At 49.4% G+C, this 70617-nt stretch overlaps 2 protein-coding genes, 1 long non-coding RNA gene and 1 other non-coding gene across 12 annotated transcripts in view; 2 read left to right on the forward strand and 2 right to left on the reverse strand.

Moving 5' to 3' along the window:
- The window catches only part of SFT2D1 (SFT2 domain containing 1), a 14869-nt gene extending 9063 nt beyond the window's left edge, over positions 1–5806 (reverse strand). For both annotated transcript variants that reach the window (XM_081524489.1, XM_081524491.1), the window contains exon 1: positions 5658–5806. In XM_081524489.1, coding sequence (XP_081380615.1) covers positions 5658–5720 — 63 coding nt within the window. In that variant the 5' untranslated portion in view covers positions 5721–5806. The remainder of the gene's footprint in view (positions 1–5657) is intronic.
- On the forward strand, positions 937–5764 carry LOC145519781 (uncharacterized). The gene is made up of 2 exons (XR_014063913.1): positions 937–3329; positions 3881–5764. It is a non-coding gene; the product is annotated as an uncharacterized LOC145519781 (long non-coding RNA).
- Positions 5807–37974: 32168 nt separating the features above from the next.
- MPC1 (mitochondrial pyruvate carrier 1) lies at positions 37975–49878 on the reverse strand. 8 transcript variants are annotated; one of them, XM_081530714.1, is made up of 6 exons: positions 49674–49878; positions 46237–46415; positions 41604–41881; positions 39570–39666; positions 38846–38978; positions 37975–38493 (listed from the first exon to the last, which is right to left on the reverse strand). In XM_081530714.1, exons 3-6 carry the CDS (start codon positions 41613–41615, stop codon positions 38469–38471), a joined length of 267 nt encoding a protein of 88 aa, XP_081386840.1. In that variant the 5' UTR covers positions 41616–41881; positions 46237–46415; positions 49674–49878; the 3' UTR covers positions 37975–38468. The 8 variants fall into 8 exon arrangements, with proteins under 8 accessions (XP_081386840.1, XP_081386839.1, XP_081386844.1 ...); XM_081530713.1 differs by lacking the exon at positions 46237–46415; XM_081530718.1 differs by lacking the exon at positions 41604–41881.
- On the forward strand, positions 44045–44118 carry TRNAG-CCC (transfer RNA glycine (anticodon CCC)). The gene has a single exon. It is a non-coding gene; the product is annotated as a tRNA-Gly (tRNA).
- Positions 49879–70617: the final 20739 nt, after the last annotated feature.

The following is a 70617-nucleotide window of genomic DNA, read 5'->3' on the forward strand; positions in this document are numbered from 1 at the left end:
TCCAGGATGTCATGTGTATTTTAACCAAATCATATGGGAAAAGAAAGCATACTCCACATATTTCATACAATAGTCTGCATACAGTAATGATTAAAGTACACATTTGCTTTACAAGAAATAGTCGGTTTGTAACATTTTATTAGTTTCAGGTGTACAGCACAGTGACTCAATATTTTTATAAATTATATTCCCTTTAAAGTTATTGGAAAACAATGCCCATATTTTCCTGTGCTGTACAATATATCTCAGCTGCTCATCTGTTTTACACACAGCAGCTGTACCCCTTACCCTCTACCCCCTATCTTGCCCTCACTTCCCCTCCCCAGTCGTAACCACTAGCTTGTTTTCTGTACCTGTGAGTCTGTATGTACATGTGCCATATTTTTTAAGCTTCCATGTGTAAGTGACAACATATAGTATTTGTCTTTCTCTTCATTAAGTTTAACACTCTCTAGGTTCATCTACATTGTTGCAAATGGTAAATACATATTTACATTACTAAACACACTATTAAAATTTATTTCCCAGTAAGGCTGAAAAAGTATCAACACTGGCTGTTTCAAGAAAACTAGAAATATACAATAAGGATTTATATTTCAAAATTTAAATTTCTAACATGTATTACCATATATTTAAAAGACCACATGCTTATAATGCATTTTCAAGAATAAGGAAGCAAAAATAGAAGTTTTATATGCAAAAGCTGAAAATACTTTTGTCTACATTCCTTACCTCAATGGATTAGTCTGTGAATCCTTATGTAGCATGAAAAGTAAATAAAAATTAAATCAAGATTCTGCCAACATAACATCCATCACTTTTTAAACACATTTTAAATGTTTTTTAAATTTGCTTTACAAGCAGTCTTGTTTCCAGCAATGTCATCTGTTTATACTAAAACTGATAAAGAATGAACTCACCTATAGCAACATCTAATATTTCTTTTTTTTCTGATCAGGAAGAATACACATCAAGTACATTTTAACCACATGGGAGAGAATGAACCCCGAAGACAGCACACTGCACAGGAAACGATCTGCTGGGCTGTGAAAGGTCAGAAACGGTGTCCGGGGGCGGGGTGCTAAGTGGTCAGCGCGGACACATGGTGCGGGGGGGGGGGGGGCTCAGCAGGGAGCGAGCGGACAAGGCGTCCGTCTTCACTTTCTTTTTCAAGTTTCAACCACCCTGCTCTCTTTGTTCAACTTGGTTTTCGGCGCAGTCCTTTGTATAACAGCAGATATTTTTCCTCTTACTGTCATCTGCCAGACAAATTCTTTCCATTTGCAAATTTGGAATATTCGATCCACAAGCAAATGACTTGTCGCAAGCCCTGCAGATTGTCCAGGACACAGAAACATGTCACGGATTGCTTAACTCCCATTGTAACGTTGGGAAAACCTTCCAATGTCCGTGCACAGCGCCAACAAACCAGGCCCTGCCCTGTCCACGCCAGAGACAAAGGGGGCCCTGACCCCACAGACAGTGTGAGCATGAGCTGGGAGGTCCGATGTGTGGCCCAACCTGGCTCAAGAAGGGGCCCAGAAAAGCAGCAAGTGCTTCGATCTCACATTTAGTCTTAGAAGAGAAATACACACTGAAACTGCCACCGGTCATTTCATTTGTCATCAAAGGGAGAGGACAGAAAGCAAATCTCACGAGAGCAGGAGCGACCCCCCGTTCTCTGGTGTCCTTTTCATGCCGCAATAAATCAACCTCACCTGCAACTAGAACATAACTAAAAAGAGAAAAATGAGTCGGCAACAATGGAGGAAAACATCGTCCCGGCAGCGGTGGTATCACGGGTGAAGGAGTGAACCACGCGGACGGAGGAGTCGGGAGGAGGGCAGCAGCACCAGGCGGCAGTGGAGGCCGGAGCCCACATCCCGGGCCGCCACCCCGTGAGTCAAGGGCACCGGCGAGCTCTGCGCTCCCAGAGCTGTGCCTGCAGAGACGGCGAGGACACGGAGCCGCCCTGGTGACGGCAGAGGAAGCAGGCGTGCACACCCTCCCCACGGGGCCGCGTCCCGAGCCCTCCGGGGCCCCTCTCCCCTGGTCAGTCCTCTCCTGCTCTCCCGGTCACCCTCTCTCACCAGGACCCCCACCGCAGGTCCTGCCCCCTCCCAGCAGAGCCTGGGCCCATGACAGCCCAGCCTTTCTGCTCCTCGCCCCTCAGGGGCCCAGGGTCTCTCACTCCCTGAAATGACCACTTATCCAAGCCCAGGCCACTGCTCTCCAGCCGCGACGTCCCCCTGGGCTCCCGCCTCACCGCTCCACTAGCCCCCTCTTTCCAGCGCAAATGGCAGGGTGCCTCGCTTCGATAAGACAGCAAAGGTTCCCCTTCTCTCCCTCCACCTGGCAACACCCCCCCATGACTCAAGCCTTCCTTCCTCATCCTCGGGGCAGAGTCACGCACGACAGGGCATCAAACCAGGGCGTCTCCACTTCAAGGGCCCCGGCCCCGGCCTGCTGGGCCTCCCCCGCGCATGGCTGTCCACGGCACCCTGCCTTCCCCGCCTCCACCACTGCTGACCACTCCGCCCCACTGCCACTTGAACCCTCCAGTTCCGCCAGCGCCTCTCCTGGCGCCAGGGTTTCCTCCGTGGGCTTCCTCCATCTCCCACAGAGAACAGACGCCCGCCCACTGCCAGGCTCGCCTGGGACCCTCCCTCTTCCTGTCCCCACCACCACAGAAGGCAAAGGTCAACCTAGCCGCCAGGGCTTCAGATGCCACGCCCTCTGACCTCCCAGGGACCTGACCCAGTTGGCTTTCTCCCCAAGGCCAAGAGAACCATGTGGTCTCGGAGACACTGCCCCCCCACCCCCCACACCACCGACCATCAGTGACTGAACATGCTTAAGCCTCTCCCATCTTAAACACACAGAAAGCATGACTTCACCCTCCAGCCTCTGCTCCTTCATTCACTGATTCACCCAACAAACACCTCCGGGGGCTCCTGGAGGCCTGTGTTAAGTGCCAGGCGAGGGGTCTGGCTCTCGGTTAAAAGGAGCTGGGAGAAGGTGCACGCCTGGTGCACAGCCCCTGCCCGCGGTCAGGGATGGGCGGCCGGCCTGTCCTCCCACCCTCCTGCACTCCCAGCCCCGAGGCCCTCTGGAGAGCTGGGCGGCAGGGGAGGGGCCCTGCGGACTCAGTCCCTGCCCTTCTCCCCTGACCTCGGAGGCCATAAAACTGCCTGACCCCTGGCCTTCGCTGCCCCACCAGACCCCTAGTCAATACCCACTGCTGGGGGAAGACGGAGCCCAAGGCAGCTGGCGTGTCCTCCGGCTTTAGCCAGAGGCCAAAGTGACTGACGGCTGAGTGAGCCCCTTCAGTTTCGGCTTTCACGTGAGCTGATCAGCTGGTCTCTGCCCGGCCCTTGCCCTCTCCAGGTTCCCTCCTTCCTCCCTGGCTGCCCCCTCTCTCCTGAGCTCCTCACACTGGAAAGGCCCAGAGGTCAAACCCAAGCCTTATCTCTTGTCTGCTTACCCACAATCCCTTGGTTATCACGAGTACTTCCTCCAGCATCTCACACCCAGCAGCCTTCCTGCCTCTCCACTCAGCAGCTGGCATCTCAGACTCAAAACCCAGACTCTCCCGACCCCCCACCCCACCACCCGCGCCTTCCATGGCCCAGCTAAGGGAGACTTCCTCTCTCCAGCTGCTCAGGTCAAAACCAGAGGCATCCTTGGCTCCTTGAGCACTCACACATCCAACCCAGCAACCACTAATCCCACCAGCTCTACACCCAAGCCATTTACAGAGCCTGGCCACTCTCACTTTACACCACCGTCACCCCATCTCCCTGATTCGACCAGTGGTCTCTCCCCAGGACCACTTCCCGAGTCCTCTGACCAGCCTCCAGTCCCATTCTTGCCCCTCCAGTCTGTTCTCCATGGGCCTGCCAGCATGATCCTTTAAAGTACAAGTCAGTCACACCCCTGCTCTGCCCACGGCTCCTCAGCGCACTCAGAGTAAAAGCTGAAACCCTCCCTGGGTCCTGCAAGACCCCACGTAATCCCCACTGCGCTCGCCCTGCGTTCCAGACACTCCAGCCTCTTTACTGGCCTTCAACAAGCTGAGCGCTGTTCTCAGGATCTACATTTGCATGAGTTGCCCAAGTACCCCGGGGACTCTTCAGACGGACGCTGTAATATCACCCTGACAGACACGCCCTCGATGACCGTCCAACACAATCAGGCAATCCCAACCTCAACCGGCTTTACTGTTTTCCATGGCGCTTACCACTGGCTGACACATTTTTATATTTACTTGTTTATTAACTGCTTTCCCCAATTAAAATATAAATTCCATGTGGGGGAAGCCGAACCAAACACATGTAGGTACCAAAATATTTGCTGAATAAATGACCACCTCCTCTGAACTCACAGCTCATGTCCCTTCCAGTCACTCCCAGCTTCCATCAATGACTTCTCTGTGTAATTTTTCTCCCCTCTAGAGAGTGGGCTTAAGAGAAGAGGCACCCTCACCCTCCTGTCCCCAAGGTTATGGGCAGCTCAACAGGACTTTTTCTGAGTGGCATGTCCCAAGCCTGCAAATGTCCTATGCAACAGCCACTAACTTCCATGCTTAGCCAGCACCTGAAGCGTGGCTGGTGTGGCTGCAAGTAATTTTATTTAATTCTAATTAATTTAAATTGAAAGAGTCACATGTCGCTAGGGCTGCTGCTTGTATAGCACAGATCTAGAGCAAAAAGAGAAGCAGAAAATAATGGTTCAATAAGTGAGCTGGGTGAGCCACTGCTGCCTGATGGACGTTTCTCACATTACTATTTACTGGTTCTTACGTTAAGGTTATGATTCGCCAAACTGGTTAGAGAATTCACTTAGAGCAGATGCTTTACTTTTAGTCTCTGAGCCCTCACAGAATAGTCCAGAATCCTGTTCACTAGAGGTGTGCAACAATTATGACCACAAGGAAGGAAGTTAGGACAGGAGAGGGGACAAATAAAAGGTCCTTCTGTAATACCGCATCCTTTCAAATGATCCACTTCGGTGACAGGCAAGCACGAATTTGTCTGCAGGCAAATAACACAGATACTTACAGAGCAGTTTCTGCTGCACTATTTTTAACCCTCTATCTAGAGGAAGTAATATGATCAAGTCTCGTGGGTAAACCACAGAGACAAGGGTTTTTTTGTTTTTTGTTAAATCTCTTAATAGAGCTCAACAGACAGCTTTTGATTCTGTATTATTTCACTTCTCAATGATCTGGGTTTTTTTTTCCTTTTTCTCCCTCCAGGCTCCCTCGTTCCACAAGACTAGATACACGCAACACCTCCCTTAACTCCAGGGGCTAACAGAGGCGGCGGAGCTCCGCAGCTCCCGCTTCTGCAGCACGGGCACCCGCACGCCTACCGCGCCGCCAGCCGGGGTTCAGAGTCCACGGCGGGCGCGGAGCACCGGGCGAGGGTGGGGGACGGCGGCGCGGGGCCGGGCGGGCTCTCTGGGGGAGGGAGACGGGCAGCGAAGCGGCTTCCTGAGGGTCTCAAGGCCACATTGCGGGGGAGAGGCGCCTCAACGCGAGCACCCGCAGACGCCACAGACGCCACGCACACCTGGAAGGCTCCCCAGACCCTGCCCGCGGCCCAGCTCCGCGCGTCCGCCCCGGCACGGGCGCGCCCCCGGCGCCGGCTCGCTACCTGCGCGGTCAGGCCCTGCTCCTCGTCGTCCTGGCCGCTCAGGACCCGCCGCAGCTTCTCCATGGCCGCGGCCGCGGCGCCCGGCCTGCCCCTCTCTCGCCCCGCGAGAAAACCCGGAAGTCGAGGCTCTTCCAGCCGACCGGAAATCCCGGTCTCCACTTCCGGCGCGCAGGCTCCGCCCCCCCGGCGGCCGGCCGAGCGGCGTGCGCATGCGCGCAGGGCTCGGCCGCCCGCCAGTCTGGGCCGCTGCCGCTGCGGGGGGCGGGGCGTCCCTGCCTCGCTCGCAGCCCGCCCCCAGCGCCCCCTTCCTCCGGGGGCCGAGGCGGTTACTCTGCAACGCGCAAAGGAGTCAGCTGCGCTCGGCTTCAGTCGTCGCTACCTACCCCCCGCCTCCCAGAGTCGGCACCCAGCGGGCGCACGGCCATTGCTGGTTGGATGAATAGGCCCACAAACGTGGATCCTCACGGGTGTCCTGGACGCCGGGTGCCTCGGACCCAGGTCCAGGCCTGCAGACCCGGGGGTCCAGTGCTCGGACTAGAAGTCTAGCTCTGCAGACCGGACATGCATTACTGCAGGCGCCCGTCCAGTACTACAGGCCAGAGGTCCAGCGCCCAGACGCACGTCCGGTGTCTGCACCAGAGTCTGATTCTGCAGACTCCTGTCCAGCGCTGCAGACCCGAGGCCCCGTGCCGTAGACCCTAGTCCAGGCCTAACGGAAGAATGCTGGGGACTAGTATCAGAACAGGCTTCCCAAGTGGCGCTAGTGGTAAAAAACAGCCTGCCAATGCAGGAGATGTAAGAGACGCGGGTTCAATCCCTGGATTGGGAAGATCCCCTGGAGGAGGACATCGTAACCCACTCCAGTATTCTTGCCTGGAGAATCCCACGGATAGACGAGCCTGGTGGGCTCCTGTCCATAGGCTCGCAAAGGGTCGCCACTGAGCAACTTAGTACAACGTGAAAACAGGGTAAGGGTTCAGGCTTAGAGAGTAGCCTCGTTGTGCCTTGAACAATGTGGGGTTAGGTGCTCCAGCCCAAACTGTAGTCTAAAATTGCTGTATAGCTTACAGCTGGGCTGCCATGTGTGACTCATCTCTATCTTTGGTTCCTTTGTGTCCATGGTTCTGCATGGTGGGCTCAACCAGCCGAGGACCGAGTAATGCTGTAGTGTTTACTTTGAAAAAAGTCCATGTTTAAGTGGACCTGTGTATTTCTAACCTGTTTTGTTTAAGGGTCAACTGTACTTCAAACTGTCTCAAGAAAAAGCAAGAGGCTGCTGCCTTCTTCCTTGTTCCTTGTGAGAGGTGTTTAAGTTTGTAAGAGCGAAACCCTACCTGTAAAAGGAATAGCTAATCCAACTCACCTTTCCAATTGTGCATAAACACTGCAAACCTCTGAACGGTGTAACCACAGTTCTCCACATGCTCTGGGTGGGTGGACACTAGCAATGAGACGGTGACTTTTCTCTCTCGTTCTCTGCCATGCTGAGGAGGCAGGAGAGACTAGGGCTTCCTGGACAGTGTGAATTCCACAGAATGTTGGGTATGTGTTCAATCGTGCCCAATTCTGTGTTGTGACCCCATGGACTGCCGCCAACCAGACTCCTCTCTCCATGGGATTTTCCAGGCAAGAATATTGGAGTGAGTTGCCATTTCCTTCTCCAGGTGATCTTCCTAATGCAGGGATCAAACCCAAGTCTCCTGCATCTCCTGCATTGGCAGGCAGGTTCCTTACTGCTGAGCCACCAGGAAAGCCCTTGGAGCTCCTTCCAAGGTCATTTAGTGATGCGTTTTGCCTTACAGTTTGGTGTGATCATGATGGAAATGCCTGCCTACTGTTGTGCTTATTAAATCACCTACTTTATTCCTTCCCTAAAAGCTCACATTTAAAAGGTAAAGTCCCCAAAACTTTTATTGTCCATCCTTACTGTCTTCAGTAGAATTTTATCTAATCTCAGTAAGATAGAAAACATAAGACCCCTAGAAAAACACTGTACACTTGCTCTGATTAAGCAGTCCAATGCTCTGCATCTTATACTGAAGTGTGAGATCTTCCCCTTTTTTCCTTAACTTAAAAAGATCAGAAAATAGATGAACACATCTACTGTAAAATGGTAAACCTCTATGCTTCTATTTAACAAAAAGAGTACATCTATCCCATTTTTAAAATTTTTCCTTTTGAAGTATAGTAACTTGAGTTTTATGTATGCAAAACGATGAAATAAACTTCCTCTACTAATGGGGAGAAAGCTTTCCAAGGATATATGAGGCTGAACCATATGAAATTGCCAATGTCTGACTCTGTTCAATCTGAAAAGGGCAATTTTACCTCTTTCAACCTGTACCTGGGTTTAAGAAATTTTACTTAGAATATAATACTGGAGATTTAATAATGTGATCTGGACTTTCTCATTTCTCATGCCCTATGATTCAAACTTAGTTTCCTAAAAAAATACTGCATAAAAGGCACTGAAGGCATAACCCACTGGAAATGATGATTGAGTCTAGGCTCCGGAGTCAGACAGCCTGGGCTGGAATCCTGGTGCCCCTATTCTGTAGCTGTGGTGTTAGGGGCAAATCAACCACAGCTCTCGTTTCACTGTGTCATGTGAAAATCAAGGTGATCGTGGTTCCTATCTTGCAGAGGTGTTATGAGGATGAAATAAAAATAATACAGCACCTGACCCTCTTTATTCAGAGGTTCTACATTGCAAATTCACCCACTGGCCAAAGTTTATTTGTAACCCAAAGTTAATACTTGCACGCCCGTTCTCGGTCACTGGGGGCACGTGCAGAGCCGTGAAAAGCTGGTCATCCAACATTCGTGGTCAGGCTGGGGCGGAGCAGGGCTGTGCTGCGCCTTCCTGTTTCTGCTCATACTGCAAACAAGCGTCACTTTCATGGTCTGCTTGCTGCCACATTTTTCACGCGTTTGTGCCTTATGTTGGTGATCTCACTGTTTAAAATGATCCCCAAGCCTAGTGCTGAAGTGCTGTCTATGTCCTAAGCACGAGAAAGCTTATGAAGGAAAAATGTGTGTTAGAGAAGCTTCATTCAGGCTGAGTTATATGCTGATGGCTGTGAGTTCCACGTGAATGAATCAATGATGCGTGCTGACTAAGATTTTTTTTTTTTTTTTAAGATGTTTTTAAACAGAAGTACATCAGGCAGGGTTGTCGGTTGATCATTTGAGGAAAGTGCCCTCAGAAGCTCGCAGGAACCTGACCTATGTCTCTCCTAGGAGCAGTGCCTCAGTCTTAGTAAACCAGTATTTGCAGCAACTTTGTCAAGCATAACCTGCAGATAACAAGAACTGACTGCAGGTGTAGACACCAAGTGCTGAATCAATGTTGGGTTTCGTGATTAGAATCATCCCTGTTGTTTCATCGTGTAATTTCGGCTCTGGTTCCCCGTCTCCCTTCCCATCTGTGGAAGGAAAATCTAAACGGAGTCGGTATTGCTCAGCGAGCTCTGTGACCCGGAGCCGGGAGCCCACAGAGGAAAGTGACATGCTCGTCTCCGCCTGGAGGAGGTCTGACCTCTTGACCTGATGAAGTCGTCAGAACACCTGCTGGAAACTCAAGCTGTCAGACATGTGTGCAGGCAGCTGGGCTCAGTCGTGTCCGACTCTTTGCCCCGGCCCCTCTGTCCACGGAACTCTCCAGGCAGGAATACTGGAGTGTGTCACCATTTCCTCCTCCAGGGGATCGTCCCAGCTCAGGGATCAAACGCGCATCTCCTGTGGCTACTGCATTGGCAGACACCTTCTTTACCACTGTGCCCCCTGGGAAGCCCCAAGATACCAGGACATTTACCCTAAAATAACTTGGGGCCGTCTATCTGCTTATTAGACCCCCAGCCCTAAAACATGATTTTAGGATAAATGAGTCCTTAAGGACAGATCTTTTCTGACTTGGCCTCCGTCAGTCACAGTTCTCTCCGGGCAACTTTTCATATCTTCCTGCCTCATTTTCTTCTTTCTTTTCCTTTTTTCCCTGTCTTTGTGTCTTTAGAAGCCCTGATCCTTTCTCCTTTGGGGTTACCCTGAATCTCTGTCTCCAAATTGTCCTTCTCAAGGCTATGGTTTTTCCGGTAGTCATGTATGGATGTGAGAGTTGGACTATAAAGAAAGCTGAGCACAGAAGAATTGATGCTTTTGAACTGTGGTGTTGGAGAAGACACTTGAGATTCCCTTGCACTGCAAGGAGATCCAACCAGTCCATCCTAAAGGAGATCAGTCCTGGGTGTTCATTGGAGGGTCTGATGCTGAAGCTGAAACTTCAATACTTTGGCCACCTGATGTGAAGAACTGACTCATTTGAAAAGACCCTGATGCTGGGAAAGATTGAAGGCAGGAGGAGAAGGGGACGACAGAGGATGAGATGGTTGGATGGCATCACCGACTCAATGGACATGAGTTTGAGTAAACTCCAGGAGTTGGCGATGGACAGGGAGGCCTGGTGTGCTGCAGTCCATGGGGTCGACAAGAGTCAGGCACGACTGAGCAACTGAAATGAACTGAACTGAAGGCCCCAACTAAACTCTCCCTGTTTGCAGATTCCTGTGTGACATGCTTTGGCAGACACATCCTGGTGAACAGTCTGTAAGGAAACCAACCTCTTGCCCATAATCCTAGAACAAAAGCCAAGAGCTGCCTACTTCCTTTCTCGTCCTGCCTCTCAGACACAGAGCTTCCCAGAGCCAATGGCCTTTTCACACACAAGGCAGTGGGACAAGAAGGTTCCAAGAGGGGAGATGTGAGGCTTGAGAACGTCTTTTCTGGGCCCTGAGATAAGAGTCCCTGCTTTCCTCTAGTCCTTCCGGGGGCCTGGGTGGAGGGTTCTCCACGCCTGCCGTCCATCCCTCCTCTGTCTGCTGCCCTCCCTCCATCCGTTCAGCTGACCACAGGGGAGCCAGGGTGTCAAAGGCAAACACAGGTCCCAGGGGCAGAGCCCCCAGTCAGGGAGGAGGAGGTCCCCCCTGGGGGACACGTGGTCCCTTCTGCAGACAAGCCCAGGCCTAGAGCTCCCCTCAGAGGCCTCTCCACCCCACCTCAGGACCCCTGCCCCCAAGAAGCCCATGCAGAAACCACCACCCCCCACCAGCTGAGGGTAGTGACAGGGTCTGGCTTCCCAGAGGGGCCTGGGGAGAGGCAATGCCTGATACCATCCGCATGGCAGCATTTTAAGCATTTTGAAACAAAGATAATACAAAGCATCTCAAATTTCCTATTCTCATTTCTTAGGTTTCATACTGTACTTGGTAGAAAGTTGTATCAGACACTCTCCAGTGACAATTCGGCTAGGAAATTACACTCAACTCTGAGTCCCTGTGCAGCTAGAAGTAGCTTAGAAAGAGTGCAGAACTTGGTAACAGTTCATCACTGGCCATTTACTCTGTCTCGTCAGCTCGTCTTAATTGCTTCTCGGGACATGACAGAAAAGCTTGGTACAAAATGTAATACCTAGCTTTTCCTCCATGAGGACTGATGAATTAATAAAGCCGGTTTCCCATCAAGGCTGTGAGGCTGCTCCCAGGCAGAGGGTCAGGACCGGCTGTCAAGGTGTGGGTGGAAGAGAAGGAACTGGGAACGCTTGCCAAGAAAGATGGGCTTCCTAGGTGGTGCTAGTGGTAAAAAACCTGCCTGCCAGTGCAGGAGACTCTCTTAGATGAGAGTTCGATCCCTGGGTTGGGAAGATCCCCTGGAGGAGAGCATGGCAACCCACTCCAGTATTCTGGCCTGGAGAATCCCGTGAACAGAGGAGCCTGGCAGGGTACGGTCCATAGGGTCGTGAAGAATTGGACACGACTGAGCGACTAACACTTCCACAGTGTGTACTGAACCGACTTGGCACGCACGCACGCCTGGAAGGATGTGGGTGAAATGAGAAGAGAAGAGGTAAACCTTTAGGGAAACAACTTTAGTTCTAATGCTGCTCCCTGTGGCCCCAGAGAGACCCTAATTCCTTTGTGCCATCCCCAACGACATCCCTGCAAACAGATGCTCCAAGGCTCCCACTGCAACAGGAGCCTGGCTCCATCGCCATGCTGCCTCCTGGGTCAGCGGGGACCCTGAGATGATCACCAGACTGCCCACCCCCCAGGGGCAGGCAGATGTGGGGGCCAGTAAACAACATGTGGCACCACCACCATCCCGGGAGACACACGGCACCGAAGTGGCCACAGTCCCGCCAACAGGCCTTTCTACCCTCTTCTCATTGCTTGAAATCTTGCTCCCATGTGCCCCACCCGCCCCGAGCTCCTCCAAACTTCCTTTCTTGGCCAGCTCCCTCCATCTCCTCGGTCTCCTCCTCTGGGCAGCCCTCCTGGACTTCCTACAGCGTGACCGGGGTCCCCTGCCTGGAGCTCTCCGTGCTGCTGTGTCCATCCCTAAGCAGGGTCACCAGTCTCTCCCTGGCTTTGCCTGGCCGAGGGCAGCCTTGTATCCAGACCCCACCCTGTGACAGATGCCCAGAGGATATTTTCAGAATGAATGAATGAGCAACAATTATTCAGTCGCTAAACTGTGTCTGACTCTTTGCGACCCCAGTGGACTGCAGGACACCAGGCTTCCCTTTCCATCACCATCTCCCAGTTTGCTCAAGCTCATGTCCATTGAGTCGGTGATGCCATCCAACCACCTCATCCTCTGTTGTCGCCTTCACCTCCCGCCTTCAATCTTTCCCAGCATCATGGTCTTTTCCAATGAGTCAGCTCTTCACATCAAGTGGCCAAAGTGCTGGAGCTTCAGCTTCAGCATCAGTCCTTCCGATGACTCTTCAGGGTTGATTTCCTTTAGGATTAACTGGTTGCATCTCCTTGCTGTCCCAGGGACTCTCATGAGTAACAATAACTAGAGCATATTTAAAGAATCTGAGGCATAAGTTGCCTCCATCTGCCATCTGAAGTTAGTTGTGGGGAGGAAGCTAGTCTAGTTGTCAGTATATGAACAGTGCAGAGCCCGTCCTGTGTGTAGCTCCCCCCTCGGAGGGCTGGTGAAGTCTAGAAAGATAAGCTGGGTGTTCAAACGGCTGACATGAGCCAGGCATTTCTTCCACCCGGGTGTGCACCGGCCCTCCCTCCATGACTCAGGAGAAGAGCTGGAAGCTGTATGCCAGCTAAGCAGTGTTCAGCGGTGCCCAGCGTCCCCGACCCCGGGTCCCTGCCCCGGTGCTGAGCCGCTTGAGCCCCCGAGTGAGAAGTGGAGGGGTGTGTTCCCCAGGGGTCTGCTCTGTTGGAAAATGTCCCCCTTCTCTGTTTTACTCACATGTGGTTTTCCAAAGAAGGACCCAAAGGTGATTCTTTTTCTGATTATCTGTTGGGTGTTATGCCTTCCAGGAGAGAAGGTTTTACACCTCGAACCGCTTGACGAGCGAAATGCCATCCCTGGATCCTGTCTCCCAAGAGCAGAGAGGGCCTGGCCAGTAAGGACAGGACTCTGCTCTTTCTCCATCTTTCTGACAGGTGGTGTTGTCAGCATCAAACTGCTGCTGCTGCAGTCTCAAATCTGCTGTGAATGGGGCTTCTGGTCACCCTATTCATGTCCGTCTGAGACCTGAAAGAAACTCCTTTGCTGCCCTCTGAAAACAAGTGGACCTTTCACAGCTTCAAATTAATGAACCAGCTATAAACGAGTTTTGGATGTTACTAGCTTAAAAGCAAAAGTAGGTAGAAATCAAAACAACCGTGTAAAGCAATTATCTTCCCATCAAAATTTTTTTAAAAGTAGAAGGAAATTCAGCATTTTGATAATCTATTTCTCCTGCTCCATTTGCTATATTCCTATTAATTGATGGAAACACGACTGCAGTATGACACAAATGGTCAAAATATGTTCCCATGGCAACCAGGATGCAACCCACAGAAAACGAATGTGTATTAGTGCAATTAACTTATGGTCCAATTAAAAATAACATAATCCCCCCTTTAAGGGATTAGTGGATAAAAGTACATTTATTTTCTACTTGGTACTTTGTTCAGAAAAGAAAAAGATACTATCTCACCCGTGAAGAATTTTTGAAATGATATTTAATCAGAAATGAACAAAAACAAAACAGTGCATGGTGAATTTTAACTTTGGACGTTAGAGGTCCCTGAAGGCAGCACCTGGGAGCTTGTTGGGAACGCAGAGTCTCGGGTCCTGGAGTGAAAGCTTCTGGGTACCGGGCCCCTGGGAGGACAGATATACACGGTGAGTCTGCAGGTACTGGCCCCACTGGGCAGACAGGGCGAGCCCGGGGCGGCTTTATTCAGGGGACTGGTTTGGCGGGGTATTTGCACAAAAACAAGGATTTGCTGCCAAACTCCAGAGACTTCAGTTCCCAGGTCTATATCGATTCCATTCTTTGTTCTCCATCTCGACTCTCTCTTGCAGAGCCCAAGCCTCGTGCTCTAGTGGTGGGCATTCCTGCCTCTCCTCTCCTGCTCTGACTCGGCTCTCAACCCGCTGACCGGAGAGACACAGACGCGCAGACGCAGGAGACGGCCCCTTGGCTTCCACACCTGCGTGGGGCTCCCTGACACACACGTCAGGTCCTTACCACCGGCCCCGACTGGGTCCCCATGGAGACGGAGCAGCAGGTGTCTGCACAGGACGCAGGACCAGCCCGGGTGGGTGGTGATAGAGGCAGACATGCACTCAGACCATGGAACAGAGTCCCGGCAGCGGCTTCAGGCCCATCCTGGGGGGCAACGTGTGGAGGGGAAAGGTCCAGGCCTCCTCTTCTACATCCACCTGTCATTAGATGGGGGCTGGCCCTGGGCACAGGTGTGACCCGGTGTGAGGTGGCCATTCCTGCAGAGGGACCCAGTTGACACCAGAGTGGCTTAACCGAGGTTATGCAGAAAGGGGCAGTCAGCCTGGGGACCGTGGAAATGTGGGCACCACTGTGGAGCCATGGCCAGCCGTAGGCAGGGTGTGCAGTGCAGCTGCTGAGTCCAGAAGGGCTTCTTGACCACAGTGGGCTCAAAGAGTGCTAAGTGAGACCCTCACTCCCGGGTCCTTGAAGCTGGTTTGGCTGAAGCGGAGGAAGTCAGCTTGCAGATAGGTCAGGGCACCACTTATACCGATGTTGGGTCTGTGTTTGAACCCTGTCGTTTCCAATGACCCGTTCACTTCGTGTTTGTCTCTGCCTCCTTCATCTTTGCTGAAAACTGGGACTCATAATAGTGCCGACACGATAGGGACGTTGGCAGGATTAAATGAGATTATGCAAGTAGAGACCTAGGACTGTGCCTACTGCCTGTTGAGTGCCTGCTCAATGACTGGTGGGTATCAGCATCATTTACTTAGATAAACCAATAGTTGTTTTTCAGCCTGGTCCCTTAGTTGCTGTGAACTTGTTCAGATTTTCTGCTGTTTATTTTAAATTCTTTATGTTTCTGCATAGAAATAATATTATTTCATGCACTTCTGGTTGTTGCAGCTTTTGGAAGTTCTATTCCCTGGATAAGAAAATTAATTTCAAATTTGTGGTCAGATGGGGCTTCTCAGATGGCGCTAATGGTAAAGGACTCCGCCCCCAAGCCCCCGACCAATGCAGGAGATGCAAGAGATGCGGGTTTGATCCCCTGGGTCAGGAAGATCCCCTGGAGGAGGGCATGGCAACCCATTGCACTCTTCTTGCCTGGCAAATTCCATGGGCAGAGGAGCCTGGCAGGCTAGGGTCACACAGAGTCGGACACGACTGAAGTGACTTAGCACACACACAATCAAAGGGTAAAAGGAAAGAATGGTTTCGTGCTGCTACAAAGGATATTACCCTCCAAGATGCATGAGCTGGGGTCGCTCTTGGCAACCAGCACTCTTTCTTGGTACTCCACTACCCAGGCTGACTGAGCTGAAAGCTGTGTTTACTCTGGAATAATGCACACTTGAACTTCAGAAAGTAGATTGGACATCCATCTTGAGCCTCACCTGTGTTTGTCTTCGTATCCTCAGAACCATGAACGCATCCCAACTCACGACCTCAGCTTTCGAATCTAGTGAGGCCACAAGATGGCGTAATTTTGCCAGAAAAGAGCCTCAAGTCTGGGGCTAGCCTCGGAGGGCCAAGCCACTCTGGGCTATCCCTGCTTCTGGGAGAGTCTGATGTGTGTGGGCTCCAGGCTCTCCCTTGGGGACAGAGTCCATCCAGCCCAGCCTGGTGACTGTGCCGCTGGGGGATCACGACTTCAAACAGGAGGAGCAGCATCGTCCCTGCAGACAGATCGACGGCCTAGGGGAGCTCAGCGATTTGCGTGTTTCATTGAAAACCCCAATTATTGAACTGGCTGCTAAAACCAACATAAGGACAAATTCCCTTTTCCCTCCTCCTTCCCTCCCTCCCTCCCTCCCTCCAGCCTCCCCTTTACTTCTTTTGGCCTTGACCTTGCAGTTCTGCCTGGGGACCAGCCCACAGGGGCCAGTGTAAACGGGAGGAAGTGCAGAGGGTCCACCTGGGAAGGCAGGTGTGTGCCCCGGGCTTTCTGGAAGGACTTGTCTGGTTGTGTTGTGTCCACAGGATGAAGTTTCTGTTCTCTGACTGTTGTGTGTCATCTGAGTTTCAGTTAGGAAGACTCTAGCGGAGAAGGCAATGGCACCCCACTCCAGTACTCTTGCCTGGAAAATCCCATGGACGGAGGAGCCTGGTAGGCTGCAGGCCATGGGGTCGCTAGGAGTCGGACACGACTGAGCGACTTCACTTTCACTTTTCACTCTCATGCATTGGAGAAGGAAATGGCAACCCACTCCAGTGTTCTTGCCTGGAGAATCCCAGGGACGGGGGAGCCTGGTGGGCTGCCGTCTATGGGGTCGCACAGAGTCGGACACGACTGAAGCGACTTAGCAGCAGCAGCAGCAGCAGCAGCAGCAGCAGCTGGATGTAGATGCCTGTACATCCTGCCTGTGGAACTTGAGGTGAGATCAGGTAAGACAGATGTGTTTTCTGCTGTGACTACCGGCATTTAACACATCAGAACTTGTCGTCTTAAACTTATGGTTGCCGGTGGGGGTTGGGGGAAGGATAGATAGTGACTTTGGGTCGACATGTACACATAGTTGGCAGCTCTCTTGGCAGCCAGCACTCTTTCTTGGTACTCCAAGAAAGTGTTGGTCGCTCAGTTGTGTCTGACTCTTTGCAACCCCGTGGACTGTAGCCCACCAGGCTCCTCTGGCCACGGGATTCTCCAGGCAAGAATACTGGAATGGGTAGCCTTTCCCTTTTCCAGGGGATCTTCCCAACCCAGGGATCGAACCCAGGTCTCCCACATTGCAGGCAGATTCTTTACCAGCTGAGCCACCATACTGATTTTAAAATAGATAACCAGCAAGAGCCTACCGCATAGCACAGGGAACTCTGCTCAATGTTATGTGGCCACCTGGACTGGAGGGAACTGGGGGAGAATGGACACATGTATATGTGTGGCTGAGTTTCTGTGCTCTCCACCTGCAACTACCATAACACTGTCAGTCGGCTATGCCCCAGTATAAATGAAGAGTTAAAGAAAAAAGAAAAGAACTTGTCGTCTTGGTGAGCGCTCCACAATTACTGGGAATGGAGACTGACCAAGTTGCCCGGTGGTTGGGTGGTAGGTGATGGTCCTGAAGACCTGGGTTGAAACCCTGAGCCCCTTGGCTGTAAGGTTGATCTGAGACAAACTATTTAACCCCTTCGTGTCCAGTCTCTATCCATGGAAGAGGGAGCACAGTAGTACGCAGGAGCATCTTAAGTGCTCCCTACACACTTGCTATCATGTCCCAATTTTTACAGTAGCTCATCTTTGTCCTTCAGGATGTCTCCTTTCAAAATAACTTTAAAATGTTGCAAACACAGTGGGTTTTGCTCATACCCTTCACCTAATTTCTCCCATTCTTAACATCTTACGTCACCAGACCACGGTGATCACAACCAGGAAATTCATGGGGATGCAATGCGAGTCACTAAGCTGGAGGTTTTATTCACGTCTCTCCAACTGTCTCACTACACGCTTCTTTCAGTCGGGACCCAGTCCCACTGTGATCAGCAGCCCAGCCCTGGGAGGTGGGGTGCGGGGATGTCTGCAGGCTTCCTGCGTCTTTCACAACCTGAGCACGTGGGAGATGTCTGGCAAGCGATTCCGTGGAATGTCTTTTGCTTTGGGATAATCTGATATTTCCTCACAGTTACACTGAGCTGATGTGTTTGGGGCAAGAATCCCACAGAATTCTCTGGGTCCTGTCGATAACAACAGGGTGTCGAGAGTCTTCCTCTGTAACCAGTGGTTTCAAATCTGGTGGATTCCACCAATGGAGGTTGAATTAAAACATTACAATTTTTTTTTTTTTCCTGGAAAGTTGCAAAAAGCAAACCTTGAGTTTGTAGTGCCAACGCTATTTACATAGTGTTTACATCATACTAACAACTATTTACATAACATTGACATTTTATTAGGGGGGTCTTGGAACCAATTAGAACCAACCAGAGCAATTGTTCTGTTAATGTTGATGATTCCGGTGGTGTCAGTGGGGTTTCCTGACTGTGGAGTCACTGTTTTCCTTCGTCATTGGTACAACCAATGGGCTTCCCTGGTGGCTCAGACAGTAAAAGAATCTGCCTGCAATGCAGGAGACCCAGGCTCTATCCCTTGGTCAGGAAGATCCTCTGAATTCCCTGGGTCAGGAAGATCCCCAGCATAAGGGAAGGGCAACCCACTCCAGTATTCTGGCCTGGAAAATTGTGTGGACAGAGGAGCCTGGTGGGCTATAGACCATGGGGTCACAAGGAGTCTGACACAACTGAGTGAGTAACACACACGCACACTTAAAGGAGTTGTACTGAGACTCAACTCTGATTTCTCATCATGCTGACACCCGCCATGTTTAGCGACAGTAGATGGTTCTGGCTTACAGACGTTCTCACTGTGGTGTCAGCCTAAGGGAACTTTTCTACTTCCATCATCTGCATATATCTTTGTGATTCTGTTATAAGGAAGAACTGTCCCTTCTTCACTGTATGCATGCATGTGTATGTATTCAATCATTCATTCATTCCTCACTGATATGACTGTGGACTTACGGGTATTGATTTTATGCTATGGATTAGTAATTACTATCATTGTTTATCTTGTTGCTCGAATTGTCCCATATTTCACCTCTGGGGCTCCTGTGTTCTGTCCACATGCCCTCATCCTTTTCTGAGCACTTGCCTAACTTCCGACACCATAGCATGTTCCAGGCTCATGGTGTGGTTTCCCAACCCCAGGCCGAGTCACCCATTTCCCAGGGAGTCTTGCTTCCTTTACTGGAGACTTAGAAACAAGTATCGGCCTCCAGCTGTGCTCACTGCCCCAGGGGTGTCCTTGCCTCTAGGCCACCAGAGCGGACAGAGCTGGGGCCATCTGTGGACACCGTGAGTTTATTCCCTCAGCTCCCGTCATTCCCTCCGCCTCTTTGCCTAAATCATAACTTCTTTTCCTGACGGTGAGAAACCTGGTCTTCCTCCCCGCGGTGTGTTTACATAGTTGCTCAATCCTAGATTAACCGCGCTGAACTTCAGAGTGTCTTGCCCTTACCCCCGAGAGAAATATAGTACCTAACGACAGTGAAATATTTGAGTATGGATCGTTCTGTCCTGAGCTGCACCGAGGGGTCAACAAAGCGTGTTAGTGGTCACCTCATTTGGAACCGTTGAGTCCCAGCTGGGTGCCCCACATCCTGGCTGATTCTAAGTGCTTATGTGGGGGAATCGTTCCAGACACACAGTGGTGTCTCGCTCCCCTCGCCCCCTTTCCCCATCCCCTTCCCCCACCCCTTCCCCTCTTCCCACGCTGGTGACTAATCTCATGTCTGGTTTATGCATCTGCTTTTCTTTTGCCTAAAGTGCAGATGTGCTCTTTCCCCCATCTCCCTTCTCTCTTACAGGAGGACAGGATACTAAATACTCTTGTATTTCGTATTTTTCACTTAGCAATATATCCTGGAATATCCACATCAGTTCTTAGAGGTCCTTCTCATTTTTTTTTAACAGCTGAATAATGCTGCTTTGTGTTCAACAGTTTTCTCAGTGACTACTTAGCTTCTTCCTACATTTTTTCAACAACAAATAATGCCACAGTGAATAACAATATATACATATACATACATTCACACCTATACTCACGCATATACACAAATGCATGTACACATACATACACATTTTGATTATACGTACACATATACATCTGGTGGCTCAGTGATAAAGAATGTGCCTGCCAATGCAGAAGACTTAAGAGATGCAAGTTCGATTCCTGGGTGGGGAAAATCCCTTGAAGAAGGAAATGGCAACCCACCCCAGTATTCTTGCCTGGAGAATCCCACGGACAGAGGAGCCTGGTGGGCTGCAGTCCAGGGGGTCACAAAGAGTCAGACACAACTGAGTAACTGAGCACCCAGCCACACATACACATAAACACATGCATACAGATGTATATCTGGAGTTATGAGCTACTGCTGCTGCTGCTGCTGCTAAGTCGCTTCAGTCGTGTCCGACTCTGTGCGACCCCATAGATGGCAGCCCACCAGGCTCCCCCGTCCCTGGGATTCTCCAGGCAAGAACACTGGAGTGGGTTGCCATTTCCTTCTCCAGTGCATGAAAGGGAGAAGTGAAAGTGAAGTCGCTCAGTCGTGTCCGACCCTTAGCGACCCCATGGACTGTAGCCTACCAGGCTCCTCCGTCCATGGGATTTTCCAGGCAAGAGTACTGGAGTGGGGTGCCATTGCCTTCTGTATAGCAAGTCACTTCCAAATATAGTATCTTAAAACAGCAGATATTTATCACTTTATAGAATCTGGAGATCAGGAATCCACGCACAACTCAGTCAGGTCACCTGGCTCAGGGTCGAGGTACCAGCAGGCGGTGGTCTCACCTGAAGGAGGACCCGCGTGCAGGCTCACGGGGCGGCTGTGTGCGGGATGCAAGCCCTCCGCAGTGCTGGGCTGAGAGCCTCAGTTCCTGCCTGGCTGGAGGCTGCCCTGAGTTTCTGGGTTGTCTACAGTGGCTCGTGGCTTCGCAGTGGTCTTCCATCCATGTGAGCGAGCAAGACCTGAGTCACACTCTTTTTGCGACCTAGTCTCAGATGTTGCCTTCTATCCCTTTCATCAATTCTGTTAATTACAGGTGAGTCCCTCCCGGTGACTCAGATGGTAAAGAATCTGCCTGCAATGCAGGAGACCTGGGTTCGATCCCTGGGTTGGGAAGATCCCCTGGAGGAGGGCATGGCAACCCACTCCAGTGTTCTTGCCTGGAGAATCCCGTGGACAGAGGAGCCTGGCGGGCTACAGTCCAGGGGGTCGCAAAGAGTCGGACATGACTGAGTGACTGATGCTTTCACCGGTCCAGGTAACACTCAAGGAAGAAAGGAGTGTAGGGCGTGAGGTCCAGGACGCAGGATGCCTGGGGACCGTCCAGAGGCTGCCTGTCGCAGAATGTACCTTCAGAGCACATTCTCAGAGGAGAATTGCTGGGTCAGACTGTGTGTGTGTGTGTGTGTGTGTGTGTGTGTGTGTGTGCCGGCAGGTGGATCACACAGATTTGCATCCCCATCAGTCACGTGTAAGGGTGTGTTTGCCCACAGCCTGGACAGTGGGGTGTATCACTGGACATTTCTATTTTTACCAATCTGACAGGTGGAAAAATAGAATTTCAATGAAAAACACGCTCATAATCATTCATAATAAAAGAAATAAAGATAAAACAACATTGGAATACTGGCCTTTTCCTGCTGTACTTTCATATCATATGTAAAGAGAGAGTTTTTACTTCTTCTTTGCCAATTCTTACACCTGCAATTGAATACTTTTTATCTAATTGCATTGCTGAGCGTATACTGTGTTGAATAGTTGAGGAAATACCAGGCATACCTTACTTTGACTTTCCCTGTGGCTCAGATGGTAGAGTCCCCTGAAATACTGGAGACCTGGGCTTGATCCCTCAGTTTGAAAGATCCCCTGGAGGAGGGCATGGCTACCCACTCCAGGATTCTTGCCTGGAGAATCCCATGGAAAGAGGAGCCTGGCGGGCTACAGTCGATGGGGTTGAAAAAAGTCAGATACTACTGAGCAACTAACACACTTTTACCTTGTTCTTTATGTTAGTAAAAATGCCTCTAATGTTTCTTCATTAACTAAGATGCTGGCTTTAGGACCAAAGAATATCTATGTTATTATTATTATTATTATATTAAGAAAGTATCTTAAGTAATTTTTATCAGAAATGGTTCTGAATTTTGTCCAAGATTTTTACCGCTTCTGTGGAGATAATTATAAGATGTCTTCCTGGATCTGTGAAAATGTGTATAATATTAATGGATTTTCAGATATTGAATCAACTTTGCTTTCCTGGAATAACTCACACTTAGTCATGGCAAATTATTTTCTTAATGGGGTATTGACTTCTACTTGCTAACATTTTATTTGTATTTTTTTCATCCTTTATACTCAATCTTTCAGTACCTTTCTGTTTTAATCATGTTTCTTCTAGACATCATATTATTGCATATATTTTTTCTATATTCAATCTGTCTTTATGTTTTATATTTGGTAAGTTTTATCTATTTATAACTATTATAGTGACCGTATGTTAGGATTTTGTTTTGTGATCTTACGCTTTGCTTTTATTGAACTTTTTTTTGGCTTCTTTTTATTCTCTTTTCCTGCTTTCTCTTGGTCATTTTGAGTTTTCTGCCAGTTTAAAAGGTTAAAGATTATATTTTTGTTCTTACTGTGGCTAACCTCAATTTAAAACCTATAATTATGCATATTTACCAGTCGCAGTAAACTTGGCAACATCTTATTGTATCTTACGATTCAGGGCATTTGGCTGGTGGTTTTGGTCACCCTCTTCCTTCAGCCCCCACGGTGCTGATATTTTAGTTCTGGACTGTTGTGGACAGTCTGTTTGCCACTCGGGTCCTATAGCAGACTTTTCCTAGGCTTTCCATCCCCTTAACTCTGTGTCTCTTACAGCAGTCCCCTGGGTCTGTCTCTTTTCATGTCTGAATCCTCCCTCCAAGAGCCTTTTTCAGTGGATGGAGCATTTTTGAGGCTTGTATGAGTGAGACTATATATTCTCACATCTGAGTGACAATTCAGATTTTAAAAAGCTAACATTCAAAGTCCTTTTCTTTTACTACTTTAAAACCATTAAAGGACTTCCTTGGTGGCACAGTGGACAAGCATCCACCTGCCAATGAAGGGACGTGGGTTTGATCCCTGGTCTGGCAAAACTCTTCATGCCACGGAGCAGCCAAGTCCATGCGCCACAGCTGCTGAGCCGAGACCGCAACTACTGAAGCGCGTGCACCCTAGAGCCCGTGGTCGTGGTCGGAAACCAGAGGAGCCACTGCAGGGAGAAGGCCACACACCACGACCAGAGAGTCGCCCCCCTTTCTCTCTGCAGCTGGAGAAAACAGCACAGCAGTGAAGACCCAGCGCAGCAGAAAATAAATAAAATTATTTAAAAAAACCCAAAACCATTACACCAATATCCTCTTGTACTGTTTTCCTACCAAGCTGTCTCTTACTCTTTGCAGGTAGAGTGAGGATAAAATTCAAGCACAGAACTTCTGAGAGGGAAGGGGCACTTCTAGTAATGAAACTTGGGCCGCAGAGGTAAACCAGAAGGGCCTCGTGTCGACGGGGCACACGCTCTCCTTGCTCACCGGTTGTTGAATCACTCTGCTTGCAATTCTCTCTCTCTGGGAGCTTTTAGAATTTTCTCCTTGCATTTGACATTCTTGGGTTTTGTTTTAGCACTTCCAGGTGTGGATTTCCTGTTGTTCCCCTCCTACGAATTCTTTCCCTGTGACCCCTCTCCAGCCCTTCCCCCTGCCGCCCACCCCCCTTCTCTCTATCCTGCCTCCCTCCACCCCTCAGTCAGTGTCCCAGTGACTCCAGCTGGACTCTTTCTCCCGGACTCTCGATTGCAGTCAAATGTAGAGCTACTCATCCTGCCTACAGGAGCGCTTTCAGTCCAAGTGAAATGGATTTATTATTGCAAATTTTTAAAGAGGCATTTTGTTTTATTCCCCTGTCTCCAACCCATTTTAATTTTCAAGTGCTTTTGCAGCCGTAGGCACTCTGGGCCTGGGAAGTCAGGAGCCCCACCCCTCGGCCTTCCTAAAAGGTATTTACCTTTATGATCATAAAAGGTATTTCCAGATGCCCTTGGTGCCACTGCTGTCTCTCCAGGAATTATGGACACGAAGTCTCAGACTCCACTTTCCTTGTCTCAGGATGGCTAGAGCCCCTGACCACAAACAGCAGAATCTCCTTCTCCGACCAGTCTAAGCAGAAAAGGGATTTAGTAAATGCTACGAGAATCGTGCAGAATGGGAGTGCGTTTTAAGACTGTGTTTCCAGGACCAACACCTGGGCCGTGTGATGGGCGTGGACAGGTAAGAAAGTGGTTTCCCCTGATCAGTGGCGGGGCCTCTGCTGCCAGAACCGGCCGTCTTCTCAGCAACGAAGCTGCCCGCACGTGGGCCGGCACAGTGGACGTTCTGTGGGGACCCTGCTTCCGGGGTGTGCACGTGAAAGGCCGGGGGGGGGGGTTGTGCCACGGGACCCCCCCAACCCCGCCCCCTGCCCGCCGGCTACCAGGGAGGCCTGTGAGGAAAGGGGAAGTTTGGGAACTTTCTAAAATACACAAAGGCTGCTTGAATCACTATGGGCTCTGGTTACAGGAGATGTTTGCCAGGAGCCCCCAAGGAGCCTACAAGCCAACGGAGGAGGAAGACCAGCGAACTTCCCAGAAATGCCCCCAGGAGAAGGGGAACGGACCCCAGATGTTCCGTCCAACCTAAGACAGCACTGCCAACCAGGAGCATGTTCACATTTCTCCGCGGGCTTGCCTAATTCTCCCGTCTGCATGAAAAGGAAGCCTTTTAAATTAAATTTGCAGAGTTGTCTCTCATATGTTCAAGAAGTCTTCAGATTATTTTAAACACGCTGTGAGCCTGCCAGTTCCAAGGAGATGTGAACTCATTGATCAGGGGAGCTTTCAGAGCATCCGTTTACAAAAAGCAACTGCTAAGATTCACTGCCTGCTCAGGAGGCTTAGGTGCCCAAATTGTGTTGAAAGACTTACTCTTTGCTCTAAGTAGCAACTTCTGAAAACTGTAATAAGCAACTATGAGGTCATGTAATTCTTAATTAGAAAGGCTTTCAGAAGAAAGGGGAATGTGGTTGTGTTTAAATGAAGCAAAACTGGAAAGACTGGATCCACGCACTGTAGACCTGCGTTATCATCTACACCACCATGTTGCATCTCCAGCACTGGTTTCCAAACACCCAGGAGGCATCGGCAGGCCCGGGGCTGCTGACAGGAGCCTGGTTTTACAGCATCACCCTGTGCTCCGCTCTCACTCTTGGCCAGGAGCAGATACAGCAATGAAACTCACTGCAGCACGCGTTGGCCTTCCGTCTGTCTCATTCTGACCTTTACCCTGACTCTTGGCAAAAACTGCGCCAAAAGTGGTGCTACAGTTATGAATTAAGCAAATGTGGTCAGAGAACTCTTGGGGATTTGTTTGTATTTTTAAGTACCTAACTACAGTCACTATAAGGTTTGAGGTGGGTGAACTACTTAGGGGGAATTTGATTATGCTAGAAAATATATGCATGTATGTAAGCTCAGTTGTTTCAGTTGTGTCTGACTCTTTGTGACCCCATGGACCGTAGCCTGCCAGGCTCCTCTGTCCATGGAATTTTCCAGGCAAGAATACTGGAGTGGGTCACCATTTTCTCCTCCAGGGGATCTTCCTGACCCAGGGATTGAACCCGTGTCTCTTGCATCTCCTGCATTGCAGGTGGATTCTTTACCTGATGAGCCACCATCGAAGCCTGCAAAATATATAGAGGAAGCAAAGCTTGCATTTTGACTTCTGAATGAAGAGAGGATTTCAGACCCAAAAGAGAAAGGGAGAGAGCTTGCTTTTACACATGTTGTTTTTGCTTATCCTGTGGAATCTTTCTAATAAAAAAATATTTTATTTGCTTGGCTGCAGCAGGTCTTAGTTGCGGTATGTGAACTCAGCTGTGGCGTGTGGGATCCAGTTCCCCAACCAGGGGGCGAGCCCAGGCCCCGTGCATTGGCAGCACAGAGTCTCAGTCCCTGGACCACCAGGGAAGTCCCTCTCCTGTGGAACCTTTAGACCATCTGTCTCCTCAAACTCTCCCTACAAGAAAAGTAAATGGACTGCACAAGGTCTAGAGGATATTAACTGAGAATTATGTGAGTATATGTAGTGTAAGCCTTGGTGTGAAAATACAGAGCATACTATGCAGAAAATTTGGTTCAGTTCAGTTCAGTCGCTCAATTGTGTCTGACTCTTTGTGACCCCATGGACTGCAGCACGCCAGGCCTCTCTGTCCATCACCAACTCCTGGAGTTTACTCAAACTCATGTCCATTGAGTCGATGATGCCATCCAACCATCTCATCCTCTGTCATCCCCTTCTCCTCCCTCCTTCAATCTTTCCCAGCATCAGGGTCTTTTCCAATAAGTCAGTTCTATTATTTTTATTTAAATAGAAAGGTGATAACTCAAAAAGGGTACAAGATAAAACTAGAGATCAGAACAAAATTAAAAAATTAAACCGGATTTTCCTGGTGGTCCAGCGGTTAAGAATCCACCAGCCAGTGCAGGGGACATAGATTTGATCCCTAATCCAGAAAGATTCCACATGCCACGAAGCAACTAAGTCTGTGCACTGCAACAAGACAAACCATGACAATGAGAAGCCCGTGCTTTGCAAAAAAAAAAAAAAAAAAAGTTAAAATAAACTATCTAGGTTGTAACATTACTAGAAGCTAAATATCAAAAGGTAGAGTTGATTTGTTTAGCCAGAACCCATGAGTGCAGATAGACCTCACCGTCTACACTGAAGAGTTGACGAGATCATAGATACTGAATTGTCCGGACGGTCGTGTGATTCTTGGCCTGATTTCCAATTTCCTGTACTGGGAACACGAACCGAGAGCTTCCCCTTCTAAGAACTACCACCTCCTGGAACGCAAAAGCCTTCACACTGAAAATAAATGCAAACATCTGTGTTGAACTCTACATTGGGTAAGTGTTCATACAGCAGAGAGAAAAGACTACCTCCAGTGAATTTAGAACTATTACTTGGAACTTACATATTGAGGACGTGCGTTCCAAGGACAAAGAACAAGGGTAATTGCCAAGCTTGCATTCAGTAGTTTCATTGTTTGCTGTAATAATGGAAAGATTGAGAAACTATTTTTATATTGTTGGGTAAAGCAAGTAAGGAATGAAATGCTTGTGTTAGAAATAATGCAATTCGGTATAAACAATTTGATTACAAAAATGAAAGAAATTAAGTAGAAGTACTCTACAAGTACTGACCTGACCTGCCTCTTGAGAAATCTGTATGCAGGTCAGGAAGCCACAGTTAGAACTGGATATGGAACAACAGACTGGTTCCAAATAGGAAAAGGAGTATGTCAAGGCTGTATATTGTCACCCTGTTTATTTAACTTCTATGTAGAGTACATCATGAAAAACGCTGGGCTGGAAGAAGCACAAGCTGGAATCAAGATTGCCAGGAAAAATATCAATAACCTCAGATATGCAGATGACACCACCCTTGGGGCCGAAAACGAAGAAGAACTAAAGAGTCTCTTGATGAAAGTGAGAGAGGAGAGTGAAAAAGTTGGCTTAAAGCTCAACAATCAGAAAATGAAGATCATGGCATCCGGTCCCATCACTTCATGGCAAATAGATGGGGAAATAGTGGAAACAGTGACAGACTTTATTTTCCTGGGATCCAAAATCACTGCAGATGGTGACTGCAGCGATGAAATTAAAAGACACTGCTCCTTGAAAGAAAAGCTATGACCAAGCTAGACAGCATACTAAAAGGCAGAGACGTTTCTTTACCGACAAAGGGCCGTCTAGTTAAAGCTATGGTTTTTCCAGTAGTCATGTATGGATGTGAGAGTTGGACCATAAAGAAAGCTGAGCGCGGAAGAATTGATGCTTTTGAACTGTGGTGTTGGAGAAGACTCTTGAGAGTCCCTTGGACTCCAAGGAGATCCAACCAGTCCATCCTAAAGGAAATCAGCCCTGAATATTCATTGGAAGGACTGATGTTGAAGGTGAAACTCCAATACTTTGGCCACCTGATGTGAAGAGCTGACTCATTTGAAAAGATCCTGATGCTGGGAAAGACTGAAGGCAGGAGGAGAAGGTGACGACAGAGGATGAGATGGTTAGATGGCATCACCGACTCAATGGACCTGGGTTTGGGTGGACGCCGGGAGTTGGTGATGGACAGGGAGGCCTTGGGTGCTGTGGTCCATGGGGTCGCAAACAGTCAGACATGACTGAGCGACTGAGCTGAACTGAACTGAACTCTAGAAGAACTGACAGGGAAATATCATTGTGAGCGCATGAATTTTTTTAAAGTCCTTTTGAGTGCTATGGGCTGAACTGGCCAAGACACCCTGCGCCTCCAGCAGCAGGAGGGAGCCGGGCTGGTGTGTGGGCTGCTGACACACTCCCCACCCGAGGAGGAGGGTCTTCATGGTGGGGCCAGGCAGTCGGGGGTGCTCATGCCCGGCTTACTGCGATCAAAGCAGAGAGACCGGCACAGGGGCTCCCAGAGGCCAAAGTGAGACCGTTGAGCAGAAAACAGTAAACATCACTGACAAAAACATTCAATCTATGACAGCTCCTGAGTCGGCTCTGCTCAAAAGGGAAAAACACCAGAAAAAATATTTCGAAATAATCTGTTACAACTGAAATAGCTATTGAGCCAATTATACTCAAAAAATAAGGCAGAAAAGGAAAGAGTTGAGAAGTTATCCTGCCTCTTCAGTGGGGCCCATGTCCAGGTGTAAGTAAAGATGAAGAGGGAATTCATAGGACCCGGACTCCATCTTAGGCCTGTTTATGCTGATCATGCTTGGCTACCTCTCTGATGGACTCTAAACTCTGTGCTTAGTGCCTATGGAAATGACAATAAAAGGATAAGACCCCCGCCAGACAGGGGAACCTTGAAGATCATATCCAGGTTACTCATCGCCTAAGAGAAAGCATACACTAATCACCCCTGTCTCTGGACAGGCCATAAATTTTTCTGTACCTATCAGAGTGTAACCTCGAGCTTATTGATTATTGGCCAATTGTTTAACTGTTTGAACACATAACACATAAATGATGAGATTATTGTGATTGTATTTACCCTTCCTTTGTTTATGGAAGTCTCAAGAAATTTGGGGTGGTGACGTTCGGACACGTACACATGGGGTATAAAAGATTTTCACAAATGCTGGTCGGGGTCCTTGGCCAAAAAAAGACTCTGCCTTGGGCCTGCCGGTGTAATAAACTGCACTCCACTACCTGCATTGTCCTTCTGAGTGAGTTTGTTTCCCAAAATGCGTGACTACAACATTTGGTGCATTGGCCGGGAAACTCCTCCCTTTGAGGAGACAAGTCCCATTTGGGACTACTCCGAGACCTTGCAGCTTGAATCTTCTAGAGGGGGGAAGGCGCCTCGCCCTTCTAGAAGGATTCTGCTTCTCAATGCCCGGACCTTTCACGTTAGCAGGTAGTGGACGGCAGCAGGGGAACTGAGCGCTCAGGTGAGGAGGAACCCACCCGGCAAGGCGGGAGAGGGGGCCTGATCACCCCCCTGGGAGGGACTAGAAGGGGCATGGACCCACAGGAGCCCAGAATAGGCAGGCGGTGATTGCTTGGTACATAGGTCGACGAGCGTGTTAGGGCTTAGGAAGGGAATTTGTGAAGGTCATTTAGGAGGTGTGTCCATGCCGTCTCAGGGGAAATTATTACCAAGCGATCGCCAGGGGATTTTTAGGATGGAAAACCGGTCCTTGTATGCTCGTATTTTGCCCTCCCCCAGGGGGTGTCCCGTCTGCTGTGAAATTCTTGACCCCCTCGGAATTGTCAGGCTAGAAGGAGGGGGATACATAAGTAAATATAAATTGGCTTTTCCGGAGACGGCCTGGGACATGGGATATTTAACCCATCTGTGTTTTCATCTGCACCTGATCAAGCCCACCAAGGCAGAACAGACTTTCATGGAGAAACAGTCTTGGACCACGTGGTGTTCTGGTTCGGCTGTGCTGACCGGCAGGTGAAGACACACCGATCTCCCTTCTCCCCCTGGGATCTGGCAAGATTTGGACGAAGATGACCTGCCCCTCCCCCATACTGGATGGTGATGCGCCTGCAGCCCAGTGCTCCACCAGGACCGAAGGCTGCCTTAATGCCCAATCCAGGGCCAGGTGAAGTTCTTGCAACAGCCGTGGCTCCTCCGCCAGCTCTCCCGGAGGTCGTAGAACCGCCACCTCAGAAGGCTCTGATCCCGGTGGCAGAAGCCTCTGGCCAACACTTTCAGGATCTGGCTCCAGCTGAACCGCCCAAGCTATACCCATCTCTCCCGGTGAGTACTGACAAGAAGGGGAGGGAGACGTTGGAATTAAGCAGAGACTGCGCTCTGCCAGAGAGCCGGAGGGAACGAAAGAAAACAGACAAGAGATTCCCAATGCTAGCTGCTGCTCTGGGAAAGTCTATCTCGGGCCCTCCAGAAAACCTCCTCTGCCCCAGGGACAGGACAGTCCTTCAACCAGTCCCAACGGAGGCCCTGGGCCCCGTTACAGCCAAACCAGTGTGCCCAGTGCCGAGGTTTTGGCCTCTGGAAAAATGAATGCCCTAAGGCAAGGAAGGAAGAGGAAGCTCCTGCAGTTGTGGGGCTTGCTGACTTGGAAATTAAATAGGGCTGCCGGGGCTCAGAAATATTAGATCCCCGAGAGCCCATGGTAACCTTAAAAGTGGGGGACCAAACATTCCTGAGTGCCCAGTACCCCTGTTGGGAAGAGACTTGCTCTCCAAGCTAGGAGCACAAGTGACTTTCTCCCCTGAGGAAAGGTCCACCTTCCGGATGGGACTATGACTTATTTGTTCTCTCTCTCAAAACCCGCCCCAAGATGAATGGAGGTTGCATGAGCCTCCAAAGAAAGAACAAGGTGGGCCGAAAAAACATGAGAGAGAGCTAAGTCTATTCCCTGAGGTCTGGGCGGAAGACAACCGCGCCCCCCACCCGTCTCACCCTCAGGCTGGCTAAACATCAAGCCCCAGTGATAATAGAACTCAAGCCAGACATCATCCCAGTTAGAAAGCGCCAGTACCCACTACCAACAGAGGCCCGGGCCGGCATACTACCCCACATCAATAGATTAAAACAAGTGGGCATTCTGGTAGAGTGCCAGTTGGCTTGGAATACACCAATCCTGCCAGCCAAAAAGGAAGGAAGACAAGACTATAGGCCTGTACAAGATCTCAGGCTAGTCACTCAGGCTACTGTGACTTTACACCCCACTGTTCCAATCCCCTATACCTTACTTAGCCTCCTCCCACTGAGGACTAAAGTTTATACTTGCCTAGATCTCACGGATGCCTTCTTCTGCATATGCCTTGCCCCAGCATCACAGCCCGTCATTGCCTTTGAATGAGAAGATCCAGTCGGGGGCACCAAACAACACCTCACCTGGGTTCCTCCACAAGGGTTTAAAAATTCCCCAGCCATCTTTGGGGAAGCCTTGGCTTCTGCCCTGGACTCATTCCAGCCGGACAAGTATGGATGTTGGCTCCTACAATACATGGATGACCTGCTGCTGGCTGCTGAGACCAATTTAAAATGCTGGGAAGGAACAGAAGCACTACTCCAGCTGCTAATGGAATCAGGTTACCGGGTGTCGAAGAAGAAGGCACAGATCTGCAAGGAGGGGGTAAGGTATCTGGGGTTTGTTTTAAAAAAGGGCACAAGGTTCCAGACCCTAATTGGGTCCTGTATACTGATGACACTAGCCTGATAAAACAAAGACAATGGCTGTCAGTTTAGCCAAAGTGGAAGGGGCCATCAAGACTAAAAAGAAATGGTGGAAATTGCCAAGTGGCAAATTATTGGTACCAGAAGGGCTGGCACACACTCTGGTAAGTCAAACACACCAAGCGACCCACCTAGGCCACGCAGCCTGCTCACAGGTTAATGCTGCCTCTCGGCACAGACAAAAACCTCTGGGGATTCAGCTGAAAGGCACGCTGCCCTTTGAACACCTGGGAGTGGACTTCACTGAAATGAAACCTCACTGACACTACCATTACCTGCTGGTCATGGTGTGTACATTCTCGAGATGGGTAGAAGCTTTTCCTACCTGGACTGAAAGAGCATCAGAAGTAGCCCAGTGCCTGCTTAGAGAAATAGTTCCCAGATTTGGATTTCCTACCAGCATTGGATCAGACAAGGGCCTGGCTTTTGCAGCTGATTTAGTACAACAAGTAAACAAAACTTTAAACATCAAATGGAAACTGCACTCCACTACCTGCATTGTCCTTCTGAGTGAGTTTGTTTCCCAAAATGCGTGGCTACAACATTTGGTGCGTTGGTGGGGACTGCACACTGCATATAGGCCCAGAGTTCTGAGATGGTGAAATGAACCAACCGGACACTTAAAGAGACTCTCCAAGTAGATCATAGAGACTGACTGCTCCTGGGTAGACTTGCTTCCGACGGCTCTGCTCAGACTCAGGATGACCCCACGGTCCCAAAGCTACTCTCCATATGAAATTGTGTATGGGAGACCCCCTCCCATAATAAAACAGGTGTCAACAAATTTGCCTCAGGTAAGGGGAGATAGAATTTCACAGCAGATGAAACTAGGTAAGGTAATAAATCAGGTAATTAAATTTGTACAAGAAAGGGTGCCGTTCCCCCTTGGGGAACAGATTCATAAGTTTACACTTGGTGACCAAGTATGGGTCAAAGATTGAAAACATGATTTACTAGCCCCTTGGTAGAAGGGCCCTTATATTATTCTAACTACCCCTACTGCAGTTAAAGTTACAGGTATTGCCCCTTGGATCCATCATATGAGGGTAAAGAGAACATACCACGCAGACCCAGAAAAACGCTGAGTGGACTACACAGAGGGACCCCTCTGACCCTCGAGAGACTACGACCATCCTTAAAAAAAAAAAAAAAAGAAGATTCCAGGCGAGCCCCTTCAAGATGAAGCCACATGATACACCAACTTCCACAATACCTCCAACTGCTGGGTATGTGGGGCTATGCCTCTGTCTGTGAGGGATGGACTTCCCTGGTGGCTGTCACCACTCCACCAAAGAGATTTTAAACCACTCTACTCTTTTCTGGACACAATCATCATCTCTCCCTGCTCTCTTGATGTAAGACTGACCTACAGTCAATAGACTTGGGTCATGGAGTTACATATTATGTAAACACCAGTTTCATAAAAGTAACAAAAGCAGTAATTCAAAATAAGATGGCATTAGACATACTCACAGCAGCCCAGGGGGGGACTTGTGCCATAATTAAAGTCAAATGTTGTGTATACATCCCTGACCTGTCTGAAAATGTATCTACTGCCTTAGAAAATATGCAAAATCAAGTGAAAGCCGTGTCTGATGAAAATATTCCCTTTTGGACTTCGGTCCTGTCCTGGGTAAAGGGAGACTGGTAGAAAACTATTGTTACTGTTGTCATAATAGTTCTAATCATACTGCTTTGTGGGCCCTGCTCCTTACAATGTCTTTTGAATTTTGTAACCCAGAGGTTGATGGTGTTCTCTCATGTGGGTGGCCAGAGGGCTAGGGTACAATATATTTCAGTAAATGATGCTCGTTACGGAAACTAGGAGCATCAAGAGGGGAGAATGAAGAGGGAATTCATAGGACCTGGACTCCATCTTAGGCCTGTTTATGCTGATCATGCTTGGCTACCTCTCTAATGGACTCTAAACTCTGTGCTTAGTGCCTATGGAAATGACAATAAAAGGATAAGACCCCCGCCAGACAGGGGAACCTTGAAGATCATATCCAGGTTACTCATGGCCTAAGAGAAAGCATACACTAATCACCCCTGTCTCTGGACAGGCCATAAATTTTTGTACCTATCGGAGTGTAACCTCGGACTTATTGATTATTGGCCAATTGTTTAACTGTTTGAACACATAACACATAAATGATGAGATTATTGTGATTGTATTTTCCCTTCCTTTGTTTATGGAAGTCTCAAGAAATTTGGGGTCGTGAGTTCGGACACGTACACATGGGGTATAAAAGATTTTCACAAATGCTGGTCGGGGTCCTTGGCCAAAAAAAGACTCTGCCTTGGGCCCGCCGGTGTAGTAAACTGCACTCCACTACCTGCATTGTCCTTCTGAGTGAGTTTGTTTCCCAAAATGCATGGCTACAACATAGAGTTTAGCCAATGGAATAAAGCTACCTTATAGTAAAGTTCTGATACCTAGACGGAGAAAACCACTGTCCAGCTGCCCTTGTGACTGTCTGGGTAAGAGTTAGTGGTCGGGGCTGAAATGCTGTCTGGCTGGCCTCAGCCGGACCTTAAGAGCAGCTGAGGGGGCTCAGGGCCGGCTCCAGCAGGAACACAGTCAAGCAGCCAGCTTTGAGCCACCCCCGAAGGGACACCTGCGTGAGGCGCCTGTCGGCGAGGCGATTCCAGGTTTGAGTGCATCTTCCCTAGGAAAGCTGTCAGGGAGCGGCTCACCCTCAGGCAGCGTTTCTGAGGTTTCTGTTACACCCACCAGCACCACTTCGATCCCAGGAGCCCCCTGGCCAACCCCTGGGGCCGGTGCCACCACCCAGGTCAGCCTCTGCCTTCCTCGCGCCCCACAGCTCCAAGGCCAGGGCCCTGCCTGGGTGACAGACCCCTCGTGTGACTCTGCTCCGTCCACTCTCTCCTGGGCCTGAAAACCGAGTTCTTCTGAGACAATGACACGCCATGGAAGTGCTCCCATGTAACGTCAGGTGTCGGGACCTCAGATGGTGTGACAACTCGTGTTTTGGATACCCTCGGCCAACCCCCCCGCACAAACACATCTGAGAAAATGGCTGGGAAGTCCCGGATGAAAACGTCAGAAGGCACAGCCCCTGAGCCCGGCCGGAGGTCCCGAGTGGCCCCGCGGCAGGTGGGAGCAGCCTTTGCAGGAGGTGTGGGGCGAGGCCGGCTAAGCGGGAGGAAGGTCACTGAAGGGGGGTCCGTGGATTTCCTGGCCGCCACATCTGTGCCCGGGGACGTGTGGGTCCAGCCCGGGGCAATGCAGGACACTCGTCACGGCGCCCACCTCTGCCCTGTGACCCGTCAGAGGAAGGACGTGACCTGTGGCTGAAGCCCTCGTGGCCCTTTGACGCCATGACAGTCGATGTCATTCATCACAAAAGTGTCACAGCGCCGGCTTTGAACCCCACATATTATTATTTGAAATGAAAAACATTTTGAGCCCTGGAGTATTATTTTCAGACAGAACATTATACATGGTAGTTTAAAAAATTGAAAATGTGTTGCTACTGTCGACTAAAAAAAGATGTACAAAAAAAAATAAATAAAAAAATAAAAATAAAAAAAGATGTACAACTTGAGAGTTGTGAGGTAAGTTTTATTTGGGGCAAAATGAGGACTGCAGCCCAGGAGGCAGCATCTCAGAGAGCTCTGAGAGTCTGCTTCAAAGCGGCAGTGGAGGAAGTCCATATATAAGGTTTTGGTGAAGGGGGAGCTCACTACCGTGAAGCACTCAATCTACAAAAGCTTTTTTGTTAGTCATGAGGGTCTGACATCACCATGAAGGGATTTAGTGCTTCTCTAGATATGCAAGGATTGAGATAATAAAATCTGTTCCTAAAAACATTCAACTATCTAAAGACCTGTCCCACCCGATTCCCTGGAGCAGAGGCCTCACTCCGCCCTGCACTCCCTCAGGAGGTGTTGAAGGTCAACAGCTATAGCAGCGTGGGGTTCCATCTCCAGAGGCAGATGGCAAATGCCTTTGTCGTTCAGTCATTGGCAACGTTCTTGGTAAGTGCCAACTTGTGGTTGGCAACCCAAACTTGGGTCTCCTCGCACAGGAAAGCCAACCCACTGACCCTGGGCTGTGGGGAAGGAAAGGGCAGTGTTTACTGCAGGTGATGAGCAAGGAGTCTGGACAGCTGGTGCTCCAAACAGCCCAGCTCCCTGCGGGTTTCAGCAAAGTGTGCTTACAGGCCAGGTGAGGGAGTGTGATCAGCTCTCCGGTTGACGGTGGGGTCACAGGGAGGGGTCAGGTGCTCACATGATCAATCCTCCGGCGCCCGTATGTCTGGAGACCTTGTGGTCTTGGTCATCAGGCAGGTGACTTCTTCCTTTTGGTCGGGGTTTAGCACCCATGAGCTCAGGAATGAGCACCAGACACATCATCTGGGGGCTTGAGAGGGGGGCTCAGCGGAGGACCTGGGGGAGGGGTCTGCCCCGGGAGGCCCACTGGGTCCTGCTCGATTGGGCTTTTAGAGTAATCACATTTGCACCAAACCGATCCCTGTGTTTTCCTGTTTCAGTTGTTATTGCCTTTGTTATTACTGTGTATGTAACTGTATATTTTGGGGGGGCTCCAAAATCACTGCAGATGGTGACTGCAGCCATGAAATTAAAAGATGCTTACTTCTTGGAAGGAAAGTTATGACCAACCTAGATAGCATATTAAAAAGCAGAGACATTACTTTGCCAACAAAGGTCCGTCTAGTCAAGGCTATGGTTTTTCCAGTGGTCATGTATGGATGTGAGAGTTGGACGGTGAAGAAAGCTGAGTGGCGAAGAATTGATGCTTTGGAACTGTGATGTTGGAGTAGACTCTTGAGAGTCCCTTGGACTGCAAGGAGATCCATCCAGTCCATCCTAAAGGAGATCAGTCCTGGGTGTTCATTGGAAGGACTGATGTTGAAGCTGAAACTCCAATACTTTGGCCACCTCACGCGAAGAGTTGACTCATTGGAAAAGACCTTGATGCTGGGAAAGATTGAGGGCAGGAGGAGTAGGGGACGACAGAGGATGAGATGGCTGGATGGCATCACCGACTCGATGGACATGGGTTTGGATAAACTCCGGGAGTTGGTGATGGACAGGGAGGCCTGGTGTGCTGTTTTCCGTACCTTTCCTCGTCGTTCCTCTGGGGTCCTGGCCTGCATCCTCTCCAGAACTCTGTGCACAGAGAACAGGGTGCTGAGGGCTGCCTGCGACCCCTTCAGGAAGCTGGCCCCAGGGCCCCTCAGCACCCTCTCTGATGTGGGCCCCTTCCCCGAACCCTGTGCCCGGGCACACACTCTGCTCATCCGTGACCACTCAGGGCAGGAGAGACCCTGCCGGCCTGTCTGCATTTCACCAGGTGCCCCAGGTGTGAGAGTGGCTCAGGGAAGCGACGCTGGCAGATGGTATCAGTCTCCCGACTGACACCTAGAGCTACGCGGGCTCCTCGCTGGCACTACAGACGGGTACGATGGGTTCTCCAAGGTGCAAGGGGGAGGGGAGGATCCAAAACCACCGAGTAACAGCCGTGGCTCCGGACAGGACAGGCTGTGGGGCTCCTTTATATGCACCTGGATGGTTTGCATTGCTTACGAGTCACGTTACTGATGAAGCAGAATGCACTGTTTTGATTAAGCCCATCTAGATCTGATCGGAAGTTCCTTTCAACCACCCTCACATCCAGGCAGCCGTGGAGGCGTGAACCTGACGGAGGAGGAAGGGCTAGTCCCGGTCCCGTCGTCTCAGGTGGATGCAGCCTCAAAGCAGGAGGCCCCAGTCACACACGGCCCTCTGCCCCCTCGCCTCCGGTCCACCGTGTGGTGCTCAAATGAGAACCTACGTGAGCATGCCTTGTCAATTGTTTAGCACCTTCGAAGGGAAGTAAGTGACAGAAATGGCTCGGTGGGGACAGGCTGGCTGAGAAGAGAGGACACAGAACCTGCTGACTCCTCTGTCCCTCTGCGTCCCTCGTCCATCACCGCCAGAAGACAGCAAACCCGCTCTCGTCCACGCGGGAGTGCTAGAGAAAGCCCAGCCGTGCTGCGTGCTGACCCGAGGCATCAGGACAGGCTCCTCGGGGTCGCTCCACCCCCGCCCTCCGAGCGTGCCCTTGCCCGGGGTCAGCCACCCTCCCGGTGCCCCGCACGGCGCTGGCCACGCGGTGTCAACGCGTGCCGGGGGTCTGCAGTCCCCACGGCTCCCCTGGAAACAGCACAGGTGTGAGGGGACCGGCCTGGGGAGGGGGACCCGGGCCAGGGGCACTTACTTTCCACTGTCTGCCCACAAGGCAGAGGGCACCGTGAGCCGCGGGGACGAGGGGTGCCCTCCAGAAACAGGGCTCGGCTTGTCACTGCCCCCGGCCGGCTTACGCACTTTCAGGGAGCTCCAGTTTTCACCTGTAATTATCCTTTCTGGGATGCAGTTCTTCAGTTTCTTAACAAACACAGCAAGGTATTTAATCATAGTCATTTGACAAATATTTAAATCATTTATTGCCATTAATTTACAGCATTTCAATATACACACTGCACAGAAGTATAAACAGCTCTTCAAACACTGGCAATGTGCTTTCAGGTGTGTGGCCAGCTGTCGGCCGTGTCATGATCACTAAAGGGTACAACTTCCGAGTACTTCGATGCTAATGGTCGCAAAGTTTGTTCTCTTCAGTTTTCACTAAGTATATTCTAATAGATAATACACATATTACTGCAGATAAAACCTTCATTGAGAATTATTAAATTGATTGCATATTTGTGCTACTCTTTCTGAAGAGAAGGAAAATATTCAGTACTCGTAAGGCAGCAGAGAGTTGGTTTACAGACTCTGCTAATGTCTAGAAAAATAGTCTGGTTAGTAAAAATAGCATTCCGCGTATTCTCCTCAGCAAGACTATTCAGGATGGTGGAATCCGTGACAGCTGGCGATGTAGTCCCTTCAAAGGCCGGTTCTTCATCTCCCATTGTTACGCTGATGCCTTTTTAGACATCCTGGGAAGAAGCACAAGGCAAAACCCAGTGAGGAAATGACTTCTCCACCAGCCTCAAAGGTCAGGAGGGCTTTAAGAAAGGTCATGGAGAGCTTGACGTAACACTTATTTCAAGTCAGGATTTTACAGAAACAGTGAGCTCCTACTTCATGCCAATGTTCCTGTTTTAATAAGTGACTTTTCACTGTGCTGTATTAACCGCCCAATCACTGTTTCAAATTCTCGGCATATTTTCACTCTGGATCAAGTCTCCCCAGCTGCTGATGCACTTCTGTCCACACCCACACCCTAGAGATTTCTGCTCCACTCCGCCCAGCTCCTCAGAACACAAGGGGTGGGAGGGGTCTGCTCACTCGTGCCGGATCAGCCGTCCTCCCTGGATGAGCTGTGCTACTTCGTTGGTGGCGTGGCAGGCAAACAGGAGCCAGTTCCGAGGCTGCACCTTGTAGGCGAATCTCATGAACGTGAGGGAGTAACAGCAGAGGGCTGTCAGGACACGCAAGACAGACAGTGACTGACGGCCACCAAGATCAAGGGCTGCTGGGCCGACTGCCTCAAAACAAGAGCCTCTTCTGCTACAACCTTTACATGCTTCCGCAAGTGGGAAACTCATGAGATGGTTTGCCCCGTTGCTGGGTACTCTGTTATTTATTAAAGTCAGTGAGCGGACATCAGTTCTGACTTCCTTTTCTGTCTCCTAGAGTTGTTTAGAGTCCGTTATCTGAAAGAACTGCCATTTAATCCCCTCAATATGTTTTACGGTCAAATATTAGAGTTTCAAGTTCAAGTATACTTAAAGATACTTTTTCTGAATAAAGCTCAAGAGGACACAAAATTTAACTGGGGGTACTAAATCTGAAAGGCAGACAGGACCCCAACGAATACTTCTAAACACAGCAGCCCATTTCTCCCTTGCTATGTGACGTAAGGTCTCTCGATGCCAGCAGGCTCTTTGTGGTACGTTCTAACGGTGACTGCAGTATCTGGGGCGACAAACGTGAAATGCATGCAGGAGCCGTATCATGCTATACTTATATATGTAAAAATCCTCCCAATTATTCACATCTGCATCCTTACCAAATGTCATCCGCCCACTGATAATCTCTGGGGACTTCTTCATGTCATTGATGGCGGCAATGGGAAGACCCCAGTTGGCTACTGGGCCCCAAAAGTGCTATAAAAAATGAGGAGAAAAAGAAGAGGAAAAGTGAAGATGGAGCCATGAACAGCTGCAACTTCTTCTACCTTAGATGGTAACACGAACTGTGCAACGCAAACTGTGTGGTTGACCACTGGAAGGTTACCAGGCAGGCAGGTGCTGGGTTGCACAAGTGCTGGCCTATGAATCAGCAGTTCTCACAGGTGAGACCCCAAGACGAAGGGAACAGGCACTTTACCAAGGTCCCTGCTAACTTCCAGATGACAGTTAAGTAATCTCTGACTATCTCATTCAGAGAATTTTCAAATGAGATTAACTTCTTGCATAATTCAATCTTGCCACAACTTAACTTAAACCTTGTTAGAACTATTCTCTGCAATGTTTAAATCTATCAGAACTTCTTTTTTCAAGTTTTCATTAAGATATGTGTCAGTATCTCTTAAAATACAGACCCTAAGTTGGATACTTTTTCTGAAGAAAATAGAAAGAGAAGAAACTGCTTTCAGTTTATATGATCATATTCAGATCAGAGAACCAAAAAATCTATACTTGGAACCTCAGATAGTATGAAATAAAGATTGAAAAATACTTTTTTTTGAAAAATACTTTTAAAATAATAGTAGCAACCTATATTTAGAAAATGGACCATTTCTTACCTACAACCACAGCCATCACAGGACACCAAAACTTAGTTGTCCATGTTGAACAGCAGTGACAGCCAATTTAATTTAATTTCTGAGGCTGAAATAAGTCCAAGGGCTTTTCCTATTAAATTAAAACTTGCTTTATTTATGCACAATTTGCAAATAATACTTGAAAGTACACAGGAGGGAATCCCTGGCACCAGTGGTTAGGACTCAGTGGTCTCACTTCCAAGGCCCAGGTCTGATCCCTGACTGGGGAACTAAGATTCCCATAAGCTACGCGGCACAGCTGAAAAAAATAAAAATAAAATATGAAGGAAACCACACAGCATTGGCTAAAGACCCATTTTAGTTATCAGAACATTAAGTAGTGCTTTATTTCTGCCTATCAGAGCATTTAAGATAAATTTAGATTGCAGAATACATTTCTATATCTGCATTTTTAATACTGACCAACAGTCATTAAAATTCAAAACCTCCTAAGAATGAGAAAGAAGGGAAATGTAAAAAAAAAAAGATGAGAATTACCTTTGTCATAATCTAATATTTTGAAATGTTTGCATGATAAGCTTAATGCAAGCACGAGGTTGTGCCCTGAGAAGCTATCCAGCGTCAGAGCTGTCCTGTGGCCAGCTTGCTGAGAACCGCGGCGTCCACGTCTGAGTTATGGACCCTGTAACTTAGGCACCGCTGGTGCACAGAACCTCTGAGGTGCTGGGGTGGCTAATTTGTCCTGCTTTCAGACTGGATTCTGTCTGAGACACACATGGCTGAAACTTTCCTAGTTCTGGTGTCTAGATGAGGGCTGGCCGTTTCCCTTCTTCCTCACCCTCCAGCTCTCCGGTGACACAGTGTCTCCCCCTCCTCACCTGCTTACTTCAGGGAGGGACCTGTCCTTCCCTTGTGGCCCCTCACTTTATCCCACATCATCTTCTTCTCTGCCTTTTTTGACCACGCCAGTCTAACTGTTTCCCATCACTCTGCTCTGCTCAGCGGCCTCTGGATCTACACATAACGCACACGGCTCCCTGCGGGGCTTGGCCATACCAGGCGTCTGCATCACAGCTGTGACCAGACGGTAGAGGCCTTGGTGTGAATCTGAAACCTGAGGCAGGCCGGGGACTTCCGGTCACATGACGCTCACAGTTTCACTGGCCTGACTGTAGGGTTATATGACACAGGATTCTGCAAGTCAAGGGCTATATATACACTTGTGGTCATAAGCACTGAGATATACTTAAGATACATTTCTTAACAAGAACATAAAGGGTAAATGTAATTTCAACACTAGTTACGAAATCATCTAACCGCAGAACACATCTTTTCTATCTGGTACGAGGCTCCAGTTGTCACTTCCCTGCTCTGGAAAAACGTCTGGCTGTGTTGTCAGGTGGTCATAGGTCAGTGCGCTCGTCCTCCAGGGAAGTCAGCGTCCAGAGGGGACCCCGAGGACCCAGGGGGTACTGGAGGCACCCCCAGCCGAGGTCCGCAGGACGAGGCAGGTTGTGCTATTCCCTGTCCAAAACTCTGCTACGGCACAAAGTCTGCAGAAGCCTCAAGTGAAGGAGAGAGAGGCTCTTACCGTACTATCTCGTGAAGAGCCGCCGAGGTTCAGACGGGAGAGACATGGGGAAGGAAAAAAAAAAGATCAGATGCTTTGAAACATTTCAGTTTCTTTAACATTACACGTGTCCACGTTTCAGTAACAGAACTACAACACAAGCAGCACATTTTTTAAAAAGATGATTTAGTGATATTTCTAACAATAACCTTGACCTAATGAAAGTAAACCTTAACTTTATCAAAAATATACTTAATCCTTAAAGCCAGGCTATCCAATAGGAATTCAATGCAAGTAACACACAGGAGCCACACAAGGAAGTTAAAGATTTCTAGAAGCTATGTTAACAAAAACGAAGAACAGGAGTTAACTTTACTTATTTATTCCAATGTTACAAAATATTTTAATTTGGACATGTAATCAAGAACAACCTCACAATGAGGCATTTTACATTCTTTTTTGGCTCTAAGTCTTTGAGATCCAGTGCGCGCCAACACTCCCGGGACACCTCAGCCTGACTGGCCACCCTCCACCAGCTCCACGGCCACTTGGGGCCGGGGGCACTCAGACTGGACAGCGCAGGCTTCAAGGGAGCATTTCTTTGAAAACAACTAGCTGGACACAAGCACAGTGCTGCAGAATTCTATCCGCAGCGAACTTTCCACTTTTACTAACAGGCTATCACCAAAACATAAGCCCCTAAAAATAGGTGTGTAATTCTATATTCTGTTCATGACTGAAACTCTGGTCCAAGTGACGCCCAGGATTCACAAGGCATTCAAACAATGTTGGCTGAATGAAGAGAAAAATCTTTTAATGTTAAGTGAATTGTTTTCCTGAATGTTAAAACTAATGCCATTCAGAAATATGTCGAGTTACTTTTATTGCTGAAAAGGTAGTTCTTCTTTCCAGGATATAGCTGAATAGTTCCGTTAAGGCAAACTCTTATTAAAGCGCAGCTACTGAAAGAATCACTGGAATAAAACGATAAAAATCTTTACACACACAGTCACGTCCAAAGAACTCATCTTCTTTTATGTTTGGTCATGTCGCACGACTCCCCCCAGCCAGGAATTAAACCTGCACACTGCACCCTGCATTGGAATGCATTGGAAGCAGGGTCTCAACCACTGAATCACCAGAGAAGTCCCTCCTCTCGTTGTTTCGAGTTAGGGCTCAAGGAAGTTCTAATTTCCAGCATGAAAGTACTTGCTAAAGGTGCTAATAATACACTTCAAATAGCTCCCATTATGAAATACGACCAGCCTAGAAAGAGCCCGTATTTCACAGTTAAGTGAGCTGCTCTAACAGATGACGTTTCCACTGTGTAACAAGCAGGTCCCAGCTGAGCACAGGGCTTTGCTAGGGGGGGAATGTCTTGACCCGGTCAGGGCAGGGCCCCGCAGTTTACAGGCCGCAGTCACCTCTGGGGTTGCTCTCCTCTGTTCAGTCTGAACACAGGCCTTTTATTCACTGATCAATGACCAATAGCTGTTTGGGTTTTTTTTTTCCTACAAATTCTTTAAAAAATATTTCAAGATGTAGTTCTTAAAATACAAAATGTCAACTTGATAATTTAGTTTTTAATTCAGAACTCTTTCCTTGGATTGTACAATAGTTCAAACTCTACCCTATTTTACAACAGGTGACTTTAGGGCAGATTATAGAGGAATGTGAAAGAGGAATTAATTTCTGCCACCATTCCCTGCTCAGTACAAAAGTCCTACATGAAACTGATCACAAAAATAATGTTGATCACATCACTTTAATAGTGGTTTAATGATTATAAAACAACCTTGAGAATAAAACTGTTCTAAACATCTCTGGGAAATACAAAAATCCACAACTCAACATCCCTTAATTCTATGTCAGAGTTGTCCAAAATGTGAATCAACTATCAGTCAAAAAATCTAAAAAGCACATTGGTGCAGGGCCAAACTAGAAAAGTTTCCCAGTTTGTATGAGTATCTGTTCTAAAGAAAGATAAACCTAAAAGCAACACAAACTGCACCAGGGGACAGGAAAGTAAAACTGTGTGGAGAACACCCTCGGGTCTCTCTCCACTTGGGATGCTGCCTTTACTTCAGTGAAGGTTAAAAAACCTCAAAACAGATCCAGGTTTTCTTGGTTCACTTGACCCTGAATTTCCGTGAAGGAGAAACCAGGTAAGAATGTTGATGGAGGGACTTCCCTGGTGGTCCAGTGGCTAAGACTCTGCACTCCCAATGCAGGGGGCCCCAGGTTTGATCCCTGGTCAGGGAACGAAATCCAATCTGCCCCAACTAAGATCCCACCTGCCACAACTAAAGATCTGGCACAGCCAAGTAAATAATTACTTAAAAAAAAAAAAAAAGAATGATGATGGAGGCGATAGAGTAGGAGGACCAGGACCACCCTGAATGAACTGTATCTTCTTTTTCTCCTTAATTTGGAACACTGTTGGTTTGGTTCCAGGTTCTTCCACATCCATTTTTATTTTCACAAAGTCTCCTGGCACTGCCAATTTGTTTCTTTTCCTAAAATTACTGACAGTAATTGTTAGCTTTCTCTGCAAGCGCTCTGGGTAATTTAGGTAATTTATAACTTGCTTATACAGTACTAAAAGAATCCTAGCATAGTCTGTCTATATTGCTCCTGAGAGTAGAGTAAGAGTCTGAGATATTCTAGACCACAATTCTCTTAGAGGCTGAAAATGGTGACCACTGTTTCATTTATTCTCACCAAATTTTACCTGATTTTCTACTTCAAGCTAAAATCAGGAGTTTTTACAAATCAGAATGTGTGATATTCAACTGGTCAAAACTAAACTGGAAGGCAGAAAAGAGACTCTTGTGGCCAGTTCTGCTTCAACACTCAGCCTCAGAAAGTGTTTGAAGGTCATTTACATGACAGGGAAGTAAAGCCAAGGGCAGGGTATCGAAGCTCCTGGCAGAGAAGGGAGACATATACACAGGAAAAGGAGGTCCAAAGAAAGTACTGAAACCTTCTTTTCAAAACCATTTTTGTGCAGAACTATTTCCCTTCAAATCTTAAATAGACATTCTTGTTTTGGCTTCACAAGCTTGGCATCCAGACGGTCTTGACATCTCAACTTTTCTGCGTGGTTTGGATCTTAGTTTTCCCATATGTCCAGTGAAGCGCTGGACCATGTGATGTCTGAGGACCATTTAGCTCTAACATTCTATTCTATCTGGAAAGATTTCTGTTTTCCCCTGCAACTTCTCCCTTGGGTATTAAGTATAAATTCTTAAAGCTCTCCTGGAAGCTTAGAAGTTAAAATTAACAGAATAGAAAACCTTATTAACTGGAGAATGCTCACGGCAAACACCCAACTTACCTGGGATGTATAAGAGCATGCTGACTGATAAACTGATTTTCTAACACTCATGATCTAGGCTTACTTAAGAAGACCTCCTTTGCACATATGTGCACATACACATCCATTCACTCCTCTAGGAAGGGGAATAAATCTCTAATATAAACATGCACAGACCTTGACAGACCACAAAACACATGTCCTATCTCCAACCTTAGCTGCTCCTTCTAATTTATTTTTCTTAATTCAGGAGGGAGAATAAGAGGAGAAGAGGACCAAAAAAAAAAAAAAGCTATCTTCTTTTGCCTTCCACTGATAAGGTATGTGAGGAAATTATTTATTCTTTAAAAAGATAACAGAATAGAGATCCAGAAAGTTCTTGATTCAAGATTTTCATTAAGGTAAGAAGAAGAAATCAGGGGAGGGAAAGCTGAAAGGCATCAAAAGGAGAGTACCAGGAACCCAGGGACTAAGCACGGAATATTCATAAAAATGCAAATAAATAGAACATTTCCTTTGGTAAATATACACAGCACTATGCTGTGTCAACAAACAGCTACCAAAGCACAAAAACTAAGAAATTTGTCCAAGACTACACAGCTGGAAAGCAACAGGGCTCGGATTCAAACCTCAAACCTATCATTCAAATTCAGTACTAGGTATAATAATACTGCCATCACACACAACAAAAACTATTGCTAATTACTTAATATTTTAACACTGAGACCCTATTTTAATGTCCCAGTTGTCCGAATAATGCCTTTTAGAGCTGTTTTCATCCATACCAGATCCAAACAAAATCCACACGCTGTCTTTGGTTAGAGCCTGCTCTTTCAACTCAGGTTTCTCAACCAAAAAAAAAAAAAAAAATCAACATTTTAAAATATACTTGAAAATTCACTTCAGTAAGAAAGGCATTTCAATCTTATTCAGAAAATGTAACTGACAGGAGTTTATAATCTATGTGAAACATGATTTTAAATTTTTGCTGCGGACATCAACTCTGTCGTTAATATGATGACTTTAAAACTCTACAACAGCTTTAGTTTGGAAAACCTCTATACCCCTTTGGCAGGCTGTAAGAAGAAGGCTGGAGCTCTTGAGTAGTCCAGGATTGCAAAGAATGTAGAACTGATGAGATGAGCAGGCACAGAACCCCATTTCTGATTGGAGGAGAATATGAAATTGTCTTCTTATTGCTTCATTTGCCTTTGCAGAAGCAAAGCAGGGGCTGTAAGGAAGCCTGGAAGAACAAACAGGGGAAACATCCCTCTAATAAGTTCTGGAGAGAGAAGTCTGTCTTTCTAGCAGAAAAGGCTAATAAAAGAGCTTCTGATGAGAGTTTCGATACCAGTCCTCAAACCTGTTCTCAATCACCGCTTGGCAGGCTGGCATGAGATCCCACTGCAGCCAAGCAGGGAAAACAAGCCCAGTAGGACACTCACTTCCTCCGTTCAGTCCACAAAAGTATTTCCAGGTCAAAATACACAGCTTCACACTTCGTGAAAATGAGCAGGACCCTGTAGGGCCTTCCTGGGTACAAAAGCCCCTCCATGCCCCCGTTTCTTGTTACAGAAAAGGGCTTTAGTCTCCAAGGCCTTCCTGAAGTTCCCAAGGGCAGATTCAGGCAATTACTCATTGGAAATGTGAGGAAACACAGAAAGAAGGAAATGTAAGCAAGAAAAGTAATGAAAGAGTAAACAATAGTTCAGCGACAAAAGGGAGTCCTAGCTCCTCCTAAAGGGATACACACGACAGTCTAACACAGACCTTTGAGCTGTTCTGCAGGAACAAAGACCTGACCCGTGGTGGGGGTGGTGACTATATTCCCACCACAAGAAGCCGGAACTAGAAGGTTGTCATTAAGGTTCTCCAAATCACCTGGTTACATCACCACCCACCAGTCAGAGGTCCATAAGCTGATCACACACCCTGCAACCCTCGCCCTTTTGTGTCTTTAAGAACCCTTTCTTGAGAGTCATCTGGGAGTCTGGGCTTTTGAACAGGAGCCGCCCCTTCTCCTTGGTTTGTAGGGACCCTGCAATAAATGCGGCACTTTCCTTCCCCACGATGCGGTGTCAGGAGATTGGCTTTGCTGTGTATTGGGTGCATAGACTCAAGCTCTGTTCAGTAAAATCCACATTTATGATTTTAACTTTTCCCATAACAGGAAACTTTTAAAAATGTTTCTGCTACAAAGTCAGCAAGATATAATAGAAATACATAGTGATTTGGGGTTTCCAACTATTTTCACACCCCTCACCTGGTTTAATGTTCTCAACAACTCAGTGAGACAGGACATTGTGATTAAGCCCGTTTCATAGCTGGGGTAACTAAAGTCCACTGGGATTGACTGCTGGGGATCCCTTGGCCTGAAGTCATTCTTCGGAATCCTAGCTGGGTGCCAAACCTGGCAGCACTTTCCTGGACACTGCAATTCTCTTCCTCATTCAGTCAGAGCTTAATACAATTAAAGCAGTGCTCGAGAAGGTATATAAACATTAAAGATACATGAACTTAACCTCTGAAAAAAGGTTAGACCACACATCGAAGCATTCAACTGAAATGCCTGGCTCTCAAGACACCTATCTAGTAGAAAAAATATAAATTTACAAAAGTGGGGCTAACTCTCTTACTTGAAAATACATATATTCTATGAATTCTTCCTAGGTGATTATCAGCATATTTCTAATGTTGATAAGACTTTACTCTTAATTACACCATACAGCTTTATCCTTAGCTGTCCTTAACTATTAGGAAGGCTCATACACAGGAGAAAACATCAGTAAAACCTAAGGTAGTATCTGAAGCCATAGGGAAACTTAACTGCAGAGACTAAACACACAGCCTCACATGACTACTTTGCTCAGACTTTCCAGCACATTAACCTGATAAACACTGTACTCCACAGTACTAAACATCTATCTTAATTAACCACAGTCCTATATAAGGACAGAAAGCTTTTTTTTTAAGAAAACTCAAGAGTGAAGTTCTTGATCCCAAATTTATGGCAGAAAATTATTTTTCTTACCCTACTGATCTTTAAAATTAGAAGTAAACAGTATTTGCAATAAGATTCAGAATTTTAAAAAATTATATATATATTTTTACTGGTAAATGAAGCTGCCTTCATACGGTACCCTATGGATGGTTACACTTCTTAGCTGTCATCACCTCTGTACTACATTAAAGTCTTGAAAAATACTGCAGCCCTACATTTACCTAGGTTTAAGAAAATCACACAAATAAAAACTAAAATTTAAATTTATTCTCCAGGGAAGAATACTGGAGTGGGTTGCCATGTCCTCCTCCACGGGCTATTCCCCACCCAGGGATCGAACTTCTTGAGTCTCCTGCATTGGCAAGCGGGTTCTTCACCACTAGCGCCACCTGGGAAGCCCCCAAATAAACTATAAAAAAGGGCTTTAAAGTTTTATTCAATATTTTGAAATACAAAGCAGGCGTCTCAAGGCTAGAGATAGAAATAAATACAGAAAGTGTCTTCAGGCCTTTCATCCTGCCAACGCCCTTTCTACCTGGAAAGTCAATGGGAAATACCATGTAAAAAAGCATGCGCTTGGTTGGCAGAATATTCGTCTGTAAAACCGTGTTGGATATGACTCCCTCCCACCCACGCCTGACCTCCTGAGGCTGAGAAACGCGAAGGACGAGTCGACCCGGCGGGCTCGGTGCCCTTGTGGCCCCCGCCGCTCTGCTTGCCCCGCGCGACTCCAGGGCGCGCCCTCCGCGCGCCCGCCCGCCCGGCCCACACCTGCCGGGCAGGTGCCGGGAGGCGGAGCCCCGGCCCCACTCGCTGGACCCGGCCGGCTCTCAGCGCTCGTCCGCGCCGGGGCTCCGCCTGCGCCCCACAGTCCGGAGGGCCTTGCGCCGCGGCCCCGCAGCGGCCGGCCCGCTACCCCGGGACTAGGCTCGGCTGACTGGACTCCCGCCCGCCCCGCGCCCCTCGTCACGCGCGGCATCGGTCCGGAGCCCGGAGCCCTCTGAGGGTCCAGGGTCCGGCCGGGGGGACTCATCACCTCAGGAGCGACTGGACTCCCGCCCACCCGGCTGCCTGCGCCCGTCACGCGCGCCATCGGCCCCGGAGCCCGGAGCCCTCTGAGGGTCCAGGGTCCCGCCGGGGGGACTCGTCACCTCAGGAGCGACTGGACTCCCGCCACCCGGCTGCCTGCGCCCGTCACGCGCGCCATCGGCCCCGGAGCCCGGAGCCCTCTGAGGGTCCAGGGTCCGGCAGGGGGGACTCGTCACCTCAGGAGCGACTGGACTCCAGCCCGCCCCGCGCCCCTCGTCACGCGCGGCATCGGCTCCGGAGCCCGGAGCCCTCTGGGGGTCCAGGGTCCGGTCCCGGAGAACTCGTCACCTCAGGAGTGACTGGACTCCCGCCCGCCCCGCTCCCCGCGGCGCCCCTCGTCACGCGCGCCATCCGCTCCGGAGCCCGGAGTCCTCTGGGCGTCCAGGGTCCGACCCCGGGGAGACTCGTCACCTCATGAGGTAGTCCCGGAAGTCCTTGCTCCGGACATAGTCCGCCGCCTTCCGCACCAGCGCTCCTGCCATGGCCGTGCCGGACACCTAGCCGTCCGCGGTGCCCTCGCCGCAGCTCCTCGGAGCCCAATGACACCCGGCAAAGCGGACAGCGCGGACACCGCACCCTACCGCCCGCGCGCGTCACGACAGCTCGGCCCCGCCTTACGGCCGCCGCCCGGCTCTCGGCCTACGGGAGGGCGCTGAGCGCGAGACCGCGGCGCCGATTGGCTGGCGCTCACCGCACACCTCTGCCCCGCCCCTCGGAGGAGCGGGGGAGGGCCGCTGCCGTAAAACGGCCGGGTTCCGGCTGCGATTGGCTGGCGGTTGCTAGGCAGCCGAGCCGGCACGCTCCGGGCGGCAAGTGACAGCTTCTTGGCGCGCGGGTCTGTCCCCGCCGCCCGCGGGGGCGCGGTACTCGCCTCTCGTGGGTTTTTGCAGCGGCCTCAGGCTCCGGACAGGCGGCGTCCCCAGAAGACGCCCTCTGTACCGGCAGGGGAGCTGGTCCCAAGCTCAGGACCGACGCCGGAGCCGCAGAGCCACGTGCGGGGCGAGCCGCGGGGAGAGGGAGACGTGGGAGGGCCCGGCTGCCCTGAGTTTTGTTTTGTTTTTATTGTGAATGTTTTACACTGGCCCAAACTGTAGAAGAATGAGTCAATTAAAAAGCCTTTGGTGAGGAGAGAGCAGGGAGGGGCGGCGGGCCAGAGGCCCTGGGGCATCTCCGGCAAAGACATCAACTGGAACGTAAACACCATTATTATTTATTTATTTTTCTAATATGGGAGAATGGGAAACGATTTCCATAACTACCAAAGTGAAGTGAAGTGAAGTCGCTCAGTCGTGTCCGACTCTTTGCGATCCCATGAACTGTATGTAGCCTGTCAGGCTCCTCTGTCCATGGGATTTTCCAGGCAAGAATACTGGAGTGGGTTGCCATTTCCCCTACCAAAGGGAGAAAGTCGAAGGAATCGGCCTGCGTCCTTTCCACGGAATGCCTAAAATGTAACGGGGCTGTGCCTTCTGATATGAAAATACAGCCCGCAGGACCCTGTGGGGCCTCCTGGGGAGCAGCCTTCCTCCCCCCTCCCCCATCCTCTGCTTTGCCAGATAATAGTATCTGATGCACATTTCCGGAGTTGCTTTATAGATATGGAAACATGCCACCACATGGAAGATTTAACTACTGTGAGCATATAGCCCCAGGCTGCATGGAGCCAAAGGACTGATGAAGGTTATAACCCCCTTGACACCACCCTGTTCCCTCACCATCAGCCAATCAGAGGATTGTGCACCAGCTGGTCACTGTACCTTGCTATTCCCCTGTCTCACCTGGCTTTTCAAAGTGCTTTGCCAAAACCCTTCAGGAACTTCGGTGTGTTTTTTTTTTTTTTAAGGCTTGAGCCACCTAACTCCTTGCCTGGCCCTGCAGTAAACCTTTCTCTCCTCCAAATGCCAATGTTTCTGTTTGTTTGGCCTCAGTGTGTGGGGCACAAGAACTTGTGCTAACAGAAAGATCTTTAAGATATATAGGAAAAAAAATTAAGATGCACAATCATGAGTGTACTATGCTAGTCATTTGTGCATAGTGAGAAGCAAAGTATATAAATTTATGTTTCCAAAGATCAAGAGAAATGTTGGCAATGGCTGCCTCTAAGGATGTTAAGGGGGTGAAGGTTGGAGGGTAGTTATTCTCTGTGTACTCTTTGTTCCCTTTGAAACTTGTACAACGATCATATGCTATCCAAAATAAACATTAAAGAAGAAAAGAAACACCTTTGAGAATTGAAATAGCAATAATTTCATTGAATCAGATTTATTTTCTGTTAGGGTGTCTAGAAAAGGCAGAGGCACCAGAGATCAAATTGCCAACATCCACTGGATCATCGAAAAAGCAAGAGAGTTCCAGAAAAACATCTACTTCTGCTTTTTTGATTACGCCAAAGCTTTTGACTGTGTGGATCACAACAAACTGTGGAAAGTTCTTAAAGAGAGGGGGATACCAGACCACCTGACCTGCCTCCTGAGAAATCTGTATGCAGATCAAGAACCAACAGTTAAACTGGACATGGAACAACAGACTGGTCCCAAATCGGGAAAGGGGTACGTCAAGGATGCATATTATCACCCTGCTTATTTAACTTATATGCAGAGTACGTCATGTGAAATGCCAGGCTGGAATCAAAATCGCCAAGAGAAATATCAATAACCTCAGATATGCAGATGACAGCACCCTTATGGCAGAAAGTCAAGAGGAACTAAAGAGCCTCTTGATGAAAGTGAGAGAGGAGAGTGAAAAAATTGGCTTAAAGCTCACCAATCAGAAAACGAAGATCATGGCATCCGGTCCCATCACTTCATGGCAAATAGATGGGCAAACAGTGGAAACAGAGACCTTATTTTTTTGGGCTCCAAAATCATTGTAGATGGTGATTGCAGCCATGAAATTAAAAGACGCTTACTCCTTGGAAGGAAGATTATGACCAACCTCAGTTCAGTTCAATCGCTCAGTCGTGTCCGACTCTTTGCGACCCCATGAATTGCAGCACGCCAGGCCTCTCTGTCCATCACCAACTCCTGGAGTCTATCCAAACCCATGTCCATCAAGTCAGTGATGCCATCCAACCATCTCATCCTCTGTTGTCCCCTTCTCCTCCTGCCCCCAATCCTACCCAGCATCAGGGTCTTTTCCAATGAGTCATCTCTTCGCATGAGGTGGCCAAAATATTGAAGTTTCAGCTTCAGCATCAGTCCTTCCAATGAACACCCAGGATTGATCTCCCTTAGGATGGATTGATTGGATCTCCTTGCAGTCCAAGGGACTCTCAAGAGTCTTCTCCAACACCACAGTTCAAAAGCATCAATTCTGTGGTGCTCAGCTTTCTTCACTGTCCAACTCTTACATCCATACATGACCACTGGAAAAACCATAGCCTTGACTAGACGGACTTTTGTTGGTAAAGTAACGTCTCTGCTTTTAAATATGCTATCTAGGTTGGCCATAATCTTCCTTCCAAGGAGTAAGCATCTTTTAATTTCATGGCTGCAATCACTCTCAGCAGTGATTTTGGAGCCCAAAAAAATAAAGTCTGACACTGTTTCCACTGTTTCCCCATCTATTTCCCATGAAGTGATGGGACCAGATGCCATGATCTTAGTTTTCTGAATGTTGAGCTTTAAGCCAACTTTTTCACTCTCCTCTCTCACTTTCATCAAGAGGCTCTTTAGTTCTTCACTTTCTGCCATAAGGGTGGTGACATCCGCATATCTGAGGTTATTGATATTTCTCCCGGCAAACTTGATTCCAGCTTGTGTTTCTTCCAGCCCAGCGTTTCTCATGATGTACTATGCATATAAGTTAAATAAGCAGGGTGACAATATACAGCCTTGACGTACTCCTTTTCCTATTTGGAACCAGTCTGTTGTTCCATGTCCAGTTCTAACTGTTGCTTCCTGACCTGCATACAGATTTCTCAAGAGACAGGTCGGATGGTCTGGTATTCCCATCTCTTTCAGAATTTTCCACAGTTTATTGTGATCCACATAGTCAAAGGCTTTGGCATCGTCAATAAACCAGAAATAGATGTTTTTCTGGAACTCTCTTGCTTTTTCGATGATCCAGCAGATATTGGCAATTTGATCTCTGGTTCCTCTGCCTTTTATAAAACCAGCTTGAACATCTGGAAGTTCATAGTTCACGTATTGCTGAAGCCTGGCTTGGAGAATTTTGAGCATTACTTTACTAGCGTGTGAGATGAGTGCAACTGTGCGGTAGTTTGAGCATTCTTTGGCATTGCCTTTCTTAGGGATTGGAACAAAAACTGACCTTTTTCAGTCCTGTGGCCACTGCTGAGTTTTCCAAATTTGTAAATTAAAAGACGCTTACTCCTTGGAAGGAAGGTTATGGCCAACCTAGACAGCATATTAAAAAGCAGAGACATTACTTTGCCGACAAAGGTCCGTCTAGTCAAGGCTATGGTTTTTCCAGTAGTCATGTATAGATGTGAGAGTTATACTATAAAGAAAGCTGAGCATCGCAGAATTGATGCTTTTGAACTGTGGTGCTGGAGAAGACTCTTGAGAGTCCCTTGGACTGCAAGGAGATCCAACCAGTCCATCCTAAAGGAGATCAGTCCTGGGTGTTCACTGGAAGGACTGATGTTGAAGCTGAAACTCCAATACTTTGGCCACCTGATGCGAAGAGCTGACTCATTTGAAAAGACCCTGATGCTGGGAAAGATTGAGGGCAGGAGAAGGGGACGAGAGAGGATGAGATGGTTGGATGGCATTACCGACTCAATGGACATGTGTTGCGTGGGCTCTGGGAGTTGGTGTTGGACAGGGAAGCCTGGCGTGCTGCAGTCCATGGGGTCGCAGAGAGTTGGACACAACTGAGCTACTGAACTGAACTGAACTGAAAACTCAACATTTAGAAAACTAAGATCATGGCATCCGGTCCCATCACTTTACGGCAAACAGATGGGGAAACAATGGAAACAGTGACAGACTTTATTTTCTTGGGCTTCAAAATCACTGCAGATGATGAAAGCAGCCATGAAATTAAAAGACCCTTGCTCCTTGGAAGAAAAGCTATGACCAACCTAGACAGCATATTAAAAAGCAGAGACATTACTTTGCCAACAAAGGTCCATCCAGTCAAGGCTATGGTTTTTCCAGTAGTCATGTATGGATGTGAGAGTTGGACTATAAAGAAAGCTGAGTGCTGAAGAATTGATGCTTTTGAACTATGGTGTTGGAGAAGACTCTTGAGAGTTCCTTGGACTGCAAGGAGATCCAACCAGTTAATCCTAAGGAAATCAGTCCTGAATATTCATTGGATGGACTGATGTTGAAGCTGAAACTCCAATATTTTGGCCATCTGATGTGAAGAATTGTCTCATTGGAAAAGACCCTGATGCTGAGAAAGATTGAAGGCAGGAGGAGAAGGGGATGACAGAGGATGAGATGATTGGATGGCATCACTGACTCGAAGGACGTGAGTTTGAGTAAGCTCCGAGAGTTGGTGATGGACAGGGAAACCTGGCGTGCTGCAGTCCATGGGGTCACAAAGAGTCGGCCACGACTGAGCGACTGAACTGAGGGTGTCTACAGGTCACACTACCCTTGATCTTCTGTGAAAGTATACCTTTTTACACAATATCACAATCCCATAATAACACCAAGATGATTGTTAGATTCCACTGGTGCTTCATGGTAGTAGTAGGAAATATGACCTAAAAGAAGCAAAGGGATCTTGATTGTTCACAGTATCATTATTAAGAGCAACTGTTTGTTGACCAGGAAGCACTTTTCAAATATAATTTCCTCCTTCTCCTCACATCAAGTCAGAAGGTGAGTGTAAGAAAATGGAATGGCTTTCAGCTGTGCTGCTAAGTCACCTCAGTCACGTCCGACTCTTTTGCAACCCCACCAGGCTACTCTGTGCGTGGGATTTCCCAGGCAAGAATGTTGCAGGGGGTTGCCATTTCCTTCTCCAGGGGATCTTCCCAACCCAGGGATCAGACCTGGGTCTTCTGTATCTCCTCCATTGGCAGGGGGGTTCGTTACCACTAAGGCCACCTGGGAAGCTCTTTCTAAATAAAATCAAACTGCGTCTGGGCTCCCAGATCCCAGTGGTTCAGTCTTATTCCCTAAGGTTTTTCTCTCCCTCGTGAGCAGTGGTTCTGAAATGAGCTGTTAGAGGAACCTAGAGCCGCAGCCTCAAAGCCTCAGGAGGTCCAGAGAGCGGCCCTGAGAGCTTCGTGGTCAGTGAGAGTGCAGAAACGCTGCCGAGGGCGCCTGCCCAGTCACTGCTGTCCCCTCCCGGCCGGCCTCAGAAGACTCGCCTTCCCATTAGGGCCGCAGGTGGGCCTTTGAGCTTCCATTGGCTTCCCGTTGTGTGGAGGAGGCTGAGCTGGGGTATTCAAGTAAAGGAGTATGCTGGATAATTTCAGTTCAGTCAGTCGTGTCTGACTCTCTGTGACCCCATGGACTGCAGCATGCCAGGCCTCCCTGTCCAACACCAACTCCCGGAGCTTACTCAAGCTCATGTCCATTGAGTCAGTGATGCCATCCAACCATCTCATCCTCTGTCGTCCCCTTCTCCTCCTGCCTTCAATCTTTCCCAGCATCAGGGTCTTTTCAAATGAGTCAGTTCTTTGCATTAGGTGGCCAAAGTATTGGAGTTTCAGCTTCAGCATCAGTCCTTCCAATGAACACCCAGGACTGATTTCCTTTAGGATGGACTGGTTGGATCTCCTTGCAGTCCAAGGGACTCTCAAGAGTCTTCTCCAACACCACAGTTCAAAAGCATCAATTCTTCGGTGCTCAGCTTTCTTTATAGTCCAATTCTCACATCCATACATGACTAGTGGAAAAACCATGCTGGATAAAGGAATATATAAATGTCCTGGTAAGTAGCTAACCTGCGATCTGAACCCAGTTTTTTTACTCTGAGCATCATCCTTTGTCCACTATTTCAAATCATGGGACAAAGAGAAGGACTTCTTTCATGTTAAGAGTATCTTTGCTACTTTAAATATGGAGCAGGCACTGTGGTCTAATGTATAAGAGATCATAGCAGTAGATAAGAAACCCAACTAGGCTATTTCCTAAAGCTTCAGAAAGGCCGACCCTCCGAGGTACCTGGATGGACGGTGTTTGTGAAGTGAAGATGCTAACGTCACTGGCTACACTGGAGCTCAGGTTTGCGGAAGCAACTGCAAAGCCCTCTCAGCTCGTGGGAATCTTGCACGCCCAGCCAGGTTCAGGACAGGCAGGCACCGCTGAGCTCCGACAGTGCTGAAGCCCGAGGTTGGAGGGAGGCTGCCCGCCGGTTCAGGGCGCCTGCACACCCCGCGCTCTTCTCACTTGTTCGCACACGCTGTGTAGGGTCGGTGCTTGTCGTGTCGGGGTGGGGGGTCCCCTGTCTGGGTGTCCCACTGGAGGGTGTCAAGGCATGTGGCTCTGAAGTGCTTTGTGTGGTAGAAGAGCTTCCACGTGGGATAAACAAGCTGCGGTTTCTTACCTAACTATCAAAACAGCAGAAGAAAAAAAAAAACCAAGCAAACAGTAGATCTAATTACAAGCTAACACACTGAAATCCGCAGGTTACTAATCATATAATCTGTTCTTCGGTTGTTATGATGAAAGAGACAACTTCTGAAGAAGTACTTAGTGGATGATAAAAGTGTTATAAATAATAAACAACAAAGTTCCATCATATAGCACAAGGAGCTCTTCAATATTCTGTGATAAACTATAATGAAAAAGAATATGAAAAAGCATGTGTATATATGTATAACTAAGTCACTTTGCTGTACAGTAGAAATTAACATTGTAAATCAACTATGCTTCAGTAAAATAAAAAATTTTTAAGTGTTTTTGTCCTGTTGCTCATTTTTTATTTTGGCCAAACATATGCCTTTCTTTGGTTCTGGTCAGGCAGGCACAGGTCAATTTGGTTAGCGTAGTATAATAATTTAAAGAACGTGGTAAATGAATAAACCAAAGAATCCTGGAGTTCAGAGAGGGCCTTGACACTTACATTCAAAAGCCAAAGTACGTTTTCAAATCCGAAGGTAAAATATCTCAGCCGAGTTAGCCCCTGCCTTCCCACCTGTAATGAATCTGCCGCACTGCCCCCAGGGCTTGGGGAATCCTTTCAGATTCTTCCCAGGTTCCTGATGTTCTTCTAGGTTACTCAGTACTACTCAGCGCAGAGAAATCCCAAAGAATCTTTCATAGCAAGGAGTCTTCACTCTGCCTAGCAGTTCAGTAATTTGCTAGTGCATCAATGGCAAAGGAATAAAGAAAATAGAACTATCACTGTTTGGCCTTTCCAGTTGAAATGTGCGACATTTCAGGCTCCAGCATCAAGGGGTATAGCCCTGCCCCTGAAAGGTGAGAGGGGCTGAGTCCCCCCGAGGTGCCTGGCCGTCTCCCAGAGTGGCGGCTGCTGGCCACGGGAGAAACAGGCTTCACACAACCTGAACACAGGCAGCTCTCGCAACCCTGTGTCGTCCGGAGTTTCAGGGGGAAAATGGTGAGGGCAGTTTTCTAGGTCAAATGTATTCGAAAACTTACTTGAATCAGACAAGGTTATTTTCTTCTGTAGCTCTTCCGAGTCTTTATTAAGGTCCTGGGAACCATGGGATCGTAAAACATGCTTGTTCTGCATAGCATTCCCCAAATTCCTTCTCCACGAAGCCCTTTAGGAAGGAGCATCTTACGGACTGTCCCTCTCGGGCTGGGGCGGGGGCCAGGGCCCGGGTCCCTGCCTCCAGCCCTCCGGGCCAGGGCACCGGAGGAGCTCAGACCTTCCATTCAGGCCGACACCCCACTCTTTAGCTGCCTACTTGTGGCAAGTTCCTCGAACCCCTCAGGCCTCAATTTTGTAACCTATAAAGTAGAAACAAACATCGCATCATACACGTTGCTGAGCTTTTGTGAGAATGAAAAGCAATGATGTCTGTGGGAAGACTGACACTGCCTACAGCCGATTCTGCTCCCCCACGTCCCCTTAGGACAGAAAGGTCCACTTCCTTCTTGCGTCCCTGTTAGGACAGCTTGGGCCTGGGATCCTGCCCACCCACCTGTCTTTTGCTCCTGGGTTGCTTGTTTGATTTTTCTTTTTCGGGAGAGGTTGTACCTCACACCACCCTTTAGTCCTCTGAGTTTTATCTACTCTCCAGAAGGACAATGGTGGAGAGGTTGTTTTTCAGTCGGTCAGCCGTGTCCGCCTCTTTGCGACCCCACGGACTGCAGCCTGCCGGGGAGAGAGGGTGTCTGTGTGCATCGGGGTCCTGGAGGGAGGTCGGAGGTGTCGGAGCTGGCTGGGCCCTCATCTCTGCCTCTCCTGCACGGTCACTCGGCTCTGTGTGGGCTGCAAACCAGGCTGGGGGAAAACCAGACCTGGCTCCCTCCTCCCACACAGACAGAACGGGTGGGGGGGGGCTGGCCCACCTGCTCAGACCCCTGCATGCTGCAGGCAGAGTGGTCCCAGCTGTGGAGGCTGGCTCGGGGGTCGTGGTTGCAGGAGCACGGAAAGTCCTCTCCTTTCCTGCTGACACTGACCTGAAATTCTACCTTTGTGAGGATGCTGATGGAACAGGAAGCCATGCTTGGAGGGACTTCCCCTGGCTAAACACAGTATCAAAAGTACTGACTCTAGACAGTGGAAATGTGGGAGCAATTCTGTGAATTCATGATTCTCAAGGGAAAACAAAAAGGTAGAACTCCACAGAATGGGGTATTTTTATAAATCAAATATCTGATAAGGGACTTGTATCTAAAATATTTAAAGAACTTCTACAACTCAATAATACAAAGACAAAAAAGCCCAAATAACCCTGTTAAATAATGAGCAAAGAAGGACTTCCCTGGTGGTCCAGTGGTTAGGACTCTGTGCAGGGGGTTTGGGTTCAATTCCTAGTTGGAGATCTAAGATCCTGCACGCTGTGAGGTGTGGCCAAAAAAAAAGATCAAAGAGACGTTTCTCCAAAGAAGAGGTACAAATGGCCAATAAACATATGAAAAATGCCTAGCAGCATTAGCCATCAGGGAAATGGTAATCAAACTCGTAATTAGATACCTCTTCACACTCTGCAAAATAGCTACAATCAAACAGAATGGAAAATAGCAGGTGTTAGTGAGGGCACGGAGAAATAGGAGCCCCTGGGCACAGCTGGAAAGGAAAACGGTGCCTCTGCTTTGGCAAACAGTCTAGCGGTTCTTCAAAGGGTTAAACACAGAGTTGCCTTGTGACCCAGCAATTCTGCGCCTAGGTACACACCTGAGAGAAGTGAACACAAACATCCTCACAAAACCTTGGCCAGGGATGCTCATGGCAGCATCATACACAATACCGAGAAAGTGAAAACGACTCAAATGGAGCAACTGAGAATTAGTAAATATGAAATAGTCGAGACGTGCTACTGCATGGCCGGCTCTCGCAAACACTGCTGGAGCACAAGAAGCCAGACACAAAGGGCCATCTGTCCCTGATTCCGGGCTTCCCTGGTGGCTCAGCCGGTAAAGAATCCACCTGCAGTGCGGGAGACCTGGGTTCAATCCCTGGGTTGGGAAGATCCCCTGCAGAAGGGATAAGCCACCCACTCCAGTATTCTTGGGCTTCCCTGGTGGCTCAGCTGGTAAAGAATCCACCTGCAATGTGGGAGACCTGGGTTCAATCCCTGGGTTGGGAAGATCCCCTGGAGAAGGGAAAGGCTACCCGCTCCAGTATTCTGGCCTGGAGAAGTCCATGGACTCTGTAGTCCATGGGATCACAAAGAGTCAGACACGACTGAGCGACTTTCATTTTCACTTTATCCTTGATTCCACTCATATGAAGCATCCAAAGTGGACACAGTAAGTTGCCTGGTGGCTGCCTGGGGCTGGGAGGGCTGGGAAACAGGGATGCTGATGCATCCACACTCTCCTCTTGGGCTGATGAAAATGGTCCAACATTGGTTGTAGCGATGGTTGCACAACTGTGACTGTGCTAGAAACCATTGACTTGTATACTCTAAAGGGGTCAGTTGTAGGATATGTGAACTATATCCCAACAAAGTTAGTCTTTAAAAACTTAACAGAGAAAACAATCTTTAAAACAATGCAAAAGGAATTCCCTGGGGGTCCAGTGTTTAGAACTCTGTACTTCCACTTCAGGGGTTGCGGGTTCGATCCCTCATGGGGGAACTAAGATCCCACAAGCTGTGTGGCAAGGCCAAAAAATAAAATAAATAAAAGTTAAAAATAAGATGCAGAGGGGAGTAAACAGAGGAAAAATCCGGACACTGGTTTGCCATAATCAGTGCACCACCTCTTTGGGTAACTAAAGGGGAAGAAGCATTTATCTGTGTGAACTGTTTCAGACAGCCCTAGTCACAAAGGGAAGCTCTTCTTTCTAGAATGAGCACAGCAAATAAATATGAAGGAATGGCAGAATTAAAACAACATCAGTGTGTAATCCCTAGTGATTATTATTTTGTCGTGTGGCTTGTGGGAGCTTAGTTCCCTGAGACCAGGGATCAAACCTGTGCCCTCTGCAATGAAGTACAGAGTCTTAACCACTGGACTGCCAGGGAAGTCCCCCCTACCTCCTCTTTTTCGGTCTGTAATCCTTTGTGAGATATTGATGCAGACAAAGATCATCGAGGAAGCAGACCTGATTTATTCAGTAAAGGGATGGGAACGGGGTCTCCACAGGGCAGCAGTGTCGGTCCAGGTTCATCTGAAAGGGGGAAATGCCAGTTTACAGTCAGGGGTGCAGCTGGACCTGCTCAGCATCGCAGGCCACCCTCAGGGCCACCTGGCAGCACCAGGACCACAGTCCACCCCACATCTTGATTCCGAGTCCAGTTAGGCCTGTGGGTACGTCTTCCAGTCCCCTGGAAATGAAACCGTTAATGGGACTAGTTAAGGGAAACTCTGAGGAAGTGACCCAGCTTCTCCAGTAAGTGAAAGTCGCTTAGTCATGTCCAACTCTTTGCAACCCCATGGACTATTCAGTCCATGGAATTCTCCAGGCCAAAATACTGGAGTGGGTAGCCTTTCCCTCCTCCAAGGGATCTTCCCAACCCAGGGATTGAACCCAGGTCTCCCGCATTGCAGGTGGATTCTTTACCAGCTGAGCCACCAGGGAAGCCCTTCTCCAGTAAGTGTTACATTTAATAGGACAATGCGCGAGTGCCAAGTCACTCCGCTGTGTCCAGCTGTTTGTGATCTGTGTGCTGCAGCCTGCCAGGCTCCTCTGTCCATGGGATTTCCCAGGCAAGAGTACTGGAGTGGGTTGCCGTGCCCTCCTCCAGGGCATCTTCCCCACCCAGGGATCAAACCTGAGTCTCTTACGTTTCCTACACTGGCGAATGGGTTCTTTACCACTAGCGCCACCTGGGAAGCCCATGGACTATACACTCCATGGAATTCTCCAGGTCAGAATACTGGAGTGGGTAGCCTTTCCTTCTCCAGAGGATCTTCCCAACCCAGGGATCGAATCCAGGTCTCCCCCACTGCGGGCAAAGTCTTTACCAGCTGAGCCTCCAGGGAAGCCCGAGAATACTGGAGCGGGTAGCCTACTCCTTCTCTAGTGGATCTTCCTGACCCAGGAATCGAATTGGGGTCTCCTGCATTGCAGGCCGGAGAAGGCAATGGCACCCCACTCCAGTACTCTTGCCTGGAAAATCCCATGGATGGAGGAGCCTGGTAGGCTGCAGTCCATGGGGTCGCTAAGAGTCGGACTCGACTGAGCAACTTTACTTTCACTTTTCACTTTCATGCACTGGAGAAGGAAATGGCAACCCACTCCAGTATTCTTGCCTGGAGAATCCCAGGGACGGCGGAGCCTGGTGGGCTGCCATCTATGGGGTCGCGCAGAGTCGGACACGACTGAAGAGACTTAGCAGCAGCATTGCAGGCGGATTCTTTACCAGCTGAGCTACCAGGGAAGCCTCAATAATAAATATTATAGAAACATTTTATTTTCTTTTTTTCATACTATGTCTTCAACATCTGGTGTGTATTTTACACTTACAATTCATCTCAATTTAGATGCTAAATTTTGATTGCCAATACTTGATCTCTATTTAAATTTCATAGCATTTATAGTTTAAAAAAGTATACTCACACACCCAAGTTGTTCCAAACATACTGAAAAAATTTCCAGAACTGAATTGAGTACCAAAAAAGAAACAGAAAAAAAAATCATTTTCCTTATCATCTGCATTTTCATTGACAAAAGTAGTTTACTTTTGAAAAAGAATTTGAAGGAAAAGCATATCAGGTTCAAAGTTGTATCAAGGACTTCCTGATGGTCCAGTGGTTAGGACTGCATGATTCTACTGCAGGGATCCCCGGTTCAATCTCTGGCTGGGGAACTAAGATCCCACAAGTCTAGGGAAAAAAACTCCCCCACCAACAGTTAAAGTTAAATGAATTTACGTACATTGTTTCAAGTCAGTTGTGTTAACCTTGACATCAAAGGTTAGCGATTGCCTAAATGGAAAAGTACCGCTTCAACTTGGGAGTGGTTGTGGAATACGTAATACTGTTCACTACTGTTAAAGAGTTCTGCCTATTTATTCATGTCAGGAAACTTTGTAATATCATTATTATTGTATACCAAAAATTTCAATTGCGAATAAATTTGCATACCTGTCTAGCTAGGTCACAAGTTTATTTTATTTTATTTTTTAGTATTTGTTTATTTGGCTGCACCAGGCCTTAGTTTTTTTTAGTATTTGTTTATTTGGCTGCACCAGCCTTAGTTGCAGCATGAAAACTCTTAGTTGTGGCACATGGGATCCAGATCCCTGACCAGGGATCGAACCCAGGCCCCCTGCATTAGGAGCACGGAGTCTTAGCCACTGGGCCACCAGAGAGGTCCTGGTCAGAAGTTTCTATACGAAGCCTTTAAGCTTCAGGTTTAGCGCCTTCTTACCGTGCGCTGTGGGGGAGGAAACACATGTCACACTGCTGTTTGTTGCTTTGATTACTGAGCACCCGGCAAACATTCCCTTTATGTCCAGAAATTCTTGAGCTAGAGGAAAAGTGGGGGTAAATCTTTGTAAAACTCTCAGTGAGCCCTGGCAAATATCACCACACTCATCGTCTTTAATTTCTTTCAATAGTTCTGTAAACTCAGGAAGAGTCATAACATTGGCACGCACATTTTTAATGAAAAATTTTTAAAGAACACTATGACACTGTTCACCGTCTCTACTTCAGAAAGTCAAATGTGAATATTCTCAATATGCATTACACAATGGAATAAAACAACAAGAGAAACACCAGTGTCTTATTTTAAATTCCCATAAATTCTTGATTTTTGGCTAAATAGTTGAAGCGTTGTCCGTGGTAATAGAAATCACACCTGTTTTTTCACTTGTAGCTGATACACTGCAAGGCTTGAAAATGTCCACCATGAGCTCTGTTTTTCAGGCCATGTCTTGGCAATGTTACTTGTGTGTTTGCAGGTCTGTTGTTGGCCTGGGGCGTGACTTCAGCCCCAGCCCAGCTCAGCACTTCTTCATTCATTTCATATCTTGTTCCATATCTGTTCCATATGCTTAGGTGTGTTTTAGATCATTTATTATTATTACTTTTTTAAAACCTAAATGTTTCAAGCAATAGAAAAACGATGTTTCAAGCAGTTGAAAAAGGTGTGTATTCTGAATACCGAACACTGGCAGCTTGACACATTTTTCATGAGTACGAATTTTCTTTGTCATAACGAGGGGTCCCCAACCTGCTGTGTCAGCTGCCAGTTTCTTTGAGACACACGGCAGCTACTGCCTCTGATGTTCCGTGAGGGTCTCTTCCTGTTTTACCTGATACCTGCTGGCGAGCTCAGGGCTTTCCACTGCAGTGCCTCTCCGGAGCCTGAAGCCAGCGGGCTGGGAGCCTGGATTCTAAAGGCTCCGACTGGTCTCAGTTAGCACATCTTCTGAGTGGGGTGAAGGGCAGAGATGGAAGCAGCCAGCAGCATTCGGGTGAGTTGACATGTATACTGTGAGTGTCCTGTGGGTACACTGGTTAGTCACAAACAGTGAAACACAGAGTAAGATCAATTTCTTCAGAAATCTTTCACCCACAAAGCGGATCGTTCGATGGGGTTAGACTTGTTGACTTGACCTCAAAAACACTTCCACGTGGGCCATGCCCTGTGGTCTGGATTGCAGCTCTGAGCGGCGAGTCTGAAAGCTAATATTTGGTTTGTCCTCATCTCTTATCCCCGGCCTGGTTCTTTGCTTAAAAGGAGAAGGGGCAGCTTTACAGAATTTGATGCTGATCAAGCAAACGCTAGTGTCCTTGGGTCATTTCACTGAAGGGGCCGCTGCCTGCAGCAGCAATAAGAGTTACTCTGGACGTCTCCACCGAGGGAGAAGGGGAACGCGTGTGGCACCTTCTGTGGTCCCCAAGTGGCTCCCCCCAGGGGGGAGAAACAGGACAGCCCCGACGTCACACCTCAGTCCCTTCCCCTGAGACGGGACGGTCCTCTCACAGCTCAGAAGGGCCCAGGGTTTGACCCGAGGCTTCCAGGTGCCTGAGTGCATGCATTTTTCTGCTCTCACACACGGCTGCTACCAGGTGTGGAAATGAAGTTTTCCAGTTGTTGCAGAGAGAAGACAGCTCTGACTCCATGTTGGAACTGTTTCTTTGACTTGCTGTTCCTCGCTTTTGTTGTTATAATCATACAGAGAGGCCTGCTTCAGAGAACCCTGCCCCTCTGCCTGTTAACTAAACTGCCTTTCTTCAGAACCCTGTCCACCTGTTGATGGCAGGAGGGAAGAAATTAGCATATCCCCCCGCCCGAGGCTTGCCATTCTAGGAGATGTTTGCAAGGTTAATGGTCTTTTTACTTTGCTTCCTCACCTCCCCCCACATCTGATCTGTAAAGATCCTGGCGTCCAGCCCCCGCTAAGATGGTTATCTCGAGGCGCTAGCCTGCCGTCTTCTCTGTCAGCTGGCTTTCCGGACCGAGTTGATTTCCTTGCCTCCACACCTCGTCTCGGATTCACTGGCCTGTGGTGTGGTGAGCAGAGTGAGCTTGGCCTCGGGAACACAGTGACTTTGGGGTGGGGGGGAACGGGACAAAGGGGAGGTGTCTCTCACAGGAGCCCCTGCCCGTCTCTGCGCTGCTCCCCGCGCTGGTCCAGCCTCGCCTCCATTGTCCTGCAGGCGCTGCTGGGACCCCGGGAGATGCCAGGTGGTGCCCCTGGGGTTCAGGCCAACACAGATGGTGAGGGCTCTGCTCACGTTCCAGCAGGAGAAGCAGGCCGAGAGGGAGACAGAGAGGAACAGAGAGACAGAGGAACAGAGACAGAGATGGGGGAGAGAGACAGAGAGAGATAGGGAGAGACAGAGAGGAACAGAGACAGGGAGAAACAGGGAGGGTAAATCAGTGCGCTTATGCCCAGTGCGAGGGGGGCGAGGCAGGGTGATGAGAGAGGGAGAGGACGCGGACAGGGTGGGGTGGGCGGCCCGCAGTAGCCTCGGACAGGAGCGTCAGAGAAAGCGCCTCTGAGGCCCGAATCCTGGACAGGAGCCGCTGGGCAGGGTGTCCGGGCAGTGGAGACAGCGATCAGACCCGGACTCTTTTGGGAGTGGGGTGGGGGGGGGGCGCCCAGCACAGGGGCGCTGTGTCAGCTGGTGGCTCAGCCCCCGGCACCCTCCCCGGGGCCTCCTCCAGGGAGCCCGCCTGGACCAGCTTGTGAGCCCGGCTCCAGACAGCCCCGTGAGACGAGCCGGCCCATCAGGCTTCTGCGTGTGGACTCACCCGGAGCTCACCACCCCGGACCTGCACCGTCCTGTTTCTGCCTGGGGGCTCAGAGCAAACGGGGTGCACGGAGCTGTGTCCCCTCAAATCCACATGATGAACCCTCACCCCCGCTGTGATGGCATTTGAAGGGGGCCTTTGGGAAGTGGGTTGGTTTCGATGAGGTCACGTGGAGACAGCGTTTGCAAGATGAAGGGCCCAGAACCTTCGTGAACCTCGTCCCCCCCGACACGAGTGTGTGGGGGCCCGTATGGTAGACCCGCAGCCTCCTGAGCTGTCTGCAGAATTCTGTCACAGCAGCGGGGCTGACCGAGCCGGGAGGAAGGAGACGGAGGCTGTTCCCTCCGGGATCCCCGGTCCTCCGCATGTCTCAAGGACTTGGCCTTGTTAGAACCCGCAGGGGCGGCCCATGGAGACCTCACAGGGCAGGGCTGGGGCCCAGAGCCCCTGAAGTTCTGGGCTTTTCTCTCTCTCTCAGGTCCAGGGGCTGGACATTGAGGGGCACGGGTGCTGGCGGGACCCAGTGGGTCACGAGCAACACACTCCTGGCTTTGTGTGTGCTCTTGGGCTCTGCAAGGGGAGGGTTTCCAGAACATGAATGCGACTCCGTCGAGCTGGCCCAGAAGACACCCCCAGACTGAGCTGCAGGCCAAGGGCTTCATCAAGCGGTGACTTGTCCCAATGAGCCAGGACGCCGGACGAGGGGTCCTGCTACAGCGGGCAGGGAGGGGGCAGGTGCAGGGACTGCAGCTGGGAAACGAGGCGATTCTGCAAGGTGGGGTGCCAGGCCGAGAGCCCCAGACACAGACCCGGGAGCAAATGAACACAGTCCCAGCCAGCTCGGACGTGTGTGAGGGGAGGGGACCTGAGGGTTGGCCGGGGAGGCCGCCAGGACTCTGCAAGCAGCCTGGGGAGGAGGAGCTGGGGTGTGTTGTCTCTGGCTGTGTGGCTTCCATGCCAGCTCTCTCGAAAGTTCTGCAAAGCGCCTACTATTCTGTGATAATCTCCTTTCCGCTCAAACTTGCTGAAGACTGTTCTCGTGTCTGTAACTAAGACTCCCAACCGATATTCTAGAACAGCGCCGTCCAGTGGAACCTTCTGACTCCATGGAAATGTTCTAGAGTCTGGGCTCTCCAGACTCTCCAACTCCAGAGCCCTGGCTTGAGTCGGCCACAGGGCTCTTGATATACGGCCCGTGGGGCCACAGAATGGAATTTTAAATTTTATTTAACTTCTTGTAAAGAATATGCCTGGTGGCGCACTTGGAGAGAATCTGCCTGCAAATGCAGGAGACGCAAGTTCGATCCCTGGGTTGGAAAGAGCATCCGGGGAAAGAAGTGGCAACCCACTCCAGTATCCTTGCCTGGAGAATCCACATGGATGGAGGAGCCTGGCGGACTACAGTCCACGGGGTCGCAAAGAGTCAGACACGACTTGGCAACTAAACAGCAACAACAAAGCCATTGACATTTAAATAGGTGACTGTGGCTGGAGGCACCCTCTTGGAGGGCACCTCACCATGATATAAACCTAAGGTGGGGAGCCGCAGGATTAGCTGAGATCTCAGCGGCCAAGGTCATGGGGCTCAGCATCCATGGGGCTCGGCCCGGATGAGCCGGGCTTTCTCCAGGAGGATCAGAGCGTGGCAGGTTTCCCTTCAATACAGTTTAGGGATCCGAACACAATGGTCTGCTGATACATCCGTAAGCCACAGCGTGGACAGTGGGTGTGGCGGGCAGCGCTGCAGAGGAAGCTCAGGCGGGAGGTCAGAGCGCTGCCCAGCTGAGCAGAGCGATGCCCAGAAGGGAAGGAAGGGAAGCCCAGGTCCGGGAGGTGACCTAGCAGGACAGGAGGTAGATGATGCGGGCAGGGCTGGGGGAGGCCCTGGAATGAGGGATGCCGGGCGGGTCCTTGGGAAGAGGTGCGGGTCAGAGGGCTTCAGTTCCAGCTGACTTAGGGACTCAGGTAGGAGAAGCCAGGCTGGGAGGCTGAGAGGCACACCGGAGGTTCAGGGCTGAGGGCCCAGGGGGGAGGCTTGTCAGGGAGCCCCGTGGCGACGAGCACCCCACAGAGGCCGGCAGCCTGGGGGTCAGGGCGGGCCTGGGCTGAGTTTGGAGCTTGGGGGCTCACGTGGTACTGTGCGTCTCCGACAGGGCCGGTCCACGGAGCCACAGGAGTGCTTGAGAAATACAGGTGTGTTGTTTGAGCCTTTTTCCGGAGTTACCTGAGTCGTTTGCTCCACTGAAGACCTATTCTGAAATTAAATTTTTCTACAGACCTGTTATAAGGAATATAATAATTCTAATAATTAGGTAACTTTTCTGCTCCTCTACCAGGGTGTTTTAATTAATTAATTAAGCCATGACTTGTGGCATTTGGGATCTTAGTTCCCTGAAGAAATGAGTGAAGCAAAGTGAAAGTCGCTCAGTTGTGTCTGACTCTTTGCAACCCCATGGACTATACAGTTCATGGAATTCTCCAGGCCAGAGTACTGGAGCAGGTAGCCTTTCACTTCTCCAGGGGATCTTCCCGACCCAGGGATTGAACCCAGGTCTCCTGCATTGCAGGCAGATTCTTTACCAGCTGAGCCACCAGGGAAGCCCTTAGTTCCCTGACAAGGGGTCAAACCCGAGTCCTAATCACCGGCGCACCAGGGAATTCCCTGCAGGAGTTTATTTCTTGTTTTACTTTTTAAACTTATTTTTTAATGGGAGGAAAGTTGCTTTACAGCGTTGTGCTGGTTTCTGCTGTTCAACGATGCGGATCAGCTACGTGCCGTGTAGGGTTCAGATGCTCCGTCGTGTCCGACTCTGCGACCCCATGGACCGCAGCCCACCAGGCTCCTCCGTCCTTGGGGTTCTCCGGGCCAGAGTCCTGGAGTGGGCTGTGGTTTAAGGAGAGAGTTTCTCCTGTGTGAGAGACAGCCGAGCTAACGTAAAATCAGGAAGAGCTGAAAGGATCCTGACATCCCGCCCTGCGGAGGTTTATGGTGTGTCCATCTGCGCTTCCCAGAGCAGTGTTGACAGACGCCCAGTTCTGCCGAGACCTCGGGTCGGCAGCTCGAGCCGGGGCACAAGGAGCAGAGCAGGATCTGGGACAGCTGCCCTCCCCCCACACGTGTCCCCATAAGGGAAGCGTGCGATCTGGGAGGGGCGCCGGGGGCGGGAGGGACCCTGACACCTGCAGGACCCACACTGCCCTCTGGTGGCACGTTCTGAGAACCGCACACTCACGGGAAACCCTTACTCTGCGCGGCGTGCGGGGGCGGGGTGGGGGGGCTGCAGTGGAGCTCTGGGAAGAGGAAATGAGCTCATGCAGTCCTTCCTGCCATGCAGTCCCCTCCCTGCTCTGCAGTTCCTCCCCCCAGCCCCCAGCCCCCAGCCCTGCAGCACCCACCCCCAGCCCTGCAGCCCCCAGCTCTGCAGCGCCCACCCCCAGCCCTGCTGCACCCAGCCCCAGCCCTGCAGCCCCCAGCCCTGCAGCGCCCAGCCCCAGTCCTGCAGCGCCCACCCCCAGCCCCCACCCCCAGCCCCCACCCCCGCAGCCCCCTTCCCTGGCCCACCAGCTCCTCCAGTGCGTCTTCTCGGTGAGGCCCTCGCGCTCTCTGTCTGAAGCTGCCCCCGCTGCCCCCCCGGCCTCCCCGTGTGCCCGCAGCACTTGTCCCCTGTGACGGTCGCGTCCTTTGTGTGGTTTGTCTCTTGTCTCCTGTGAGGGTCGCGTCCTTTGTGTGGTTTGTCTCTTGTCCCCTGTGACGGTCGCGTCCTTTGTGTGGTTTGTCTCTTGTCTCCTGTGAGGGTCGCGTCCTTTGTGTGGTTTGTCTCTTGTCTCCTGTGACGGTCGCGTCCTTTGTGTGGTTTGTCTCTTGTCTCCTGTGACGGTCGCGTCCTTTGTGTGGTTTGTCTCTTGTCTCCTGTGACGGTCGCGTCCTTTGTGTGGTTTGTCTCTTGTCTCCTGTGAGGGTCGCGTCCTTTGTGTGGTTTGTCTCTTGTCTCCTGTGAGGGTCGCGTCCTTTGTGTGGTTTGTCTCTTGTCTCCTGTGACGGTCGCGTCCTTTGTGTGGTTTGTCTCTTGTCTCCTGTGACGGTCGCGTCCTTTGTGTGGTTTGTCTCTTGTCTCCTGTGACGGTCGCGTCCTTTGTGTGGTTTGTCTCTTGTCTCCTCTCTCATCAGGAAGAAAGCGATGGAGGCAGAGAGTTCTGTTGGCATCCCTGGGGCGGGGCGAGGAGCTGGTCCGAAGAAACGTTTCTGTGAACAGACCGAGCATCTCTCCATCCGTCCTGGGGAGAACCTTCCTGACCGCGCCTCAGGGCACCCCCTTTCCTACTGGACTTCCCCTGCCGTGCACCCCTCTTCCAGGGTCTCCATCAGCCCTCAGGAGACCGAGACCCCACCCCGGGGTCACCAGGGCCGCCCTGCCTCCTCATTTCACAGGGGGTCCTAGAAGGTTTTGTTGGAGGAAAGGGAAGTCTGAAGCCACTTGAACTTTTGGGGGACATGGGGACCCGCGTCCCGGCCCCGCGGACTGTGGTCTGGGGACCCGCGTCCCGGCCCCGCGGACTGTGGTCTGGGCGGCTTGCTGACCTCTGGCCTCCTTTTGCCAAACCATCAGGGACAGTGGCTCGTCTGGTGGCCGTG

The sequence above is a fragment of the Giraffa tippelskirchi genome, chromosome 9 (genome assembly GCF_054371585.1).
Source record: "Giraffa tippelskirchi isolate mGirTip1 chromosome 9, T2T-mGirTip1v1.2.pri, whole genome shotgun sequence".
Lineage (NCBI taxonomy): Eukaryota > Metazoa > Chordata > Mammalia > Artiodactyla > Giraffidae > Giraffa > Giraffa tippelskirchi.

Bases quoted from the DNA above. Each gene is read 5' to 3' on its own strand.
- MPC1 (XM_081530712.1), bottom strand. From the start codon at position 49,744: ATGGCAGGAGCGCTGGTGCGGAAGGCGGCGGACTATGTCCGGAGCAAG. The intron at 38,979-39,569 runs GTAAGGATGCAG...GTGTCCTGACAG, and splicing joins CAGTGGGCGGATGACATTTG to CCCTCTGCTGTTACTCCCTC. The intron at 38,494-38,845 runs GTGAGCAGACCC...GCTTCTTCCCAG, and splicing joins GGACGGCTGATCCGGCACGA to GATGTCTAAAAAGGCATCAG.